Consider the following 72089-nt stretch of genomic DNA (forward strand, 5'->3'; position numbering starts at 1 on the left):
GCACGTTTTGCGTTGTTTATGTTGATCTGGTTACCGTGGAAATAGACTCACGCTGCTGCTTCAGCCATATGGTAGAAAAGTCAACAACAAAAAAGTGTGTACTATTCAGAGAGTCACATTCATCGGACAGACACTGACACACTGTATTAAAAACAAACAAACAAACAAATTATTTCAACAAATGACAACCAAAATCAAATCCATATAGTTGTGAAAAGTTTTGAAGTGGCTGCGTGCAAGTCATGGTAATTCACAAGCAGAGTGAGTCATACTCCAAATGTAATGTTAATTATTAAATCAAACAAAGCTTTCAAAAACACTCAGCAATGTGATTATTTTATTGAGTTATAGGCAGTGGGTTTATTCAGTGACATTATTACTAGATTACTGCCAGTGTTGGTGAAAGTTACTTTTAAAAGTAACGCATTACAATATTGCATTACAACCTAAAATAGTAACTAGTTACTTCTTATGGAAAGTAATGCGTTACATTATTTTTGCGTTACTTTTTCTCACCTTGGCTGGGCTTACTTATTTGTATTTTAATAACAACAACAAAAAAAATCCGCAAATGTACAGTGATGTGAATAACGGCGTTATAAATAACGCCGTTACTAACGGCATTACTTTTTCCAGTAACGAGTAATCTAATTGATTACTCTTCTCATCTTAATAACGCCGTTACCGTTACTGCCAAAAAAAGCGGCGCGTTACTATAACTGATGAAGCTGGGTTTTTTTTTTCATCAGACCAACTAGATCTCTGAGCGAGAGGCAAATACTTTGTTTACTGTTCTTCCTTGGTTAGTGGGCAGAGCACGAGACAAGCGCATAAATGCTGACAATTGGCTGAGGTAGAGTAAAATGTCATTGTAAGCCAATCAGAGGTAGAGTTAGGCGGGTCTTCGAAAGCACGCATTGTGATGGGCATTCGGCTCTTTTGACTCAGCTCACTGAGCCGGCTCTTTTGGCTCACAAACGGCTCTTTAAATGACTTTGAATATAATATTTCAATTTTTATTACATAATTATTTAATTTCTATAGGCTAAATTTGTAAAAAATAGAGTCGGCTCTTCAGATATGCGAGATATGGCTCTTAGAGTCGGCTCATTCGCGAATCGCGAACGACCCATCAAAAGCTCATTCGCGAACGAGTCGATCCATCATCACTAACGCTCATTCGCGAACGACCGATCATAACGGCTAACGCTCATGAATTGCGAACGACCCATCATAACGCATAGTCGGACAGGACAGGACACACAAGGAACAACACACGACAGTCAGTCTTTTTGGTATATTGCTTAACAAGCTTAATTTAATTTGACCCAGTTGTGGCCTGTTGAGGGGCAATAAATATCAAAAGTTCCAAAACATCTATTGTGTTATTTGCATTGATCCACTATATAAACATAATATCTACATACATGGCATTTGATTGGAGGCTAGTCTCACTTTGTCCCACAACAACATTTTTTTTTAGATGTGTGAACATAGTTTCATGTTTCTGTTAATAATGTAGGCCTATTGTATTAAGTGTCCATTTCATTATAATATTCAGATTTATCATAAATAATTGAACATGCACATGTATGTTAAGTTCCGTTAAAGAGGGGTAGAGGTGGGGCCACATTTGAGCATTTAAAATTTAATTTTACTTGAAAGTAACGCAATAGTTACTTTCTTAAGTAACTAGTTACTTTTAAAATTGTAACTGAGTAACTAATTTAGTTACTTTTTGGAAGTAGTAACTAGTAACTGTAACTAATAACTTTTTAAAAGTAACTTGCCCAACACAAGGCCCTATCCTATCAACAGTGAAAATAATAAGCCTCAGGCTGAAATAAATGCACATTCACGCCAGTGCAGAAGAATGCGTGGTGGGGTTAAAACTTTTTTTTTTTTTTTTTCAGCATATCCATTCTGGATTGAAGAAGTAAGCAGGAGAGGAAAGTTCAAGTTCAGCAATAAATAAATGAAACACAAATGTGGTTTATCTAGTCATTTTTGTTTATTGTTATGGTGTGGGTCACTGAAGGTCAACAGCAAAGACATTGGCTAATAAAGTGAGATTAAATACATAAAGTATATTTGTGTAATTTAATATATTTAATTATTGCAGGTTTGTGTGATATTCTGAGATTGTATTTCACTGTTTTTATTCATTTTGAGTAATAGTACTAAATTTTTGTTTTTTTATGCAAGTGAGAGAATAAATGGCTGCTCACATTTATTCTAAAACTACAATAACCATCATGTTGACACAGCGAACTCAATGCCTGTGAACTTACGATTTCTCTCAACATGGGGACAGGAGGACTGCAAGTCAATAAATGGAATAACAAAGTAACTTGTTACTTATTTGAAAAAGTAGCATATTTTGTTGTAAATTTAAAAGTACTTTAGTAGTTACTTGAAAAAGTAATCTGATTACATAACTCATGTTACTGCATTACACCCCCAACACTGATTATTGGCCTAAACTCACTAGCAGAAAGGCAGCGCAAACCAGACCAGAACTCGACACAGCATCTTCACATTCTCTATATCTCCTGCCTCGATGGCAGGCAAGTGTTTCAATTCAGTCGTAAAATCGCTCCTCTTCATAACATGGGGATCACGTCCAACATTTGTTGTGATTTTTCTGTTTATACCTTTCTAAACCAGCACAGTACAGACTTCCCTCCATCTCGTCCATTCTGCTTTTCACTTCCTGTCCTCCATCTGCATTTCGTCATCAGAATCACATGTCTGCAAACAAGCTATTGGTGATTATGGAGCTCAGCCATGTTATGTAGGTATGGCTCACATGACATCCCCTCTTTCAATGCACGTCTATGCAATTTGGGCCATTTTATTGTTGGCCAGAAAAAAAAAAAAGTAAAGATAATTTAAGGAATCATTCTTTTTTGTAGAACAACCATTGCAAGATTTACAACATCAATACTTGAAATTGTGTCAGGTTTGTTTAGATCCCTAACCCACGATAAAATTATGATACCATAATAACAAGTCACTAAATAATACTTGAAATGTCTCGTTGCTGCACTTGGAAAGGAGACACCTTGAACATACAGTTAGAGTCATGTTTATTTACAGCAGAATCCTGACTGAGGAGAAGAAAGGTTATGAGAGCTGAAATGCTTTCAGTACAGCTCATTTGGATCCACATTTCACTACACCTTTTAATTTATTTATTCAAATTTTTATACAGAATTCTTTCGGCTGTTAATGTCGTCAGCCAAACAGAGCTTAGCGCCCTCTACAGGCAGGGAGGACGATGAAAAAAAAAGAAAAAAAGATCGAAGTACAAAATGAAAAACCACATCATTAAATGGGAAAGTTGAGAAAAATACAAACAATGCGATAAACCAAAAGAAACAAAAAAACAAAACAAAAGCAATCTTCCATTTAAAATTTTTTTTACATTTGCATTTATTTTTAAATGCAATCACCATGATCGTCATTTATATTGTTCTTTTTTTCTTTTCTTGTAATGTCTATAAGGGAGGCAGAGGGACAGTGAGGAGGCTTGTGGGTAAAACAACATCCGTGATGCTCAGGTTAACTGTGTCCCAATGCCACGCAAATGTTCATATTGAATATTCAGGCAACACACTGCCAAAGTTTGCGCGGGGTCCACACCGGCAGCGGGGGTCAGAGCGGTCCGGACTTGTTGCCCCTTCTCCGTTTTATGCATTATCTTGTGCGACTGTTTGTCCACGACCCCGTGTCTGCGTCTCAGTTTCAGTGTGTCGCACTAACGCGCTTGCCCTGAAAACGCAGCTTTGAAGAACGACACGCTGTACAACTGACATGCAAGGCCAGACGACTAACAGATTAAAAAACAGGTAACAACAGGTAAAAAAAAGAAAAGAAACAAAAAAGCAAACCTCAAGAGACTGAGCCAGCAAAATGCATTATTTTCTACAACATTACACACACACTCTCAATCAATCCCACAGAACTCACTCCTCAATTCCAGTTTCATCATTACGGAGCCAATTGTGTAGAAGGAATGACTACAAACAAAACAAATTAATGCTTGAAATACTAGTGGAGAAGAAGAAGAAAAAAAAACTCGGCCTTAAATAACGGAGCTTAGTACAATCCTTAAAGATTCCCTCCAGGAGCATGATAGAGTTCATCTTCAGTGGTCCATCCAGAGCCCCATGGCATACATTCAGACATAAACACAAGCACTCCCTTCTCTTCAATGGCCGACTTGCGCAAGCGGTCCATGTGCGATGTTTCATCGAAGAGGATGTGTACATCACGCAAAAAAAAGTGACCTAGGCTGAGCTCTTAGACTCATTTATAGGGGGAAACAAAAAAATATTTCCGTTTATGACTCCGTTAGGATCTAAAAGCCCTTGCCCTTGTTCGCACACGCACGCGATCTCACGCACACCTCGACATGATAACCCCTAATACATGTGTACACATATATACATAGAGCTGTACGCCCCCACAATTTATAATGCATCATTTCTGTATTATGCCAAGAATAAAATCTTTCTAAATAAAATACATGTTTCTGCGAAGGAAGGGGTGGTTAGAGAGGGAGACGGGAAGGTGGATGCGGGTGGGGTATTATCGGAAAGGGAAAGAGGAAGAGAGAATGAAGGAAGGGGGGGGAAACAACGCTGTCCTCTAATGTGTGCTGGTCCCTTACAGGGTCATCGTCATCCCAAGCTGTGGCAGAATCCATGTTCCTCATCCACAGTTCGCTTAGAGAAGTAAATATGAAAGAAATCTCAGTCTGTAAATCCATAATGGCGCAACAAAACGTACAAATGGAAACACACTTGGAGCTCAAAGGGGCTCCGGTCACGTCCAGACAAAGACTGATCCGGTAAAGTGTGGCTGAGTTCAGTAGAACAGGAAAGGGATGATGGGATAGAAGAGAAAAAAAAAAAAAGAGCGAGAAAGAGAGAGATGGCGTGACAAACATGGAATGGAGCCGAGAAAGAAAAGAGTTAAAGAGACAGAAACTGTAGTAGGATAGAGACGTGTGGAGCGCATGAATCCATCTGGCAGTGAAGTCCGCGTACGTCTGTTCATCCGCTGGCTGGAGGATGACAACAGGAATGAGGGATGACGAGAAGACGAGTGCAGTTCCTCTCTTCCGACCTCTCTCTCTCTCTCTCCTTCTCTCTCTCTCTCTGTGCTGGTCAGAGCAGCATCATACCTCCAGGAAGCGTGTGCTGCTGGCCTTGGTGTGGAAGGGCTCGGACCACATGCGGCGCAGGTCCCCCTGTGGAGCGACACACACCCAAACAATTAACACCCGTTCACACTGAACGTTAGGGCCAGGGAAACCAGCGCGCAGAGCGATCTTTAGAACGGTGTCTTTGGACCTCAGTGTTTGGTGTAGCTCTGTATATTTCTCTGGCATTGCTTCCGAAGAGTAATTGGCAGGTGAAGTGGATTTACTTATTGTAGAGCTAATGAAAGTTATCATGAGAATTGTAATGTTTGCAGCGGATGTCATAACAGATGTCAGATTTTAAAATGATCGGTTCATTCATAACCTGTAAGATCTTCCCTTCATGCTGTGGAAATACAAACCGGAGGACAGAACACAGCGAGCGCAGCACTAGTGCTATTGTGGATATACAAAGGCTGTGATTTGATTGAATAAATATACACTGTTTTATTTACATACGCGTTCACAGTAAATGCTACTCCACATGAACTGTTATTTACATATGTAAAGTGCATCTCAAACTCAAACATTTCTGCATATGCTGTGAGTTTGGGTTGCTTATAACGCTCATCTGGGAACGCAATATGCACCATTTAATCAGATTTGTAAGGAAAATCTTTTATCCAACACAGGAGAATACATCAATATCTTTCTAAATATGCAAACGGTTCATCACAATTTCAAAACAAATGTCCACATATTCTTGTTCAAGAAATTACAGTGGCCAAGGACGAAAGATTAAGTAAACGTTTGAATTAAAGGATTTGATTTGCTGTAAAGTGTTACACCAGGCCGCTGGCGCCCTCTGCAGGCATTTGTTATAATAAATAATGGACATAAGATGATTGTTTGTATTATGCATTTTATATGATGTATTTTAAAGCTGCAGTCCGTAGCTTTTTTAAGTTAAAAATAATCCAAAATAATTATATAAAAAAAAAACTTATTCTGCCAGTGGTCAAAACTCTCTGCTTGCCATAGCTAGATTCAAAACGGTTAGCTTGTAATAATGATTTTAATTCCAGTGGTACTGGTGGGTGTCCGCGGGAAATTCGAGCATGTCTTTGCGTCATGACGTCACACCCGTACACATAAAGAAGGAGTTTCGGCTAGCCGGCTATACTGCGCGTGACGAGATGTTTAGATGTATAGGCTTTTCTCGCAGCACTTTACATAATTAAACTTATGGCATCCAGAAAGATCCAAACAACAATCATCAGTGTCAACTGGAGATTCAGCAGTTATAAAACCCAAAAGACTTCGTACTTCGGATTTAAGGTGGCCAGAGAAAGAGAAAGAAACCGTCTCATGCGAACACAAGGATTTAAACATCGGCGGGGCTTTTGAAAAGTGCTTGAACTCCGTGTTTTGAAGGGGTTCAAAACGGAAGAAGAGATTTCAATAGTTCAATCGTGTAACAGTACGTTTTCTTAATTCACACAGTTATGGAGTTTCCTTTGTTGTGCCTTTCTCGTTTTGCTATTATGGAGAATATGAATTCTGAACTACACAGGTAACCATAAAACACATTAAATTTAACATTAGTCACGCAATGCTGATGTTGTTAACATGAACAATTTGAGAACAAAGAAGGCTATAATTTGCACGGTTGCTGTAAATCGCATTGATTAAATCTAACGAAGCTTATCATGTCGAATGCTTTTTCCCCCTTAGTTGGTCAGAACAAAAATGGATGTTACTTACTTGTTCAGAAGACATTTTCTTATGAAAATTCTTATGTTGGTCAAACTTTCAAAAAGTGAATCTGTGATTCTGTATGACAGTATCCACACAGCGCGGTGACTGACAGCAGCACTCGCCTCAAAGCACTGTGTTCATCCGCGCTGTTTCATGCCGATTTACAACCCACGTAAAGATGATAATTCCGCGAATCACTGCAGTTACAGATTTCGAACAGAGAGATGGCGACAAAGAGGAAAAGATACGGACTGCAGCTTTAAGTGTTTTTCTATAAAACTGATTTCTGCTTTTTATACTTTATTTGAACCAAATATGATTAGTGACAGCCCTACAGTGATGTCATGTGACAAAGACATAACATTAATACAAGCTTCTCTCTCAATGGTCAATGTTTTTTTTTTTTAAATAAAAATAAAATAATGGTAATAATGATAATAACCAGCAGTAATAAATAATTTAAAATGATTATTTAAAGCTGGAAATCTGCAATTGCAGTCATTCGCAGAATTATCAACTTTACGTGAGTTGTACTTCGACACCCTCGACACGGCACAGCACAGATGAACACAATGTTTGAGGAGACTGTGAGGCTGTCAAGTCACCGCGCCTGTGTGGATACTGTCATTCAGAATCACAGATTATTCTTTTTTGGAAGTATGACCAACATAAGAATTTTCACCGGAAAATGTCCTCTGAACTAGCAAGTAACATCCACTTTTGTTCTGGTTCTGACATTGTTAGATTTAATCGGACTGCAGCTTTAATTAACTTTTACTTTACATTTTTTGCTTATAATTTTAACTTGCATTAGTCTATATTAAGTTTTCATTTTTCCACATTTTTGTCAACCTATTAAAAAAATTAATAGGTTCATATTTTATTGTTATTTCTGTAGTTGTTATATAATAATAGCCAATTCAATTATTTATTTTGTTGAATAGGTCAATAATTGTTTTTTAATGCACAAAAAAGTAAATAAAACTAAGACGTATGCAATGAAAAATGTACAAGAAAATGTACATTGTTCAAGTAAAAAGTAGAATAAAATTCAATAATAACATTAAATTAAAAATAAAGTTCAATCAGAAGTAGTTCCTTAATTTCTTTTGGTTTAGTAACTAAACTAACTTTTTTTTAATCTTACTTGTAAAATATATTGCACATAATAAGTAGCATTTAAAAATATAATTTCTCATCTGCTATATCTGGGCTGAAATGTTTAATTAGATGAATAAAGTACATTCAATAAATGGTCTGTGTGAATGGACTCAACCATGTGATAAAAACATCCTTTCACAACAGGAACAGATTCCTTCATTTCTGCACATTCATTGGACCCATTATCCACCATTATCTGGAGTGCACACACACAGTACACTTAAATGCGTTATATTCGGAGTTACAAGAGGCTTGTGTATTCAAGTATTTATGCTCCCATCAATGTTGTTCTTCTATAAATATGTAAATTAAAAATAGCACAAACCTGTGCAAATCAATTTACACACACCATAATTAGATCCTCTTGTTATTAACGCCCATTCACTTTCTTAAACACACAAACAAAATTTCTTTGTCAACAAGCACACACACGCTTACTTTGCCTCACCTTCTCTACTGTGTTTGCACAGCAATCAATATCACTTTTAAGAGTCAGAAAGGTTTCAATAATACGTTCAATTGTGCAGAAGTGCTGACGAAAACAGCACAAACCTATGTGGTTCTTCTTACATCAATGATTACGTGCCTTTTCAATCCATGAAGGTCACACACACACAGTCCTATTAAAAACATCACTAATACCAATTAGAATACAGGACAATACATTGTCTCACACACACGGAAAAACACAGCTTCCTTTTTGAGAAGATGGGTTTCGAATCAAATTTGTTCTAATGCTAATTTGCTCTGCCTACTTCTGTTTTTTGGCACACGCAACATACTTTAAAAGATTTCATCTTCTTGACGGTTATCACAGGTCCAACAAGTACTAAAGCATACCTTGACACACAAAAAGCATAGTATTTTGTGCCATGCATATGATCTAACATGAACGGTTTGGGTTTAGCATTTAATGAACGTTTGGACGATGTCATGAACCAAGTCCAAGCTGGTCAAGCTCCATGTAGCTACTGTAACAGCATTTCACCACTGTGTGCAAAATCGTTCCCACAATTGTTGGTTTCCATGAAAAAGTGAGGCTGTTGCTATGGCGACGGCACTACACAGAACTGATCAGATTATGTTGCAACACATGCAGAACAAAACATCCGCCACAATGAAAACCGGCCTACAATTGATGCCTCAATAGAAGGAATGCGGAGTACCCGCACAGACATACATGTGCTAGCGCATAAATAATGCAGCGCAGTGCTACGGATACGGCACACACCCTGCTCAAATAACCGGACAACGACACCACGTAGACTTCTGCATTGTTTCTAAGCAAGTGAGTAAACGACGATTCCACAAAATGAAGTTGACACCGTTTGGACGTTATTAGAAATGAGGCATCTCGCGTCCCTCTGAACTTTCAGGTGTCGGCGCAAACTGACGTACCTTCAGGTAGGCCATGGTGAGCAGAGGCAGCAGGGTGAAGGGCACCAGGTACAGGAGGGCAGGCTGGGCCGCGCGGTGAATACGAGAAGCCACCGTCGCCGTCAACAGACCTGAGAGTGGAAGAGAGAGAACCATCAAACGTGTGTTGAATCCACAGTCGATACAATTACATCAGCGCAACCAGTGTAGTCTGTTTGCGGAAAGAATAAGCTGGCTTTACAGTGAATCAGAAACGAACAGCGCAACCAGAGTAGTCCAACTGATTCCCAAACAAATGACTCTTAAGAGTTAATCAGAATCATACAACACAAACAGCATAGGTTGACCAATTGACAAACAAATGACTCTAATAATGAGTCTTTCAGACTACTTATCAGCACACAGACAGAGAGATAAACCGATGATAGACTGATAGATAATAGACAGACAGAACGACAGATAAACTGATCGGACAGATTTCTAGCGATAAATTATTCTGTTATTAATCACAATCTTAATAGGAGGGTGTGTTTGGATGATAGCGTTGTGACACGCACCAACAAAGTAACCAATGAGGGTGCAGTGGAAGTAGGAGACCCGCTGCATGCGGCCGGACACGTTGGCAGTCCCGGGCACTTCTCCAGAAGCCTGCTTCTTATAGTTGTCGTATCGGAGCACGAAACACAGCAGCAGACCCGGCATGACGATATCACCGATGCCCAGCATGGAGAAGTGGCTCCCGGTGGAGCTCGGGAACACCAGCTTCCCGGGCAGGGAGAGGCGCGGGACGTCCCGCCCCATGCCAGGGCCCAGATGCAGTTTGCGCGAGAGCACGTCGAGGGGGTTGTCGGCAGGTTGCGTGGCCACCTTGACCATCACATTGCTGTTGAAGATGTAGGCGGAGAAAAAGACCTACAGGAGAGAGAGGGAGATGAGTCAGAGGGACAGGCCAGCTAATAAAGCATCTGTTAAACGGCAACTCGCAAGCAAATAAGTAAACCGTTACAGGATTCCTTTAATATTTTGTAACTATCGCGTGAGCTGTAATTACAAGTTTTATGACACCAGCAGGGTGGAGTGGTACAGAAGTTCACACCATGTGATGATAGACGTGCCAGTCTTATGGACATGATTACTTTACAGTATTTGCATGTAAGAGTGAGAAAGAAACATGGAAGAATGTGAAAATTCAGAGCAGGATGTTTCCTACACTGTCAAGACAAGGAAGAACTTGTTACTCAACAAAGCACATGCCATTTTTACAGCTGCCAATCACCACTTGCCGCACTAATATAGAAAGCAATAGAGAACATGATGAAGTGTGTATATTTTAAAACAAAGTCAAGAGTATCCATTCGTGCCTGTGGAGTAAATACCACTCACGCAGAGCGTGACATGTTACATAGTATACAAATAGTACATTGTGTTTAATTTGTCGTTTAATGAGATCTAATATGTTGTTAGTGGTGAGAATTTTCACGTGATTAAATACATAGATCCGACTATTATCCCCATGTACTTTAATGGTCCAGTGGCAGAACTTTTGCCAAGCGTGTCAGAGGTTCTGGGTTCTAATCCACACTAAGTATAGCTTTTTTTCCTCATCAAAACCGATTGTTTATTAGTGGTTGTATATCAAGCAGGGACACGTTTTTTTTTGTGCATTAGGTTTTGTGATTTCACCGTAACAAATATAGAGAGTCTCTCCGCAACGGATTGAAGCGCGCGTCCGTGTGAAGACTGTGCGCGTCACAACAGAACACTGTATCGGCGCCACTGATCGCAGCGGCAACGAGCACTTTGGTCACTTGATTTCAAAAACAACATTTTAGATCGCCTCTTATTTAACAAACGAACTAAATGAATGCTCTACTAGAGTTAACTGGAGATGTTTTATTTGTTTGTATTGGTACATCCAGTGTTTCCCCTATCATTGTTTTGGGGGGGCGGCCCGCTGACGAAATCCAGTCATAAAAAAGGAATGTACTGTATAACGCGGAATTTCACGGAATTTGTAAATTTGAGGAAAAAATAGAAAGCAGTTCAGTACACTTGAAATCAAATCGTGATGTAGACTAGTGTGTGTGAATATTAAAACACAAAGACTATTTAAATACGAATCCCTCATGTTCTGTGTGAATGAATGATGCCGCCGACGCGCAGTTTCATTTACCACACACACTGAAGCACGTGTGACGCTTGCGCTGTTTTTTGGCCTATATGAAGACACAAATGCATGAACTTCCTCTCCAGGCTCTAGATCCACTCTGAAAGTCACTTCGTGATCATTTCACGGCTTCATTTGAGAAAAACTATCATCATGACAAACACACAGAAACTCAAAAGGTCTTCACGGCAACCCGTCAAAATAAAAGTTCGGTGACACAAATGACAGAAATGTATTACTGTTGAACATTAGAATTTAGATATGTCCCAATGTAATAATACACTAATCCAAATAAATTATCATCAAAACTGACAATAAGGAATAATCCATGTTTTAATTTTAACAGTAAAGCTCATTGTGCAGCAAGTTATTTGACAAAAAATGTATTTAATTTCATGATTAAAATTGATGATAAATGATAAAAATTTGTGTGTTTATGTCTTCATTTTATTACCAGAAAAAACACAACACAGAATTAGTGTGAATTTTTTTTTCATACATTTAAAAAAAAAAATGTTGTATAAGTTTAATGATTCATAATACATGATTTCAATTAATTAGACATGCTTTTTGATTGCAAAAAAAATTTACACCACGTATCCGTAACACGCCCGCTCCGAAAAAAAATCCAAGGGGAAACACTGACATCCGTGCCACGAGATGTTTCAATGGGGACATTTCACACCCGCAAATTACGCCTATGCTCGTGTCTGACTCCTCGCTCAGTCAGTCTGCCGTTTCCTCTTTCTCTGTTCCTCCGACAATGCTTTCCTAGCTTTCTGCTTCTTATATGCCGGCTCAGCCATGACGATAGTGTGACAAACTCCATCCCTCCCTACCTTGTTCCTAGATGGGGGCGTGTATGTGTGCAGTGCCGTAAAGGAATATGTTACATCGCGAGAGCTGATATCACGCGATACTTCCTGACGCTGAGGCCGGCGGCCCGCCGGACCAAAGTTGCAAGTGAGGTTTCTCTGCTCACAGGCACCAGGGCGAGACGGCCACCATTCAACCCGAAAGAAGTCATATAACCATTTCAATAACTCCGAAGCTGTTCAGTTAAGCTAAAAAAACTGCATAGTGCCCCTTTAAAATTAAATTCCACAATACAGAGATTTTGAACTAATGCTAGGCTTATTTTTTTATGAATAATTATATTGCTTGGTTTGAATTCAAGTTCCTAATAAATAAATAAACGGTAACTTCTGAACTATTTAATTTACTGGATTATCTAAAAATTCACAAATAAAATTAAATAAAAGATGATCTTAACAAAGATCATCTTTTCTTCATGTTTTACCATATACATTTTGTTTGTTTGTTTAAAAGCAAAGACTCTTCATACAAATATTCTAGGGCCCATGAAATATTTGTGAAAATGATAAAAAATGCTGGCGAAGGCAACTTAAAAAAAAAAAACATTTAGCAAAAGCATTTAGATCAACAGGTCTATATAAACTTGTAACACCGATTGGGCTGAACGTTACAAACTTGCCTAAACCTTAGACTGGTAGTGTATATGCACAATTGCACTACTGTGACATTAAATTATTTATGGCATGATTTAAAGACTTGCGCCCATCCCTCGGAACCAGTGTGACTTGCTGCATTAATTGCTTACCCAGAAGACATCATAGATGAGGAGGCCTGACAACAGCAGGCATGACACCTTGAGACTAGGCAGCCGCACGAATGCGATCATGGCCACACAGAGACCCATGGCAAGTGCTGCAGGAAACAACAACACAATATTGAGAGCAAAATAACACCACAGAAAAGGTGGTAAGAGGTAAACTAGAGGACACGTTTACATTGTCTGTGTGTGTGTGTGTGTGTGTGTGTAGGAAGATAGAGTAACAGCATGCTGACGCACCATCCATTAACAGCCAGTGGCCTGTCAGCACCCAGATGAGAACCAGCAAGACAGAGAGAGAAAAAGACAGCAGCTCCGCTAATGTGAATCGGCCACAGCAGCCGAACGAGATCCTGCAGAGAAAAGAGACATGCTGAATACACTTCCAACCACACATCACCTGGCTGGGACATGAGGCTCTCTTTCACACCCCAGCATCTGATTTCGAACACTGTTGTCCATTAATACACAAGAGGATTGTTCCACCCAGAGCAAAAAAAGAAAAGATTCTAGATTACATTGTGAAATTGAGTGAAGCTGCACGACGAATCCCTACGAACAAACACGAGCAATATCAGTTTCAAAAAGCCTATTTTGTATGATTTGGAGCATTCTATCAGGCAAAAAAAAAAAATTTGTTAATAAATTGCTTTTGACATTAAAGGACAAGTTCGGTATTTTACACTTAAAGCCCTGTTTTAAGATCGTTTCTGAAGAACGGTTAAGATTGAAATTTGGACACATGCTGCTGGCCCGAGAATTTTCGGTTTCTGTGGTTGCACCCCCCCCACCTCCACAATGGTTGGCATAGGTGCACTGGAATAATCCTTCATAAAACGCATTCAACTTTAGTTTACAAAGACGTGAAACTCACCGAGTGGTCTGGGGTGTTCACTGATATGCTCACACAAAAATCGCTGCAAAAGATGCTTTCCAACAGCTTTTATCGTAGTTTTTGTCCAAGTCAGACTCGGTTACAATATATTTTTAAACCATCTTATAACATCGAAAAAAAAAAAAAGGCATATCAAGATTGCGTATACCAAGTAAAAGTTCTACTTTTAAAACCATAATAAAAATACAATAATAAAAAGGTAAATGACATTTGACATTGCCGTAATTAATGTTCATCTATATAAACCATGTCGGGCCAGCAGCATGTGTCCAAATTTCAATCTTAACCGTTCTATTTCATCAGAAACGATTTTAAAACAGGGCTTTAAGGGTAAGATACCGAACTTGTCCTTTAAAAGGGTTCGCACACCGGATGAATGTTTAAAATGCAAACACATTGACTATGAGTGTATGCACAATTTCTCCCAAACTGTCATTAATGTACATACTGACTTCAACTTGTGCTGCAAGATACATTTAGTTTTACAGCTTGAATAAAGTCTAAAAACCCTTTCTAATCTTTCATTTTGCCCTGTTGTCTATTTATTTATCCACTAATCTAAAAAAAAAGCATATTTAATTTTTTGGTAACTTTTGCCTTAAGTGTCACAAACCTCTGATTCTTTAAATACAAAATACGGAAACCAGCTGCGTGAAGGAAGATTGCTGATGAAATAGGATTTCCAGATTAGACTCAACTAATTCAGTTATGGTATGCCCAGAGGTAAACTGTTCAGTCCAACAATTATATTTAATTGTTTAGTACAATCAGAACATAACGTACAATACAGAGATTATCTTAATTTCATAATGTCCTTAAATATAATACTGTTGACTACCAACTGACAATAGTATGTGCAAGAGATGCGCGGTTGGCGGTTACAGCCGCGGACTCCGCGGATCGGGCGGATGACGTGACGAAAAAAAATATTTTAATTAAATTCGGGCGGGTGGTTGAACCAATCAAATGACAAATATATGTATACATTGTTAAATATTGTTATCTGACTATACCTACATCCAAAAAAAAAAATTGAGCACACTCTATGCAGAGACTGCTTGTTATTATCAGAGATGGCAACGCCGGCGAAGGAGGTACGTGACAAAATCAAAAAAGGAGAATTAAAAACAAAGGAAATAGAAGGTCAAAAAAGTGTTGCCTGGAATAAGTTTTACAAAGTAGTAAATCAGGATGACACCAGTGCAAGCTATGTCCTATGTCATTTGCAAAACCTGCGAAGCAGTTTATGTTCATGACAGCCACAAGACGGGTACGTCTAATATGGTGCAACACAAGTGTGCTGCTAAACCTCAAACCTCCACGAACACCTTGACAAGTTTCGTCCGTCGAGATCCCAATAGAGTACCACAGGATGTAAAATCAAAGCTGACGGATGCATGTGTGAACCTGTGCTCTCTTGCGCCCGTTCGATATTGTTTCTGGTAGAGGATTCCACCAAGTGGCCCAGACGTTGATTGACATTGGAGCTAAGTTCGGTGCTGTTGACGCTGGACGACCCTGTTCTGAAGACTCCCGTTAATTTTGAATGCACGGGAAGAGAGCGGAGAGCGCGTCTTTTTCAGGCACAGTGCAATTCATTTTCTACCCTCAACAGGCCTAACAATCATATAATAAACTATAGAGCCTCGATATTAAAGAAACGCCGAAGTCACTATAGGCTTTTTCGTTGGTGCGCCATCAGCTATGCCTACAAAAGACAGATGAAATCTAATAATAATTGATCCATGTCGGTATACACAGCCTAATATTTTATAATGAAAAATAGCCAACACAATCAAGATAGACTATTTACTTTATTTATTAAATCCATGAAATTGGTTAATGAAACATGGATTAAAATTAAGATACAATTAATACAAAACGAAATTCGCTTTAAAGAAAGGCTTTGTGCTTCTGTTTGAGGTCTCTGTGAAAGTTTGAAAGTCTTTTAGTGCCGCTTTTAGAGTGGTCGCGTCCGTAATGGAGAACTGTCACGTAACGTTGTTGTTTTGAAAATTGGTCAAAAACGTTGGTGCGGATGGATGAGTTTTGTGATGCGGTTGCGGATGAAATAATAGCCCATCCGCGCATCTCTAGCCAGCTGATGTGTGACACCTCAGAGTTGTCCTAGACGCCACGCTGCGCAACCACCCTTAAAGGGTTAGTTCACCCAAAAATGAAGATTATGTCAGTAATTACTCACCCTCATGTTGTTCCAACCCCGTAAGACTTTGGTTCATCTTCGGAACACAAATTAAGATATTTTTGATTAAATCTGAGAGCTGGATCACTCCTCCATAGGCTTCTAAGGGATCTAAACAAAAGTTAGTAAAGACATCGTTAAAATAGTCCGAGTGACTACAGTGGCTCAATCTTAAGTTTATCAAACGACGAGAATACTTTGTGCGCAAAAAACAAACAAAAATAACGACTTTATTCAACTATTCATTTCCTTTTCGGTAAAGCTTCTAGGTTGTACGTTGTAAGTACAACCTAGAAGCTTTGCGTAGTTTCACTACGTGAAATGTCGAAGCCCACAGAGAAGGAAATGAATAGTTGAATAAAGTCATTATTTTTGTTTGTTTTTTTGCGCACAAAGTATTCTCGTCGCTTGATAAACTTAAGATTGAGCCACTGTAGTCACTCGGACTATTTTAACGATGTCTTTACTAACTTTTGGGCCGGCCAGTTTAGATCCCTTAGAAGCCTATGGAGGAGTGATCCAGCTCTCAGCGGCGCACACTCTGACGTCGCAAGGCAAAAACCCCGGTTTCACTGTAACCGGCGTTTCTGAAAATCCTCACCCTGGCAGGGGTTTTCAAAAATGTTCGGTTTCAGTGCGTTTCCGTGTGAACGAACCGCGTAAAAAAGTAGTCACGGTTATAAAAATGCCCGTGTCCGTGTGGACAGGGCCTCAGATTTAATCAAAAATATCTTAATTTGTGCTCCGAAGATGAACGAAAGTCTTACGGGGTTGGAACAACATGAGGGTGAGTAATTACTGACACAATTTTCATTTTTGGGTGAACTAACCCTTTAAGGCTAAACATAGACCCCAGTGTATATAAAACATTTTTTTTTATGTCTGAGACCACTTTTTCCCCATTAACACCTGGAAATGTAAAGTTTAGGATTTTGACAAATGTAAACTTATGATGTAAAACAAAGAAATATTTCAGATCTGCGCTATTCAAACCTAAGCAAAATTTATGGCATTGACCGTGTTCGCTTCTGATAAACTTAAAGTAGAACTCCGGCGCAAAATTAACCTTTGGTCTAATAAAACATTGGTACCTAGTCAACCGTCCTCTGAGAATTGTTTTCATGATAATCGAATGTAAAGAGCTTTATCTCTAAAAACTGTTTAGCGTATAACGCTAGTAATGGGGGCATTTAATAAGTAAAAAGAAATCGCTAGTTAATACCACTAACAAGGCTCAAAATAGCCCCACACTAACACGGTAACATAATGAGGGTCCCTACATGCAAAACGAAGCATTGAGAACTTTGTAAGTGTACAGACAGTTTAATAAGAAGATAAAGATAAAGATGAAGTTCAGTGCACTTCTCCTGTCTATATACACGAAGTGGACTGTCTTTATCTTTATCTTCTTATTAAACGGTCTGTTGTTACAGGTATGTTAGCCTGGATGTGAGGATGTATTATTAATTCATTTGTTAAAAGAGTGTTCCCCTTGTGTGTCTGACCCAGTCATTGGTCTGACCTGCCCTGTTAATGTTACAGGAATAAATGGTTACTGAGTAAACCTGCCAAGTCTTTTTTTATACAAGGACAGTTTTCATCTATAGTTGACTTGACCGCTACAGTGGCATAACAGATTAACAGCAGAGTATATCATTGTACTTTTTGAATTTTCTTTTATTCTGTGTTTATACTATCATATTTGGAAAGGTGGTCCTCGGAATGTTTTTATACAGTCATTGGTGGGCCAATAGTTGCAAAAGGTTGAGAACCCCTGTTTTAAATGACACACTGTAGAAGTTGGGATGGGAATATGAAAAGGCATCCACATGTAGGGTTGCAAAAATTTAGAGAATTTTTAAAGGTGAAAACTTTCCTTGGGTATTAACTAGGGATGTCCCGATCAGGTTTTTTTGCCCTCGAGTCCGAGTCATTTGATTTTGAGTATCTACCGATACCGAGTCCCGATCCGATACTTATATAATACATTAAAAAAGAATAAAGAAGAGCGAAAAAAATAGATCCAGGATATTCCTTATTTTTTATTTAATTCACCCTATGTTAACAAACAGAGCACTTCTGTGAGGTAGCTTGAACAATCAAGTAATAAATAACATAAATTCTTCACTTTTGGACTTTAGTGCAACAATAAATATAGAAAAAGTCTAATATAAAAACAAATAGCACCTCAACTTGCAGGCATGTAAACAAAAAATAAAAAGTCTTTAAAAAAAGGGAAAAAAAAGAGAATATATATATATATATATATATATATATATATATATATATATATATATATATATATATACATTAGGGGTGTAGCAGTTCACAAAATTCACGGTTCAATACGATACAGCAAAAAGAAAGAAATGTCCTATTTATTAAAAGAAAAAATATTTTTAAATAAGTTTGAGTTTTCCTACATCTTGAAACTTTCAGGTTTATAAATGGGGGCAATCTTTGAAGGATGAACAAATAATGTTTTGGTAATCACATTAAAAATAACATTTAAATATATATTTATATAATATTTGAGTTTTGAAGTGCAACATTAAATCCATGTTCATTCACGCACAATGTTTCTCCTGATTCCCATGTCAGCGCTGTTTGATCTAATAGAGATCTACGGTTAATAACGGAGAAATGTGAATGCTTCTCACTAGATCTCGCAGCGATGTTATTACCTCAGTGGCGAATTCAAATGTTTTCTTCACTGGATCTCTTAGCACAGTGTCGCTTGATCTCGCGCTGTACAGATGTGGTCCGAACTGATAAACGGTCCGTGAAGCACAATATAATGAGTAGCGCAGTTTCGTTCCGCTTTCATTACGTTTGCCATTTGATGTTGCGCAACAGTGTGGTGATCGCGCCAGCGCGGATTTTGTCGGCAGAAAAATGGTCCAAGGAATCGTTCGGTTTGTATGCGTACCGAACTGGAAGCCTCGAACCGAAACGGTTCAATAATTATGAATACATGTACCGTTACACCCCTAATTTACATATATCCGAGTCCTGATCGGGAGGTAACGTCCGATTCCGATCGAGTCTGAAACCACGTGATCGGGCCCGATTTCCAATCGCGTGATCGGATTGGGACATCCCTAGTATTAACAGGAATATATGGAAATTAATAGGAATAAACTTGACATTTGCAAAATTGCAATTAGCCTAGAACTTAATTGCAGTTGAAATAAATATTTATTTATTTTTGCTAAAAAGGTTTATCTACATTATTATTATCATTATTTACATCAGATCTTCAACACTGTTCCCGGGGACCCACTGTCCTGCAGAGTTCAGCTCCAACCATATTCAAACACATCTGACGCGGCTCATCAAGCTCTTCAGGGTCACTTGAAAATACATATATGGAGGTGTGCTGAAGCAGGTTGGAAATAAACTTTGCAGGACAGTGGGTCCCCAGGAACAGGGTTGTTGACCTCTGATTTACATTATCTACATTTAAAGGGTTAGTTCACCCTAAAATTAAAATATTTCATCATTTACTCGTGTCGTTCCAAACCTTTATGACTTTTGTTCATCTTCGGAACACAAATAAGGACATTTTTGATGAAATCTGAGAGCTTTCTACCCCTCCATTGACAGTCTACACAACTACCACTTTCAAGCCTCAGAAATGTAGTAAAGACATCATAAAGTTGAGGTTAAACCACTGGAATCACATGGATTACTTTAATGAAGCGACGCGGGTGCTTTGTTTGCGCAAACATAACTTACCACTTAATTTACAAAATACTAATATTATTAAGAACGTCTGCTCTCGCGTGCGTCCTGATGCTCTCGTAAACGCGTTGGGAGAATAATATTTTGTACATAAAGTGTTAATTGTGTGATGGGGGTTCGCGAACAAAGCACTCGCGTTGCTTCATAAAGGTTCATGAGGTTAAACCACTGGAGTAACATGGATTGGTTATTGATGTCTTTGCTACCTTTCTGGGGCATGAAAGTGGTAGTTGCGTAGCTGTCAATGGAGGCACAGAAAGCTCTCAGATTTCATCAAATAGATCTTCTGTGTTCTGAAGATGAACGAAAGTCTTACGGGTTTGGAACGACATGAGGGCGACTAATTGATGACAATTTTAATTGTAGGGTGAACTATCCCTTTATTTTAAACAACAATTAAAGAACATTAAATTAAATGTAGAAATAAATTATATCTACATCTTTACTATAATTAATAAAAAGCTGTCATCACCGATTCATCATTCGACATTATAAAGACATGCTAAAGTGGGACAATTAACTCAATGGCTTTCCTGAGTGAATGTCACATTCGATTTTTATCTGAATCCCAATAAGAAATGGTTTGTTGACATGTTAACTGAGGTAACTGCATTTAAAGGCAAACCACTCTGATGAGCGAGTAAACATTTCTTACTTGTTCTGTGGGGAGCAAGGTCTGGTCAGATACTGGCACATCGGCAGCAGGAGGAATGCAAAAGCGATGGTGGCTAGAACTGTTGAGGAAAAACAAACAGAAACAATTCCGCAAATATTACTCAAGCACGCTCCAGCGCAGCGTGTAAACTAGGTCAGTGTGTTAGAAAGGAGCGGTGGAAGGTCACTGGTGTGTTTGCATGTGGCACGTACCTGCAGTGCATATGGTGAACACCACCTGAACAGAGTCGAAGAAGAAAAACATGACGAGCAGAGACACTGAGGCTCCGATGGGCAGGAACAGTGCCTGTGTGGAGTCTATGGTCTGAATACCTGTGCAAACAAACACACAATCATATGAGGATTCAGGTTCTGTTCAGAAGAGCATCCTAACATACTACTGCAACTGCATGCTATACTGTATCCCACAATGCACTCCACCTTCCACTTCTAGTGTGATTAATAAAGCAGAAGTAATTATAGCTGTTTTTAATCCCTTTTGTGATAGAAATGTTTTATGCAATGGCCTTAGAATTGGTCAAAAGTGTATTTTAACATGGAACGTGCAGAAAAGTGCAGACTAAGGATGGTCAGGTCAAAGATAGGGATGCTCATTTCGGTTAATTTTACCGACAGACAACCGCCGCTCGTTATCCAAGTATTACCCGTTAACTGATGAGATTATAATATTGAATTAAATAAAAATAAAATTGACGAGTGTCTGTGACCCGTTAAAAAAAATAAAAAAAAAAAAATTCACGGGTTTATTTTAGCGTGCAAACAGCAGCATACAGAACAGATCAACAACAGAACCTGGATTCACATCAAATTTTCACACACTTGCAGCATTTCTGACACTGACAGAGAAAAACAGAATAAAATAGTATAAATAAAAAACATCAAATAGGCCTACACACTAATTTTTTTTTAAATTTAAATTAAGATGACAAAAAGAAAATACTGAATCCGTTTAAAGCTTTGAAAACCCGCCAATTTTTTTCCGTCAGACTAAGTTTTTTCGTCAAATAAAAATAGCAGGCCTACCTCAAACCACACAGAGTCTAATTTATTTATTTATTTAAAAGTAACATGTCTACATGATGTGGGGTTAGTCTGGAGCACAGCCTGTTGACAGTTAGACCCGCGGCAGAAAACACCCTCTCTGATGGCACAGATGTCCCGGGAATACAGAGCTAACGTCTCGCTAGAGTGGCCAGCTTCGGGAAGCGCCTTTCATTTGCTTGTGGATGTTTGCTTCGCAAGTGATTTTGCATTGTACTTGTACTACTGCTGTATTTTAATACCGCATAGCATGTTTTGCTGTCGAAATGGTCCCACACAGTAGCCTACTTTTCGCTCACATCATTTTGCTTGCTCAGCGAAATATGTCTATAGGCACGTGTGGTTGCGCATGTCAACACGCCCTGTGAGTTAACAAATATAGGCTAGATAATATTTTTTTAACCATGCAGCAAACTAACTTTGACTTCCTGACATTAACGATAAGTCCGTCACAGCCTGCGTGATTTTGCCACTTTCTGGGGAGTTTTTTTCCCCCTGCGATTAACGACTGATAAAATGTTGGTCGAAACAAGCCTCTTCTAGTATTAACGGTTATTCATCTAATAGGGGGCAGCCCTATTACAAACCAGTCACCTGAACAGTATAACCAATTACAGTGAAGACTTGATATTTATACTCAACTGTAAGATATAAATGTATTCATAAAAGTATCTTTCTGTCCAGAGAAACTCCGACCAGTGATCTCCTGGCCGTGAATAAAACTTCTTCCTTATTGAATAAAACGTAACGTTGTGTCTGGTAAATGCTGTGCAGCTACAGAATAGAAGTACTAAAGATTCTCCGCTCAGCAGAAACAGAAGACTATAGACCCGCACTCGGGCTGGCTACTCGCCAGTCGCGGGCCGATCTCGATCACGCGACACCGTTACTACACAGCGCTGGGAAATCCAGCTAAGAAATCCATTGAATTCGCCAGAGAATTAATAACATCGCTGCGAGATCAGGCGAGAAACATTCAGATTCAACGCAGAGTTCTCAGCTTTAAACCATAGATATCAGTTCAAACAGCGCCATGAATGAACAAGATATAGAAGGCTTTAAGTCCACAAATCACCAACATTCACCATGGATTTAATGTAGTAACACTAACCGTAACTACACATCTTTTTCCAGCACTTCAAAACTATATCATATTTATGTTTTTTTTATGTGATGACCCAAAATTTTTTTGTTCATCCTTCAAAGACTGTCCCAATTATAAAACTAAAAGTTTCAAATTGTAGGAAAACACACTTATTTCAAAATAAAAAAATATTAAATTACAATTGTAAACAGTAGGCAGCTGCAGAGGACACTTATTGGATATTTTCAGTCCCTAATATCTATGTTTTTCCACTCGTTTTGGTTTTGAATTAATATTAAGACATAATGAATGATAACAATTAAAGTAAGTAAGCTCAGTGCTTTATTGTCAGCCCCGCATTGCTACCAAATACTTTCTGTAACAGTGGCTCTGGTGCTGCCCTCAAACGTTAGTCTTGTGAACTTCAAATAAAACTGCATATTGTAATTTCTGTACGTTAAGTCTATTTATTATCAAAGCATTTGTCAGTAATACAGATATTTTGGGGGAAAATGTGAACAATTGCAATGCAAGCTGATTTAAGGTGTGCCCCTAAATTTTCTGCTTGCGCTCCTAAAATGTTTAGTCAGGGGCAACAGCGCTCCTAGTAAAAACAGTTAGTCTTGAGAGAGTACAGATGCTAAAGACCTGTGTGCTCACGTGTGACTGAGGTAGTGACAGTAGCTTCTTATACTTCAGGGAAATATTGTATTGTAAGTATTCGGGAAGGGAATTCTCTCGAGATACTGTAGTATATGATTTTATTATATTAAGAGCGGTAAGCTGCTTGAATTATCCGAGGTGAAGGAGGCAGATTACTAGGCTGTATTCGTATTGAGAATTTCCACAGCACTTTCTTGGCTCATGACTAGGGATGGGACGATTACCGGTTTCACGATAAACCACGATAAAATGTCCTGGCGGTTAGTATTATCGTTTAAAATTTAATTATCATAAAAACCGTGTTTGATTATCGTGATTTTGAAAACTCGCGGTAAATCCTGTCCAGCCAGAATCAGTCTGACGCAGGCACGAGCAGGCGCGCAGATGCAATGTTGTTTTTTTGCGTGAGAACACATGGCGGAAGGCAGTGACAGCGCACGGGAGATTTTTCAGCCATTAAAGAGGACAAAATCGGAGGTATGGTCGTATTTTGGCTATTACAAGAGTCCCAAGGCCAATTAAATCGAGGATGGGCACCCTGTCTGCAAATCTTGCTAGAGGAAAGTCGCTGCAAAAGGGGGAAACACGTCAAATCTGCTAAGTCATCTAACGTTACGTGACAACCACCCACTGAGTTAATTTTTACCTTAATACCACAACTAACTTGGTCAAATAATTAGACAAATTTATTGGAGATCAATTATTTCATTATCTCACTTGTAATTATTGCAAAGCTTCCGCGAAGAGAAAAGTTTTACAGCAAGTGGATTTGAGCCAAGACGAACGAACATATTCAAACTATTAATTAAGGGTGACATTGAAGGGATAATGTATTGTATTCATCAATAGTAAACTTATTACAGTTTTATTTTTTATTTTTTTACCACAGAAATAATTTCAGGGACATGAAATATTGAATTGTGGTTAACTTAATGTTTTTAAATCTTACCGGTTTATAAATCCATTATACAAGTTACAGTGTCCAAATCAATCGTAAAGTAAATGTGATCACTACAACAATATTGTAGTAGTATTAATACTAAAATACTCTGTTTTAATTTTCAATACAATCAAAACTGAGACGCAAGACATTCACATCTGAATGAAACCAGAGATTGCGTCCGCGGTGATCCGAGACATGGATGTGCGCTGTGTAGTGCGTTGCTATTTACAACAGTCATTATAAGTAGCCTATTCCAGTAGTTTAGTCACCCTGACCCAACCAACATATTTTGTTCATTTAAAGTGTGTGTGCGTGCGTGCGCGCGTGTGTGTGTGTGTGTGAGAGAGAAAGTGATTTATTTATTAATAATAATAATATTCAGTCATACACACATCCATAAGTGTTATTATCATTATTAATGATAGGGTTTAATGACGAGTATATTAAAACCTGCACTAGGAAAACTTATACCTCTCACTCTCAGGGCTCCATGTTAATGTTAATATAATGTTTATGCTTAAAAAAGTGCATATAGCTGCTAATTGTATTTTTTGTTTGTTGATTTTCAAATGTTTTCAGGGTGAGCATCAGTTCTTTTTGAACATTTCCATCTCATTTTAACAAAACCGTGATAATATTGATAATCGTGATAACTTTGGTCACTATAATCGTGATATGAAATTTTCATACCGTCCCATCCCTACTCATGACTAGTAACTAGTTCAGGACTCACTGTTGTTAGTGTTGGTATTGTTGAAGGAGCCAGGGTTGGTGGGGTTTCCATCCTTGTCCTTCTCCTGGTTCTCACAGTCCATGTTTAATGACCTGTGTGGACAGACACAGTTTATCCACAATCCACAACTTTTCCGGCCCCTAAGTGAACCAACATTGGACAAAACCAGGGTGCCTGAGCTTTATGCTCTATGACGGAGGTTTTGGACAAGTCACAGATGGCATATTTAACTTGAAGAGAAATTAAAGGCTATAAGGAGCAGAAGTACAGTCCATTTAATAGTGATGTACCGATCATGATTTTTCATGGTCAATTATGATTGCTGATTTTCGACCGGTCCATCTCTACTTTTTAATATGTTATACTGTTTTAACCACATCTAAATTCAGTCCATGAGTCCATGATTATGAGAGTTGTTGTCCACTGAAAATTGGGAAAGATATAATTTCAAGGCTTAATCAGATAAACAATTGACACTTCTGTACCTCATAGCTTCATTTTCTTTGACGACAAATTAAATTTGTCATATAGAAAAACAACTATGCCCACTGATTCATTCAATAGATATGTTTAATAGTCCAGGTTCTAAGTGTAGATTTTTTTCTGCCAAGCCAGGCAAGTAATTATTTTTCACTTGTCATGACAATGTTCATCGGCTACATCACATAAAACAATACATTTTATAAGCATTTTTAAAATATGTTCCAGAAAAAAAAACATTGAAAGAAAAATGTAAATATTTTTGAGGAAAATAAGTATATAATTCCCTGTATAATAAATATTTGTGAACACACAGGTTCAAAAGATTTCTTTAATATTTTACAAAGAAGTCTCTTTTGCTCACCAAGACTGCATTCATTTGATCAAAAATACAGTAAAAACAGAAATATTATTACAATTTATAAGAACATTTTCTATTGTAATATATTTTCAAATGTAATTTATTCCTGTGACGCAAAGCTGAATTTCCAGCATCAGCACTCCAGTCTTCAGTCACATGATCTTTTTTCCATGATTCTTTAAGTAATTGAAAGTTCAAAAGAACAGCATTTATTAGAGATGCACCGATTGATCCGGCTGGTGACCGGAATCGGCCGATTTTCACGTGATCGGCCATGATCGGCGACCGGCCGGTCAGTCTGACAATGCCGATTTTATGCCGGTCAAATGCACTCAGTCTCGGGCGCCGCATGATTAACATCGCGCAACATCAGCACCACACGTGCACACGGAACACACGTGTAGGAAACCTCGTGAATTACGACCGTTTCACACCGCAAGCGTGAGCAGCGGGGATTTTTTTTCTTCGGCGTGCATGTTAATCAATGAGTGCATTCACACCGGGAGGTCAAGCAGGAGCGTCGCGTGAGCAAAGCGCGGGTTTCAGCGCCGAGTCTATTCTGCTCGCGCTCAATTAAAGTGAAAGCATACTTTTGATGGACAAAATAAATATGATTTCACCCCAAAAAGTGCCCAAAATGCACAGAATTTGCACGTCTGGTGTATTTTAACAAGAACTGAAGTAGCCAGGCTATGTCAGAAAAGAAAATTAAGACTCAAAAATATTTATAGAAAATAACTTGTTTTTATTCCCAATCGTTTCCCTGCACATGCTCCACTTGTCCTGTTTAGCCTGGCTGGACATGTGTCAGAGAGAAAAACTGTTTGAGAAATACAACTTGCCATTGATGTACAAGTGATTGCAATAGGCCTGTGTGTGTGTGTGTTTGTGTGTTGAGAAATATATACTGCAAGGGTAGGCTATATTTATTTTATTTTTATTTGTTATTATTTATATATTGTTTTATTGGCATTACCTGTTTTCATACAAAAGTTTAGTTTGCTAAATATATAAAAAAATTTTAGTTGGATATTGGATGTGAAAAGGAAATGGTTCTTCCATAACACTGCACTTTAGATGTGTGTGGATTTCCCACACCAGGAGTAATTTATATAGTCCTATTTTATAGCGATTATCTGGTAAAAAAAAGTTCTATGCAAAATGTTCTATTAAAGAGAAGATAGAAAATAAATATTTGTGTGTGCTGTAAAGTGGTTTAAAAAAAAAGGAAATCGGAATCGGCTAAAATCGGTATCGGCAGGTCAAATTCAAGAAAAATCGGAAATCGGAATCGGCCTAGAAAATTGTAATCGGTGCATCTCTAGCATTTATTAGAAAATAGAAATCTTTTGTATCATTATAAATGTCTGAAGTCACTTTTGATTAAGTTCATGTTTCCTTGCTGAATAAAAGTATTAATTTCTTTAAAAAACAAAAACAACTCTGCACCTTTGAACGGAAGTGTATGTATTATAATTTAAAAAAATATATATTTCCCTACAGAGAAGAGAAAATATGTTTCCATATAAATTAGGGTTGTGCCGATAGACGATATCATCGTCCATCGTGATGGCTGACAGACATCACGATGTTAAGCCAGCATCGCGACCGCCCCCCCCCCATGTTTCCATGGTGACGCGTCATGCTTGGCACGTGATTCACCACAGCCCAAATAGCGCTGTATGACAGATGTAATGTTAGCGCTTTTATTTCTAAATATTAACAAACCTGGTTACATACCATGTCATCAACTATCTTCTATTCTGATTCTCAAATGCGTGTAAGTGAGTTTGTTTTGTCGATTAAAAAACCTTTATAAATGATTTTGATCTGTAACGTGAGATTCCTGTCTGTTGGGTTTATTACAGCACGTGAATTCATCAGTTTCTCCCGAAATACATGGCCGGTGAACTGGGAGAAGAATAGAGTTAACTTTATAGTTACTTACACTGTGTGTCTGATATGAATAAAATCCGTCGGCAAATATATTTGAATGGGTTGTTATTGCTGCTTCCATAGACACCATTGTGTATTTTACAAACTATAAATGTATTCTTTTGCTATAAATTATATGTATTTAAATGTCTGAAACCTAAAATAAACATTATGTGGTTAAAAACACTGAATAGTTCTGATATATGACAAGCGCTGAGCGCGTCCGTCTTTGGCTCAACGCCAGCCACAGCGCGAAAGCACGCAGTTTGAATCTGGCAGTTCTGTCACGGCACTGTACATTCGCTCCTTAAGTGGTCAGCTGCTGCAGAGCGTGCCGAAATCGAAATTGCTGATGAGATGTAGAGAAAAATATATATCCGCGTTGTGCCTACGCCCCTTAGCTGTTCTAAATCCACTGTAAAACACGGCTTTGCCAGGCTCATTGCTTAAGTGAAAAATTTGAATGTTAGCCCCGCCCCTCCTCCCCTCCCGATATCATCGTCCATCGCGATGTTTCACTGTACACATCGTCTGATGCCAAATTGGTAGACATCACACAACCCTAATATAAATATATTTATTTTTCACTAAATATATTTATTTTTGACTAAAACTTTCATTTATGCATGGAAATTATACAGCTTATATTATATCATCAATGACTGCCTGCTATAAATTCATAAACTTTACTGCTCAGTTTAGAATTTCATTTCAAGTCATTCTCGCTATTTCAACACAAACTAATGCGTCAGCCAGCTAAATAACTTGTGACGTTTTAAAATCAACTTAATTCAACAATGCTCAAATCATCAGAAGCTCAAATGACTACGTTTGTACATGCAAAACATGCACAAGATCAACAAATATAATATTGTGTCAACGCAGCACGGGTTCAGTCCTAATAGCTGAGCCCTGAGTTCTGCAGCAGAAGAGATGAGAGCTCACCTGAAGCTGCCATACACGATGAGGAGGATGGAGATGAGGAAGGTCGACACCTGGCTGGAGTCCACAAGGGAGTACGCCCTGAGGAGAGGAGAAAGGAAGTTATTTTTTTTTTTCACAACAGCAACAAAAGGATGGGTACCAGATACATCATACATCAGACACAAAGACAGCCACCCTGTACAACCCTTCCTGGTTCAAACCCTGCCCTTGAATGTGCTCACTATTCACAGCATCAGCTATTGACCCAAGTGTGTGGGTGAAACGTGAATCAAAGCTCAGCCTGGTCGAGTTGTTACAGAGCTGTGCATGAGAAAGATCTCGTGTTACGGCATTCCCATCCTCCCAGAGCTCTGCCGAGCGTCTTGAGACCTGTGCTTGCCTTTTGTAAATAACAAGCTTTTAGAGAAAGAGGTCAGGCTTTACACTGTGTGCCAAGCAGACTCTTAAAATATGATTACAGCGAGCAAGTGACAGTTTGTTTTCTGGGAAAATAATGTGCGGCTGTGAACAAAAGCAGCAGACTTGATTGTGTGCGTTAATGTTGTGTGTATGAATAAGGAAAACGAGAGCGAGGAAAAGTAGGACGGGGCGCTGACCTTTTCCTCAAATGAAACTCTTTACTATGGACAATAAATGGTTTGAAGAAAAACACATTAGTAGTCACACACAGGCCTAACCTCGACTCTATACGTAATGATCCGGAAACACAGAATAGACGTACAATCGGACTGTAGAAAGGACAAAAAGCGAGGTGAAGAGGACGAGGGGTGTTTGAGGATGTGGGTGTGACGGGTTGACACTTAGCCTTGGTTCAAAGGCAGGCGTGAAGAATGTGTGCAGGCTCAGTGAGGGCCGTCTGGCTCCCAAAACCCTATAAACCCATAACAGCTCAACTGAGCTCTGTGTTTCAGAGAGCACAAGTGCCCACTGGGAAAGAAAACCACATGTAAGGCTTAAACATGGTTATTTAGCCATTTTCATTCAAACAGACTTTATTATCTTCAATTCCTGAGGTTAAATAAACTATTTACATAATTAGTGGTTTTAGCGAAGGCAAGCATGGACATGCATGGAAGAAAGGACCAGACCAGAACATTATACAGACTTAAAGGTGGGCCCTTTTGATTTAGGCTAGTAAGCCACCACCTACCAACCACCCAGAAACACCCTAGCAACTCTACATAGCACTACTCGCATTTTCTTATGCAAAAGTTTTATTGCATATTACTCCGGTTAGTGTGGTGTGATACTCTTGTGAAGAGATACGAACAGACAAGCTAAAGTCTATGGAAGTGTATTGTTGTCAAAGTTTAAACATGAGTGCATATTCAATGTGAACATCCTTCTGGTTATTTCTGTTTTCTCTTGTTGTAGGGTACAACATGTACTTCTATTAACCGTGATTTTAAGATTCTTTGTATTGTGTTTTGTGCACATAATAGTAGAGGTGCTGAAATTAATTGTTGCATCGATGCAGTAACAGACGGCCACTGACGTTTCTCCGATGTCATTCGTCACATGGTAAATGGACTGCATTTATATAGCGCTTTTTCACAGACCCAATGGCCACCAAAGCGCTTTACATATTGCCTCACATTCACTCACTCACACATACGCGCTTACTCGTGCTAACGCAAAATGGCGGAGGGAGGCGAAACACAAAAGAGTAATATTGAAAAGTGAGGATGCAACACATCGTGATATCGATCAAAGACATGATAATAGTAATCGAATTGAATCGTGAGACCAGTGAAGATTCACACCCCTACATAATACTGTGAACAGAAAGAAAATGGTACTTCATGAATATTTGAACTGAACACACAGTTTTTACATGCGTTTATGTTATTATAGTAATGGCAAATGAAAGAAAAGTGTTTTACATGCTGGCATAAATGCATTTACACAACTGGAATACTGGCAAAAATGCATTTACACAACAATTTCATAATGTTATGAGATTAAAGTGCCCCTATAATGCTGTTTTAAAGGCTCCTGATTTTGTTTTGGAGGTCTCCTACAACAGGTTTACCAGTACAATCCTCAGTGATTATACGCACTGTAAAGATAGCAACCGCAGCGTCGATTTTACCATGTTAATCCGAGCGCGAGTCCGATGATGAAACATTGAAAGAACTAGTTATTCAACCCGAACCTCCATCGCAAGGATGACTTGAGCAGGACGTTTCTCAGTGGTACGCTACTTACATTGAGTTACATTATGAGACTCCTCACCATCATTATTAACAAGTGTATGTCCATCAACAAACCGACGAGTATATTTCTAATTTATTGCGGTGCACATGCGGGAACTGTATCAATAACAACGCATACATTGGCCAAGCACTAACGTGATTAACTGATGTAACAAAGTCAGTAAAAAAATCTTGCCCCATGCTTTATCTTTACTCAAAGTAATAAGAACGACAGACAATCTGCATTAATGGACAGTTTCAGGTAATAGTGGCCCACAGCTGAATAGTATTTCAGTAGGGGTGTAACGGTACACAAAAATCACGGTTCGGTACGTACCTCGGTTTTAAAGTCACGGTTCGGTACGTTTTCGATACAGCAAAAAGAAAGAAATGCCAGAGAAATTTCTTATTTGTTAAAAGAAAAAAATATTTTTAAATAACTGAGTTTTCCTACATCTTGAAACTTTCAGATTTATAAATGGGGGTCATCTTTGAAGGATGAACAAATAATGTTTTGGTCATCACATTAAAAATAACATTAAAATATATATATATATTTATTTATATATTATTTGAGTTTTGAAGAGCTGGAAAAAGATGTGTGAAGTACTTGAAAGCAGTTCACTATTCCAGCCAAACTGGTTACAGTTAGTGTTAGCCTACTATATTAAATCCATGGTGAATGTTGCTGGTCTGTGGACGTAAAGTTACTAGTTCATTCACGGCACAATGTTTCTCCTGGTGTCCACGTCAGCGCTGTTTGATCTAATAGAGATATATGGTTAATAACGGAGAAATGTGAATGCTTCTCACTAGATCTCGCAGCGATGTTATTACTTCAGTGGCGAATTAAAATGTTTTCTTTACTGGATCTCTTAGCGCTGTGTTGTAACAGTGTCGCTTGATCGAGATCGGCTCGCGCTGCACAGATGTTGCTGGTCAAACGATCCGTGAAGCACAATATAATGAGTAGCGCAGTTTCGTTCCGCTTTCATTACGTTTGCCATTTGATGTTGCGCAACGTTGTGGTGATCGCGCCAGCGCGAATTTTGTCGGCAAGAAAAATGGTCCAAGGAATCGTTCGGTTTGTATGCGTACCGAACCGGAAGCCTCGAACCGAAACGGTTCAATACGAATACATGTACCGTTACACCCCTATATTTCCAGAACTTGCCGGAGACCTACACAATATAAAACACAAAACTACGTATTTAGAACACCCGTTAGTTATGAGTGGATCATGTATTGTATGTTTTATGTTTTATTTAAACGGATAAACGATAAATTGAGCTCCCTCTTACATCCGTTAACTTGGGTTGATGGTTTTAACGGTTTATTTTCAAATCTTCAGCCATCACAGACAAGGAGTATTATTAATCTAAGTAAATATGTTTAAATGCCTGTCTTTTCAAATGTCTATTTCATCAATTGTATTGTACTGTATTGTTATAAAATGAGTATGAGTATTGTAATGAGAAAGGGCATTTAAATATCCATGACTTTGACATGTTTAAATGCCTTTTATTGTAAGAGTACAGATGAAGAAGAGTAGCTGTAAAGATGTACTTTCAGTTTTGTTATGTTTCTGTAACAAGTTATTGTAAAAAACATACATTCATGGTGATCTATCATTGAAGAAGTTGCTTTCATTATTTCTCTCCTTTTTCAGGAGGACTACACACAGCATTTTATAGCATTAGAGTTAAGAATTCATTAAACGATTACATGCAAGTCTGTAGGTATGAAAAGGTTTTCTTCAATACCAATTTGGTGTAGTGACAAGCCTAATTACTATTGGGTTATGTGCATCACTGCCACTGTTAAAATATACATATAAATGACATGATTTAAGATTTAGCTGTAAGGGTTTTAGCCCAGCCCTAAGAATCTGACCTGAAAAGTTAATTGAAAGTCATAATACTTCTACAAAAGACATACTTTTAAGAAAAACACTGGTTTATTTATTCTTATTTAGACGATCATTCATTTATTAATTTAAATGAATGAAGTAGACATTTAAACTGTGATCTCATAGGTCAGAGAGTGACTGAAAGGAGGTGTGTGCAGATGCATGTCCTGGTAGATTACACATGCTGTGATTTACATGATTGAATGGTCTGAATTCTTATGGGCTTCATTCTTGCACTAGTGCCATACAAAGGCCTTTTGCACACAAAAAAAGGAGGTATGTGCAACTTCTCATGTCAGTGACACACTTTCAGTATTTGACTCCAGACAGACATTTCAATTGAGATTTCAGGACACTGTCAATGCTGTACTGTTCACTTAATCTAACAGCTGATTGTTGCAATAGACAGTCCCTGTAAATATACATGAGGGTGCTGGGAGGCAGAACACTGGTTTGTTGATTGCATTTTTGCTTATATAGTCACTAGAGGCCAAAACTGCAGGAGCTATGGGTGTTAATTCGGTGAAAGTGCAACAAAATACTATGACTTATTTGAATATTATTATTATTAAATATATTACACACACACCAGTAAAAATTCACAGTTCCTGGTATCATAGCAAAACCATTTTATTTTAATACTATTTAACTGTTTGAAAATAAAAATATTAAATAAATGAAACTAGTTCATTATTAATACTAATAATTATAAGTAAATAATAGATTAAAACATTAGCACAGTCATACAAATATTGTTCAATTAAGTAAATATTGCATTAAAAGATTAAAGGAAAAGTAAAAAAAACTTAAAAAAAAAAAAACTATTGCAGGTCTATTACAGTTACACTGCAAAACTTAATGCACAGATCTACTTTCTACAATAATCTAGTAAATCATTGTTTTTAAATGATACAATTAATAGACTGTCCTCTACAATGGAGAACACTACTTAGGCCAAGGAAGAAAAAAACCCCAGTGTAAATCAAAAATGATTACAAATACAAGCGGAAACAAAGGCATTTCCCCCTACAATTTAAGTCTAGTGCTGCACGATTAATCATATCGCAATCGCGATGTCAAGCCTATGCAATTATATGACGCAAAATGCTGTGATTTTATTAAATAAATTAAGGCATGTGTGGACATGACAACCCATTCTCTCTGAGAGCTGTTTGCCCTTTTTCTGCACCGCTAATAAAAAGAAGACCAGTCAGTTTCAGTTTAGGCAGTGGCGCGTGTGGCGTGTATGCTCACGTCGTGACTTTCTCCGGCGGCGCGGAGAACAGGTGAAGATGATGCCGCGCACACGGACACTGAACTGGTGGCCAGAAGAAAATCTACCTCTGTTACATGGCGATATTTTGGCTATAAGATAACCCACACTGAGCAGAGAGAGCAGGGCTTCCAACTCTCATTCAGCGTGAGACTCGCGCAATCGACACTTTCCACACGAAGCAAAGAGGACACGGACTACGTTTACAAGCAGCCAATAACCCGTTTAAAACCGGAATATTAGCAATAACCCGGTCGCGCACGGCCATGTAAACACCGGCAAAACCCCGAATATGCTCATATTCCGATTTTTAAAAACCCAAATATGATCTAGTGCTGCACGATTAATCATATCGCAATCGTAATCGCGATGTCAAGCCTATGCGATTATATGACGCAAAATACTGCGATTTTATATGAAATAAACAAATTAGGGCTGTTAACGCAGCATCTGTTATTTTTTGTCATCCTTTGGCTAGTGTTACATGCAGGGCTGGACTGGCCATCGGGCATACTGGGCATTTTCCTGGTGGGCCGGCGTGCTTTGTGGGCCGATACATCTCATACTCTTTTTTTTTTTTTTGTCTGAACGGCCCATAAAACTCGTACATCGGTGGCCCATTGCATTCAGTTTTGCTTAATTGGCGGTGCTGGGATCTTTGTGCCGGTGTAATGCATTGGAAAAAAAGTCAGCGTAGGTCCTGTGTTTTGTTTCTCACAGACCGGAACATGAAACGCACAGATCAGCGGCCCTTTGGTTGTTTTCTTGATTGACACTGGGCTGGTCCAATCACATCTTTAAACACCTCCCCCTTGAGCTCTGAGTGAGCGAGCAGTGTCAGTGTGTATCTGTCAAAATATGGAGAAGCGATGGAGAAGAAACGCAAGGAATGTGCAGAGAAATAGCGTGAAAAAAAAGGCCCTTCAAGTGGCTGATGAGGATAGTGAGGAGGATAAGGAGAGAAATAAGTGAGTGCAGAGAACTGTGGTAAGCAGAACTAGGCTACTTTCAGAACACTTGGGCTATGTAGGAACCCACTACCCAGTTACGCATTATTTCCACATTTGCATATTTGACGATTACGAATTTTATTAGAATTATAATGAGACGAGTTTGTAAACCATGTTTTTCGACAAAATAAAAGCTTGATGCCGTTTCCGTCAAAATAAAAGACCATGTGCTTATCTCTTTCAAGTATAGAAATTAGTAGTAAACTAATTATGAAGTTGCTTTTATTTTTCAGTGCATTTGTTTTACAATATATGGCTATTACTGCCATGGGATTAATAGAACTATTATTATGTAGTAGTGTAATGTATACAGACACTATATCACAACTAAAAGAGTTTTGAGTTTTTCTTGGTTTAATTTGCACACTGAATATGGGTTGGAGCTTTTTAACTCTCAAAGTGCACCAGATTGATGAATTTAACATTAAAAAGCACAACATTTTCTTACGGGGGAGCTTGCCCCCCGAACCCCCCTAGAGGGACAGAGGTGCACTCACCACAGATTTACCAAAATCCTGTGGGAAAAACCGGTATTGCTATCCCAATGCAGCTTATATAAATTGTTTTAGGATTCATCACTGTGGAGTATAGTTCAAGTTCAACTAGTTATTTCATCTGTTAACGCTTTCTCACTCCTATTCACTTATGGCATTAGTGGTTTTAATAGGAGTTATTATACATATTCAAGGGCGTGCAAAGTTCGGTTGTGCTTATGGTTATATGTAGTGGGCCAGTCTGGGCCAAAATGCCCGGGCCGATTTGTTGTCCCAGTCCAGCCCTAGTTACATGATCCCGCTTTTATTCATGTGAATGCTTTAGTTTAAACCATTCAGCGAGACGACAAGTCAAAAGAGAGCGCGCTGCCTGTGAATGTCCTGACTGTAAGACGCGCGCTAGTATCATGCGCATGCACAGACCGCGCGCCAGAATACAGTTCTCTTTCCGCTTGAAGTGAACGAACAATAACACACACAATTATGCCAAAATTTCATTTGTCGAGTGTCTTCATAACATAAGAGCAGTCTTATGATGGCCGTAAAGAGTTGTGAGAGAATAAGGCGCGTGTGAGATCCGCGTCTCTTGTCAGCTACTCTTAAAGGGCCAGCATCCAATAATGCTTTCTGTCAGTAAAGTTAATCAAAGAACAAAAGGGAACAGAGAAAAACACTCACTGCTCTTGACCAAAGAACTTGTGTAGCTTTAAATAGGATTTTAGTCCATATAATTTATAATTTATGCAGCGCAGACTGTTTGAACATTATTCAATTTCTGTATATGTCCTACCTGTAGACATGAAGAGCACAGGTAAATATGACATTTATTATGGGTTTATGTGAGGATTGTTTGAAGTTCACTTAAATTAAAATTAAATTAATTTTTATCCAGACATCAATGGCTTATTTATCATTATAGGTGTTATCAATCATTTAGTTGTTGTTGCTAGTTTGAGTTGAGAAATACACATTTCAGAATTATCATTAATCTGTGTGTGCATTTTGCTTTAGAACCAAGCAAGTTGACTCATGAAACCATTTGCCCTAATATGATCCCTGGGTTACCCCTTTTCTAACCCGAATATTTGGTCATGTAAACGCGTATCGGCATATCCCCATCAAAAGGAACATTGATTTGTGTTCTGCGCATGTTCTATTCGCAAGGAATCTTGGTCTTTTGAGTAGAGGAACTTCTTGTATGTGCCGTCTGGCGTCCCGCGTGCAGTATACCTGAAGTAAACAAGAAGTAGAGGTAAACATGGTGAGACGCAGCACAGCACCATACTTTTGGAGCGAGGAGGAAACACATTTCTTTATTATTGTGGTGAAAACCATGAATGTTGCTGCTGCTGTTGTTGTTGTTGTCTTTGGATACAGAAAGAAGAATCGGAAATGACGCATATTGGGTCTTAAGGTTGTCCGTACGTCCAGACGCTAACCGTGCGTTGCCGTTTACATCAGGATATTGCCAATTGATTACAAATTCCATGTATACAGGAGTAACTCTCTCTGCTCACGCATGTAAACGGGTTATTCCGAATGTTTCAGAAACCCGAATAGTGACCTTAACCCGACCATAACCCGAATATTGACAGCTTGTAAACGTAGTCACTAACACCGACAGACTAGACTGACAGAATCTGAGAGCTGATGATTTGTTTCATATCAAAAGTAACCTGCTCGATTTTATTACGAAATGCAAACAATAGCGTTTTGGCGCTTGTAAATGTGACGTGACAGATCGTGGTTGTGAACTGAACATCTCTGACTCTTTACTACTTAATAGTAAATAAACACGAATGGACAATTGGTGTGTTGAAAGATACCGTACAACTTACCGAAATGTTTATGCCTCATACATAATATCGATTAATCAGTGTTTTTCAACCGCGGAAAGAGGTCAATAACAGCTGGAGAACAATAGGCCTATGTCACATTACATGTACCTCAGGAAAGCCATTTGATGGCACATTAGTTGGCTAGACAAATTATATATAGAGAGGAGTATTTTGCTAAATATGTGCACTGTATTAAATATTTATTATATTTTTACTTATATCATTAAAATATTGTAACGTTGTTATTATAGCCTAGTAAAAACCAAATTGCATTTAGTTTGTGTTATTTTTAACCTGTAATAATAATACCAGCTGACAGGGCTCTCTGTATGTTTACAGCATTAGGTGAGATTTTTTTTCTTGAGAAAAATTTACATGTATCTACTGTACCTAATATTAATCCAAATGAATCGATATTGAATCAATATCGGAATCAAATCACAAGATTTGAATTGAAATAGTGAAATTTGTGTCAAGCAATAATAAAAACAGTAGCCTAACAGTCACTGTACCATGTAAACATTGTAACGTCACTAAACTCAACAAAATTCTGTTTAGTTACCAAATGTTTTGACAATCACACAATACACATCCTGCTTAAATGCCCCTGCATGTGGACAGAACGTTCAAAATATCTTATTTTCATGAGGATACGAAATGTTCTTTTTTATTGTTCAATTTATTATACTATTGTACTATTGAGACAATAACAAGTTCGCAGTAATGCAAAGATGTCATTATTTAATTTGGTAAAAAAACATTATTTTAATTTGAGAAATACACATTTCAGCATTATCACTAATCTGTGTGTGCATTTTCCTTGAGAACTAAGCAAGTTGACTCATGAAACCTTCTGTTTATTATATTGCAATCGCATTATTGACCTCAATAATCGCAATATGACATTTTCCCCAAATCGTGCAGCCCTATTTAAGAAGTCAATTTCTTTTAAAAGCTATTTGCTGCATATTCCACATTAGGGTCCAATTCATTCTTCTCCGAGTCAGATTGCTCACTTAGCACACGTAGGTCTGAATGAATTAACAGCCTATTGCCAGTAGATTGGCAGAAGTTGCAGCATGCCACAGCTTTCAAGAGCAGGCATTTCCCTCTCTAGAAATCACTACCTCATTTATCTTTCACAGTGACACATGATCGCCGATACCTTAAGATTTACACAAATTTGAATACCATATCATGTATTAGGTTGGGGACAAACAGCACTAAAGCCTAGCACACCCTTCAGGACAAAATTTCCCTTAAAGCACTTTTGGTGAATTCATGAAAATGGTGTCATTCATGCTGACAAAACTGTCAGCAAAACGCCAGTAGGACCAATAATCGAATAGGCCATAAGGGTGTGGTGGTAAAAACTGCTTTGGTATACTACACAATCTCCTGTACTTGGCACAACACATAGGTTTTTGCATTGATTTCGCTTGCTCTTAAATGCGATTCAATGATATAGTACTTAGTATTTTCGATAGGAAAATGTCCTGGGTCCGATATAATGCAATATGATCCTTCATAACACGGCTGTTTGCTGTAATAAATAGGCCATATAAAATCTGACATTAGGGATGGCCCGATACCATTTTTTTTCAAACCGATACGAGTACGAGTATTTAGATTTGTGTACTTGCCGATACCGAGTACCGATACCGATATTTCTACCGCAAAAGTAATAGGCTCCCAGAAAAGAAGACGACTATTTTAGAACACAGGTTAGAAGACTGTTTTTATTTTCTTCTCTGCTTGTTTTAACAAGTCTAAAAATAAATAAATAATTAGTAAAATAATAAATGTATTAACACACAAACCACTGTTAATTTAACATAAAAGCAAGCAGGCTACTGCGTGCATGGTTTGGCATGACCGAATGCGCGCAAAGTGCGCTCCCTTAAATCCTAAAAAGCTGACAGTTCCTCGCGATCTCACACATCTCTGTTATTATCAATGAAGCTGACTGCACAATCAATCTTTCATAATATCCACACTTTGTTTGTTATAATTAGAGGATTTGCCAGCATACAGAATTCAGCACTGAACAAAAAAGTCCCTTTTGAGCGGTGAGGGGAGTCTATCTTAAATGCTTCTGATTCACCATTGCGTTCAAGAAATCAACACATATGTCTGTGATTGGCTACATCGCTCAACGCTGTAACCATGTTATGAATAGAAACTCTGGCCTGTAAATCGTTTCTATTTTGTTGTAGTTGTTTTTGTTGCTTTTCTGCAAGAGATGAATAAAAATCTATTAGTTTTTATGTTTTATTCATAGATATTTCTAGTTTGCGGGAGTCCCGCAAATCGTTTTATTCTCCCATAACCCGCACACAGAGTGAGTGCATTACCGCCCGCGCTCGCACTCGTCCATCAAATCTATGATGCGTCTTCAGATGTTTAATTAGATTGCTGGTGTTAAACGATGTACTTTCTTTCCCTCCTCTCGACACCTTAGCTGAACATAACTTACAGTCTGCCTTGCTGTTGTCATCATCCCTTATCTTGAAATGAGCCCAAACCGCCGACATTATACTTTCCTATGCCTCAGTTCACCTCGACAAAGCACTCGCGGCGGCCAGTTTCGTTTTGCAAAATGTACGTGGTATCGGCGAATTTTTATGAGTACGAGTACGAGTATATGAGGACAGTATCGGCCCGATCCCCGATGCCAGTATCGGGCCATCCCTATCTGACATCCCCGTGAACAATTCAATAAAACAACAATATGCCATTATTAGAAATAGACAGCTCTGGATTAGTAAAATGACAGGGTTTTTTTGGGGGGGGGGGGGGGGTCTAGAGGTAAATCACAATTATCTCAAACTATTAACTGTATAATGCGTTGAAGTACACGTTGGCACCTCATTCTTTACTTGTGACTTTTCAGTGGCTTTTTGTGTCTGATTTACAATACAGTAACAGCCACTCCAGTCACCCTGGACTAATCTAGGGTTAAGTGCTTTGCTTGAGGCTTAAACCACTCAGCTGTCAGTCCACATCTTTTACAATTAGATTACCACTAGTTAAAGTCACATTATTACTTTTGTCAGTTTGGCATATAAACATTTGAAAAAGTTTAACCATGTTTCTATCTGAACTTTCACATTATATTAAATATAAGGCTACTGTCTGGGTACTAAATAGCTGAAAATGATCTTTAAACACATTCGGTCTATCTTAGGCCAAAACAAATACATTCCAAGTGCTTCTTTTTCACTTGAAGTCAACATGGATTTACAAACTATTTTTATTGTATATGCATTTGAGCAAAAAAAGGTTTTTAAAAAATAAAAACTGCATGATTTTATCCATTAGGACTGAATTGGATGGTGTAAAGTAGGGTGTTTCAACCCAGAAAGGAGCCAGACCCTGAAAATATTAGCAATTTCAAATATTGCCTGCACAAACTTTTAAGGCAGCTTTCTGACCAGAACATGCAGACTTAAGGTCAAGCTCACCATCAACAGCTTTTCAACATATCCCATTGGTAATGTTGCCAGATTTTTTCCGCTATTTCATTATTTGCTATTATTGCCACGAAAATGATTTTTGAATATTGGTTAAAAAAACACACTGCCAATATATAAAAAAATAAATTAATTAATACTTGTGTTCAAATTCAGCCAAAGTAGACAGATATGAATGATACTGTCCCAATACTGTTCACCTGCGTGTACGTAAATGTCTGTCTATATCAGCAGGGTTCAATAGTCTATGTTTGTCATTCAAAAAGGGAAACCGCAACTAGCAGTACTTGCTTAGCATTTTGATCATCAATCACGCTGATCACCATCTTTATTCCAGTCAGTGCATTCCAATGCTCAAGTAATTTTAACAGCCTTCAGTCTGTACCGTCTTGATTTCTTTGCTCGCTTTCATCATTTTAATTCTCGTGCACTGACTCGTCCACTAAGCTGAACAGCCAATCAGAGTTCTCAATATGCTGAATCGGCCCCAAAAAACAGACGGCGTCCAACAAGAGCCAACGGTGCAAAACCGTCACACCGAAAAAACTAAGCTGGCCGACGTTCAAAACCGGACCGTCATTGCCCGAAGGCCGACCGCCTTCCACTTGTGTCTGTTAATTCATTGACAGAAACATGGAGTGCTGAAAATGTATTCTGGCTTCTTCAAACTTTCAGAAAACTCAGGTTGACTTTCAAAAGACTATCCATAGGGCCAAGTTTATTTACCTCAGAAAGGTCATTAATGATTATAGCTCAATAGTTAGCTTGAATTCTAGAGAGGAGCATTTTGCTAAATATATGCAGTGTTTTATATTAACTATATTGTTACTTAAGCTGTTCTTTAATATTTAATGCATGCTTAAATAAATTCATCATGAAAACAGAAACAAAAACTGCCTAATGTGCAATTTAAATCTTTGTAATCAGGTCAGTTGTTAATTTTAACCTTTAATATTATTGTAACATACCAACTGACAAGCTTCACTGTATAGTTTTCCACTGCATGGTGCAGCTCAGGTTCCAAGCAAGCCGAAACGATACTAAAACGTGACGTGTAAACACTGCAGATCACTGATTGGTCAGAGAGAATCGTCACTACCAGCGTCATTAGATTTGCGACACAAGACACCAAACTCGAACAAATAAACTTCGTCTTGCAGTGAAAAATATCAACATGCCGAGAATCAAGAACACCCTTCCATCGAAATATGCCCCATTGGTCCTGTGCGTTTGTTTGTGTCGCGTTTCCATTAGGCCTATGTCACGGCAGTAGAGGCGGCGCAACTATAACGATCAGTCTATGATCCCACCCACTTTGAAGCAGTTCTAAACTGCACTGGAAAAGCAAACCGAGCCATACAGGGCTCCTGCCAGTGCGACCAAACTTTGATATAGGTCACGCTGGCACAACCACAACGTTGCCCAGCATCAAATGCGAAACGAAATGTCAAATGTCACTCCCTAATATCTATTTTTTTCCACTCGTTTTGCTTTTGAATTAAAATTAAGACATTATGAATGATAATTAAAGTTAGTTTTATCTACAACTCAAATTAAGTTCAGGCCTTTTTTGTCAGCCCCACACAGTGCTACCAAATACTTTCTGTAGAACTCAGTGGCTCTGGTGCTGCTGCCCTTAAACGTTAGTCTGGAGCCCCTGTGATCTTTTGCCTGTGCTCCTAAAAATGTTCAGTTAGGGGCTACAGCGCTCCTAGTAAAAACAGTTAGTCTGGAGCCCTGCACACCATGCAGTGGAAAAGTGCCATAAGGCAGGGGTGACCAAACTCGGTCACTCAGTTTAGCTCCAACTTGCCTCAACTCATCTGCCTGGATGTTTCTAGAATGCCTACTAAGAGCTTGATTAGCTGGTTCAGGTGTGTCTAATTGCGGTTGGAACTGAACTCTGCAGGACAGTGGCCCTCCAGGAGCAGGACAGTGGCCCTCCAGGAGCAGGACAGTGGCCCTCCAGGAGCAGGACAGTGTTAGCCTACAATAGCCTACTTATTCCACTTCTCAATATATATATATCGATTTACAACTGCATTGCAATTTCCTTCCAAATAAGCACATCGTAAGACCTTGGATGTCTGTATATCAAACTAAGCAGACAAGTTGAAATGTCATTTAGAGGCAAAAACGGTCAACTATAGTTAATGGCCTAATGCCCTGGTGTCACAGTTTTTGTCGCTGGAGCATTAGTTATATATAAATTAGACATTTGAAGTAGGGATGTCAACGATTAATCGATGATCGATTAATTGTCGATAACACGTTTAATCGATAAATCTTATCGATCATCGATTAAGCAGGTTCATGCGCGTGCGTGCTGCTCAACCGCGAAACATGTAAGCAAGCACGCCGGAGTTATGTTTGGGACTATTTTACACCTTCATCATGACTATAAGTTTGCGTGTGCATTCGCTGCCTTTTGTTTTGTGCAAATGTAAGTTGTAATAGTTTATTTTGTGTGCGCCTATCTATATCTGATTTATCTCATATTGGATGCATTTGGTTAAGAATTGACGCAGCGTGATCTTTAGCGCGCGCAGCTCAAATGGCAATGCACGACTAATAACGACTATTGGGACTGTCATATTATATAACATTATAAAGAGAACAATATTGTAATAAAAGGTACTTTGTGAATTATTTGGGTTTAGTTGCCGTGTCGCGTTGTTCAAGGAAGAGCGCGTAGGCTACAACATGAGTCATTCTGAATGGCACGTAACTTAGTTCAAGTTCACTTGTGCATTCACGTCATTTTGTGCAGATATAATTTGTAATATTATGTTTATTTTGTACATATCTGATTAATCTCATTGGATGCGTTTCTTTGAGTTAAATAACGTGCTAGCAAAGTGCTCAACGGTTAAGTTATTCATTCAGCGCGCGCCGCTCAAGCAGAATGCACGACTAATAACGAGGATTAATTTGGGACTGTCATATTACATAACATGAGAACACTATTTTATTAAATCGGTGTGAATTCATTGGGTTTAGTTTGAGGAGGAGAAGGGCGGGGGGCATTTTTTCCAAACAAAAATTACGTTTATCTTGCCGCAATGTTTGCGCTCATTGCATTTTTACAGTGGGGTAATATTGTTGTTAAGAGTTTACACAACACAAGGAAGCTTGATTTAAATTGTTTAATTAAATTAAAAAAAGTAGCACAAATAAATACAATAGAATAAAGATACAAATAAAGACAAATAAAGAGAAAAGTTATAGGGCTACAGAAACTGAATAAAGTAATCAAATGGAAAATAACACTGGGTAGTATTTTAGTCCTGAATAAATTAAATATAGGCTATTAAGCCTGATTCCTTTAACTTAAAGCTATATTTTGTTGTTTTGACAACTAAATTAATGAGCTAGTGCACGGATCCTGTGTTCATTATACTGGCATGCGTTTTATGCTTATTAAAAGACAAAACCGACTATGTTTAGAGTATACTCACGAAGACCGAAATTGACACAATTTTGCGTGTTAAAGCAATATAATCCGCTAAAAATAACTTTTGTTACTGGCCAGCTGTTTTTGAGGCGGATTCTCTATGAATGTGCGCATAGAAAATCATCTCAGAGAGCGCACGAGCACTGATTAGTTTAAAATCGCTTGAATGTTTAAACTGGTAAGACTTAAAAAGACGTGCAAATGGTAAACTTCAGTCACGATGCACTGCTGGCCCGATTGTGCAAGTGAATATTCCGTCATGTCCCGACTCCTAAACGCGAGTGTGTCGCCGCAGCGCTTGATGCTTGCCTTGCACAACACATTTTGAGAGAAGAGAAAGAAGACGCGGCACCGCTGAACACCCACGCTGTTTGTGAAATTGCGCCTGGCAGATAGTTGTTAAAAGAATGATTTGATTTTATAATCTGTGTGGATTACGATTGCGGGAATTTCCTGCATTATAAATGGGAGACCTGTGGGAATTATTAGAATTATGCGCAATACCCGCAATCCCCGCAATCCCGCGCCGAAATTCGAGCACTGTATAATTATCAATCACATCGAAACATTTTACAATCCTACTAGCCCTTTATTTAGATTAAAACCATTCTCATTAATTTGGTGAGGAACATAGCGGTTTGAGCAGCATTTGCAGACGCTGTCATGCTGTTGGCCATATGCACTGCAGCAGACGCATATTGCAGTATTAAGGCTAACGATTAATCGATCGTTAATTTAAACGACGATCGATCATGGGAATTTGTGAAAATTGACATCCCTAATTTGAAGACATTTGTTGAGCTACGGATTATAGGCGTTTACTAGGCAGATTGGTTATGTAGAAAAACAGGATTAAAATAACTAACATATTTTAAAGATCAACCAAGTGCACTTCTACATGCTAAGCTAATGTATTTTGAATATTAGTATACCTATTTCATCAGAATGAAGACCATAGCCTAAAGACAAAAGATTTACTTAGTTACTATTACTCTTTTAAATGGATTAGTGTAGGGCCTACTTGTTCACATGCAAACTATTCGTCTAATCCTGAGAATTGTAGTTTTGTGGCATGCGAACAAATATTGTGTACATTAACTATAGCATGTATAAGTCAGTGTGACAGATCACTGATAACGTCAAGTGTGCATTTACTTAAACTACTTCATTAAAGAGCTGCTAAATAAACAATTATAGGCGAATCATAGCATTTTGCTGTCTGACAACTCCAACTGAACAATACCACGACTGTTCAGGCAAACAGAAGTCACTGAATGCCACCCGGCCAAGGCATTAGAGATGCAGACGGTTATGAACACCTACACGCCAGTCAAACTTCCTGAAAAGTCCCTTTCATCCACCAGGCCTATGATAACTAAATGAGTGAAATTTATCTGCCGAAAATAACAGAAATCATCTTCTATCAGTATAAGCTACTGATATACAGACTCCACTATCTGTCTTATAAATACAAATAAGTCAATGATAAACTTCTGAACAACACTATTTATGAACATGCCACATTTCACCTATCCACTTACAGCCATATACAAAATATTGTATATAATGGGCATTTAATCTAATATATATATACATATAATACTTTTTTATATATTAATGATTTTATGTTCTGAATATTACACATATTATGCATATAAGGGTGCAAATGATGTGCATTTTCTTACGAAAAACTTTCAAAATCTCAATACAGGCCAAAAACAAAACATATGGACCACCAAATTTGCAATCTCTCTCCAGCTATATCAATTCCTGTCCTGAAAGAGTCAAAGAATGAGGCACATGCTGTCATTCATATTAACCAAGAGAAGCTACGTCATGCGTGAAAAGAGTTAAAATGAAGACATCTGAGTTCACAATGAGCTGAATATCTTGTTTACACATCTCGGCCTTGTTTCAAACCCTAGTGTGCTGCCTACCTAGAGAGCATTTTAGGGCATCATATCCGCATCACATTTGGAACGTTTCACGTGCGTTTATGACGCCTGAACCGGTTGTCTACAAAGTCAGCTCACTAGATTTTTAAACACAGCCTATTTCTTACATATACACAGCTCTCTTCCTTAAAGACAGGATTAGAGCAGCTAATGAGCTAAAGCACCGCCACCACGACCCGATCTACGATTACCAGTCACTGATTCAGACGTGAAACGATGAAATAATGATAAAATCAATGAAATTATATTGATCTAATAATGTTTCACGTTGAATTGGTCGTGTTAGCACGTTAGCGCACTGCATTTCCCTTTGTGCCTCTACTGAATCAACCGTATTACAAATAAACACACATACACACGACGGGAAATACGTATTTTTAATAGCATAACGATTGTAAATAATTTGTGAGACAAAATAAATGAAATGAATGCTGTCTATCGGCGGTTGAGATTAAAACACCAAACCCGTTTATAAGAGAGCTAGCAATCGGCTAAGTTACATTAGACCCAAAATACGCCTCGAACCTTCACCGGTGCGTAATGCAGCCGTATCAACGGCAAAGACTGAGGTAAAATCACACCTTTCAGGCGCTGACAGTGGTTATATGTGTGTGTTAAAGCGGGTGAAATGTCGGTGTTTTGTGTCTGAATGGTTATATTTGCTGGCACTCACCAGGAGTAGCTCTGCTCCGCCATGTCAGTCAGTCAGGCAGCGGCTGAGGACTGAGGTTCGGCTCAAAAGACGAGATTATCTCCTCCACACGCTCACGGTTTTCGCCTTCTTCACTGAGCCCCCTCCGATAACAACATGGCGATGTGTTTCCTTCGGCAGCTCGCAGCAGAAATGACAATGATTGTGGCTGTGCTGCTAGCCGAGGCTAAGAAACAAAAGCAGTCCAGGGGGAAAAAAAACTGAAACGTTTCGCTGACTTCAGTTGGCTGTCTGTCCTCAACAGGCCCCGCTTTCAAAGGCCCTCAGATGAGCTGCAAACCCATCTTGGGTGTGCATGCAGAGAGAGAGAGAGGGAGAGCTGTGTGCTGGGTTTGCCCCAATAGCTGTAATGGAAGCGCACGGATAGCTTTGTTTTCTATAGCGAGCGCGCGACTGTACCAGAGAAGTGCGCGTGCACGGCTTTGCCCACACAGATGAGATTGAAGGGACAGGCTCTACCACTAGGTGACTGACATGCAGTATTGCAGTTTCGGGTTGACATGCTTCTCAAAATTGGCTTAGCTGAAATAATATAGTAGGCCTACATTTGAAACGGACAAGTATTATAAAGGCCATGAAGCTGCATATAATTAGCTGATGGAGTCCATGATAAAAAAAAGAGAAAAGAGAGTGCTCTGTGTAAATGATGACTATGTAAATTTCTGTATGTAAATAAAACCACTCTCTCTATATAAACATTCTCATTTCCTTGCCATCATCTAACTTTTGGGTTGCTGTTTTTCTAGCGAAGACTCTGGCTAGTAGTCACAGATTTTCACTCTATCATTTCTCAAGGTAAGTTTCTTTTTTTGAAAGTCAGTTTCTACACACCTTTAAGTCTTGCCAACAACGCTAAAAATATACAGTTCACTGAGCATGTTGATGCCAATAGCGGTGCATGTTGTTACAATGGAACTCGCCATTGAACATAAGCTTTTTAGCAGCATTTAAAGGCAGGGTAGGCGATTTGTTCCAGAAACATTTTTTTGTTATGCTGGTTGAAAGTCTCTTCACATCAGTGGCGTAGGCAGAAATTGTATTTTGGGTGGGCCAGTGAAAATGTGACTGGGCCTATAGTTTTTCCTAGAAAAAAAATGACTTCAATAATAATTAACAATAATAGACAAACTGAAAAAAAAAGTTACACCTTTATATTCGGCAAATCATCATGTTTAACCAACAGAGCTCAATAAAGGCTGGACAAACCAGTATAGACAATAACCTGTCTATTTTATTCAGGCTATTTAGCAGTGCAAATACAGTTCACCCGAAAATAAAGTAAGCTAAAATAATAATATCACAGTTAGATCGGCGGATAAACCCGCGTCAGGCTGACGGGGAGAGAGGGAGCAAGAAGCGGCCGGCGCCAGCACCTGACTAGCCTTCTCCTGGGGTAATGAGTCGGAAGAACTGGGCTGGGTGGACTCGGAAGATGAAGGCAGTGGCGTGTCTTCTTCCTCAACTCTTGCTTTTTGTCAAATAGCACATTAAAGAAAGTTGTTTAGCCATTATTGTGGCGCCGGCGCCGCTCAGAGAGTTTTCCTGTCGGAACCCCCAGCAACCATAGCAACCAATAACGTTCCGGAGAGAGGCTTTCTACAATTTGCTTCACCAGTTAAATTTTATTCGGAAAACAAATTAAACACAGCAGTCAACAATAAATCAGGTATATATTAATATATTTTCATAAATACATTTGAATAATAAAAATAAAATAAAAATGTATTTTTATCAAACTTGCCTGGGCGGGCCAGTGAGTAATGTGGGCGGGCCAGTGCCGCCCTGGCCCAATACTGGCTACGCCCCTGCTTCACATCCTGATGACAATCACTAAGTTAAAGGACAACTCCGGCGCAAAATGAACCTCGGGTGTAATAACACATTGGTACAGACTAAATCGTTCCCTGAGATTTGTTTTCATGATAATCGAATATAAAGAGTTTTATCTCTAAAAACAGTTTAGCTTATAACGCTAGTATATTGGGCATCGAGTAAGCAAAAAGAGATTGCTAGTTAATACCATTAACAAGGCTCAAATTAGCCCCACACTAACACGGCAGCATAATGAGTGTCCTTACATGCAAACCGAAGCATTGAGAACTTTGTAAGTGTATAGACAGTTTAATAAGAAGATACTTTACACAGACAGTACAGTTAGCGCATACAGACAGGAGCCATCTTGGAAAACAGTCTCGATCAATCGAACCACGAAGGTGAGCGAACAGTACGTGTAGATATTGAAGATAAGATAAATTATATTTATTTTTTTATTTTCTCTGTTGCGTTCAGTGCTTCTCTTATGCGCTCAGTGCTTTCTTCCGGAAACAACAGACCATATGAGATTCCAAGTCACAGTTCAGCTCACGTATCACCGTGTTCGTGGTTTGACTGATCGAGACTGTTTTCCAAGATGGCTCCTGTCTGTATGCGCTAACTGTACTGTCTGTGTAAAGTATCTTCTTATTTAACTGTCTATACACTTACAAAGTTCTCAATGCTTCGGTTTGCATGTAAGGACACTCATTATGCTGCCGTGTTAGTGTGGGGCTAATTTGAGCCTTGTTAATAGTATTAACTCCGACCTCTTTTTGCTTACTCGATGCCCAATATACTAGCGTTATAAGCTAAACTGTTTTTAGAGATAAAACTCTTTATATTCGATTATCATGAAAACAAATCTCAGGGAACGATTTAGTCTGTACCAATGTGTTATTACACCCGAGGTTCATTTTGCACCGGAGTTGTCCTTTAAGGGGTGTTCACACTTCATTTGAATAAGTGAGTGTGAACTGCCATCTGAACCCTGGTGCGGTGCACACCAAACAGGCAGAGCGAGACCACTGAAAAGATGGGTCTTGGTCCGCTTCCAAAATGAACTCTGGTGCGGTTCGAATGAAATATGAACGCAACACGAATTAAAGACAGGTAGGCTAAATGAAACACAAATGGGACATGATGTCACAAGATGAGACCCTAAAAAGGACAGAATGCTCAAGCATACCTGTTTTTTCCAGCCATACTTGTTGCCATCACAGTTCGGTACAGGCATCAGAACCGCGTCTCCTCGCTGCAGATCGTTTTTGTGTGACAGAGGGATTCCTGACGCTGTTTTGACTTCTTTACACAGTTTATTAGCTCTTCACGAGTTCTCAGCTGGTCAAAATACCATCATATATAGGCTATGCACATACAACGGGCGCATTTAGCCCAGAACACAGCATTGTTTTGGATGTTCCGTCACAAAATATATTGGACCATCAAATGTTTGTCCAATCATTGCATTCGGCCCGCTACGCAGAGTTGTAGACAGACGTCAGTCACTGAGCACTGCAAACGAAACAGCAGTCACCTTTTATTGTTTCTCCTGAACCAAAAAAAAGAGCTTATGGCCCTGTTCACACCTGGTATTAAGATGCATTTTGGTCAATCGGATCACAAGTAGAAAAGGGAAGGAGACACATTCCCGTTTACACCAGGTGTTTTATTCCATCTCATTTGTTGTCTTTTAACCACTTCTGTCCTGATTTCTTTGAGGGGAGGCTATGGGCAGGTGTTTGTTTTTTTCAGATCTTTCGATCTAATGGACAAAATAAGCTTGCGCAATTTACACATTAACGCGCCCGGAGACCACGGAAAAACATAGGGAGAACAGCAGCTTTCGTTTCTGCTCTGATAGACGCAAGATCACGCTGAACGCTGTGAGTGTGAGAAATCAGGAATGGTGAGAGAACATTGTGCTTGGTAGCGTTTTTTTGGCTTCAAACCAAACTTAGCTCTTTAGCTGATAAAGTTTAAATCCCGTCGGCTAGCGTGTTTCCCATAATGTTTACGCATTAAATCAGTAGGCGGAGAGTAGGCTGTCTTTTGTGGCTGTTTGTACACATTCGACCTCATGAGCGTTTAAAGCAATCCGGTCTAATGCGTTTTGAACTACCTCTGGAAATGATGTTTTATAAACAAAGTTCAGGAGGAGCACGTTCAAATAATCATTCCAATCAACTGGTCATCAAACAATTACCATGTCTACCCTATCAGCACGAGAAGGAGCATATAAATATTCACTCTGTCAACTCACCTAACATTCCTTGACAGTTTCAGCATCCCTCCACCACCCCGACTCCTCACTCTTGGCTTATCTTATTTATTTATTTCACAGCCAGGAATACGGGGGGAGTGCTCTGGGTTCGGGCCGAATACCTAACTCGGAGCCCTCACCGCGGACAGCACGCCAAATACGCATTTATTCTATCTGACTTATTTGTAAGTGTGAACTCGTGAAGTGGTCAAAAGTGGACGAGCTCAAAACGTTTTAGACCCCGTTTACACCTATATTTAGCCTCGTCCACTTGTGAACCGATCAACCAAAACGCATCTTAATACCATGTAAACTTAATAATATCTAAACGGGGCCTATGCTGCGTTCACGCCATAACTGTATTTTGGAAGATATGGAAACCTGTGACGTTATACTCAGAGCAGTTCGTGACTTGAATCAATGCGTTTCCGTGGCAACACTATCAACACCGAAATGAATCTGCAGCAGTCAGGTGCTACAGGTCAGCGCTCTTTAGGTTGTTTATGTTTATTATTATTGTATTGTATATTGTATTTGAGACATGAGGTAGTTTAACGCCGTCTCTCATGACGCTGTTATTTGCTCCCTGCTGTACGCTATTCATGATTTTTTCATTTTGACTAGGTAGCAACGAGTTGTCTCAGAGAGTGATTCATTCATTTTGTGTTGACTGCGCATGCTCAACATCCTATAGGTTCTGTACGGGAAACAAAAATGATTAGTTCACTTCCCGAGTCGTTCGTTCATCCCGTGACAGCCCGATAGAGGCTATGCTGTCTGTACCGGCAAGAGAGATGATTAGTTCACCTCCCGAGAGAACGAATGAAAGAACAAAAGAAAGAATGACTCAGGTTTGGAGGTGAGGTAAACTAACTGACTGCCTAGCCTGAAGACCCAGCTAAGCAATGAATTAATCATTTCTGTTTCTCATAATTTGGCCTTGCTTTGCAGTTTTTTTTTTAAATTAGAAATGTGATCAACATACATCGCGTAAGTATGTGTTGGGGAATTTGGCTATTCAAATTTTAAATATATTCTGCTAAAATGAACGAAATGACTTGAAAAAGGATTTGCTCATTTTGATGAACGAGATTCAAAGATCTGAGTCAGTAAAATGATCCGTACTTCCCATCACCACTGTACATTTTCATGTGTTTTGGAGGAGGAGTGGCTTTGGAGAGCGCTCGGAAGTTATTATATTATATTATTATCAGGGCTTGACATTAAATGAGAACTTTTCATGATTATCAAATGTAAATAGTTTTATCTCTAAAAACAGTTTAGCCTATAACGCTAGTATATTGGGCATAGAGTAATGACAAATAAAAATCGCTTGTTAATACCACTAACAAGGCTCAAAATAGCCCCACACTAACACGGTAGCATAATGAGGGTCCCTACCTTCAAACCGAAGCATTGAGAACTTTGTCAGTGTCCAGACAGTTTAATAAGGAGATATTTTAAACATACAGTCAACTTCGCGTATACAGGCAGAAGCCATCTTTGATAAACAGTCTCTACCAGTTGATCTACGAACGCCGATCCAAGTGCGCTGGTGAGATGTGAACGAGCTGTAAGTTGTGATAAGGTGAGCGCGAACAGTAGGCTTGGATCGGCGTTCGTAGATCGACTGGTAGAGACTGTTTTTCAAAGATGGCTTCTTGCCTGTATACGCGAAGTTGACTGTATGTATACAATATCTTCTTATTAAACTGTCTGGACACTGACAAAGTTCTCAATGCTTCGGTTTGAAGGTAGGGACCCTCATTATGCTACCGTGCTAGTGTGGGGCTATTTTGAGCCTTGTTAGTGGTATTAACAAGCGATTTTTATTTGTCATTACACTATGCCCAATATACTAGCGTTATACTAGCTTTATAGGCTAAACTGTTTTTAGAGATAAAACTATTTACATTTGATTATCATGAAAACAAATCTCAGATAACGGTTGACTAGGTAACAATGTGTAATTAGACCAAAGGTTCATTTTGTGCCGGAGTTCTCCTTTAAGAAAAACTGCCATATAAATTTTTTAAATTTCATCTCATAAGTTGACAGCAGGCATATTAGGCTGATGCCACTTTAAGAAGGGATGCAAAGATCCATTATAATTTGCACATGCGTGTTTAAGTTCACCTAAAACATAACTGAACGTACGTGAATACTCGCCAAGATCGACATTTTATCATTATTCTGTGCGTATTTGACTGTTTCAGCACAATATATAAGCAGTTAAAAAGAACTCAATTCAGTACTGAGAGGCGGCTTTATGTACCACACTTTGGGTGTGAGCACAATATCTGCGGGGATGAGTAAAATTATGCACAATACACGCAATCCCACACCAAAATTCAAGCCCTGTAACACCAAAAATATTCATCTGCACAGTAAAATATAACATTGTTCTTACTAAGACTTTTTAGTTAACTTTACTTAATGTCCAATAATTTGTTGAACTTACTAAAAACAATTTAGTAATCTGTACTGTTTGCAGTGAGAAAGCGCTGCGTATATTCTGTGGAAAATGAGTTTTGGAAGCGTTTCAGATATTTCAATATCGTATCGAAAAATCGACACTTAAGTGCAACACTTCATTGCACATACTTTATTATTTCAGATGCCTTTTTAAAAGACTACAATTGAAAAATGTATATATTATATTTATATATATATATAAATTTTTTTTTTGCTGAAATCCGCATTTGGTGGGTTGGCGGGTGTTAATGCCAAGCCCTGTATATATATGTATAAGGGGTATACATATGCATATGTATGTGTAGTTTTCCAGAAATTCCTCAATTAAGGTGTGCATGTCCATGTGAAATAATTGTTTTTACATTTAGGCCTAATTTTCAATCAATATTAGTATAGGAATATTAATACAGACATACACTTGCTTACACATATCATAGATTTTTTCTAAAAAGTTGTTACCTATTTATGTATTTGCATATAGGTACTATTAAATGTGACGTGATGTTATATATTTAATAAGAAAGTAAATAGTAGGTTGTAAAGTACATTGCAAGCATCACATTCTTTATTCATCATACAAAAAGGGGCCACATATTGCATTCAGGCTTTTTTGTTTGTTTTTGTTTTACAAGACATATTCAGTTGACACAGTGATCAGTGTTTTGTTCACTATATTGTTCAGTTTTGATCCAAATTGTTTTCTTCTTTCAGTTGGTTTCTTATGTAGAGACTCTATTTGAAAAATCTTTTTATTTTTTTTATCTTTTATTGTTACCAGGAATAATCCCATTGAGATATAAATCTCTTCTACCAGGGAGTCCTGGCCAAAATTCATACTCATGTATCAACACTTTTTTATACTAGTCATTTTAGTTTTTTGATCGCCTTTGTAAAATTCATGTACAGTATCATTTACATGTACAGCAATCATATATCTGTAACACAATTGAGTTATTTCATTTGAATTGCATTTTTTGGCAAGGGTCACGGGAAGTTTTTACCTTGAGTTTGGTTCTGGGTTTATTTGTATGGCAGAGGTTATACTAAACAGATGGTGTACCAATTAGGGCTGACCTTTCCTGAAAATGTTTTGTGCATTGGGTACTTTATCAGTGACCCAATCAATAAGAGGATACAATGGCAATCTCCTGCTAATACCGAAGCCAAAACTACAGGAAAGGGCACACCATTGTTCTTGTTTCACAGTCCAGAAGCTCAAGAGTGTAAAAGAGCTCAACGGCAGGGTCTTTGTAAGGTATAGAGAGGAGTCAGATAAATCCCACCCGGGGACTTCAGCCTGGGATTACAAAAATCTGCAAGGAGCTGTTGTTCCCAGAGATTATTCCCAATCTGCCCTTGTAACCACGACAGTTACTTATAGAGAAGGAGCTGCCCAGTGTCAGTGGCACATTGATTTTTATTTATGGTATCATCTGTAGTGCTGCTGAGAGTATAACCCTATTATGTGCCCATTTAAAACTCACTTCTACAATTTTGAGGTTCGATAGGTGGTTGCCTGCAGGCTTTGCTATGTAATAAATGTTTTTTAACCAATTGTTATCCTGCTGCTAGGGTGTTATGCCGTTTATAGGTGGTTGTTGCAGTGTTCAACTGTTCTATATCATCCAGTCAAAAATTGTAAATGCAGTCTTTTAGAAAGTAACAGCACACCTTTTAAAGCTTCTTGCTTCAGACTTGTTTGTTTGGAAAGTCCTAGCATTTTTACAGCCCACTGAATGCTTGACAGATTGCATGCAACACATTTTATTGTGTTATAGTTTAATATTGTTTATTAAAACTGCTTAGGTTTTGACATCTTTTGAGATATTTATAGTGTATAAAAAACACGCCTACTTCCTCTCATGTCTATATCATGCATTACCACTAGATGGCATGCCAGTGAAAGAGATTGAGAAAATCAAGCATCAGTGACCTGTGAATTACAGTGTGGGTGAATTCAATGATCATCATTGTCCTAAAAATATTTACACAACCTATCAAGTGCATCATATTAGTAATTTAATCAAAACGATTTTTTGTTGTTGTTGATGGTTTTGATGTATTCATTCACCCTATTGTAACTAGAATAATGTTTTACTCAATGCAGATTTCTTAAAGGGGCATGACACATTTTTTTGAGAGACAAAGATGTTAAACATAAGTGTACAGTGTAAGCAGGGTTACATTATTTGGGGGAAAATGAATTGCGGTTTTCTGATAAAAAAAAAATGGCAATTGCAATTTAAAATATATATTTAAAAAAAAACAACTCTTGTTGCTGTGCTTGTTTGTAGGGCTTCACAATTTGACCCCAAAATTTGTTAATAATAATTTGTGAATAATAATAATAAATATTGCTATTAATATTAATACTAATATTAGTATTACTAAATAAAATAATTATTAAACATAATAAGAAATATTGTTATATTTCACTGTAAAATAAAAAAATATTATTTAAGAAAAATATAATAATACTAATTCTACTAATAATCATAATAATTTTATTTTACAGTACATCCTATTAATTTTCAAACAGTTAACAATGAGCTTTTGATTTGGCAGAAAACCGCGGAGAGCCCTTAAAATCTGTGTAAAAAAGGAAGTTGTGATAGTCTTTTTTTCTTATTGTGACGTATATGCGAGTGAAACAGCTTCTGGAACAAGAATGAATGTAGGATAGGATTTGATTTTGTCCAAGGGGAATTGATTGAATGGTCGGATGGTTGTGGTTTGCTATTGGACGATCTCATGTGAGTGACAGGTTTCCCCGCCCTCGCGGCATTAAACACATCATCAGAGAAGAGAAGAGATGAGCTGGAAGAGGGAGGTGAAGTTCATCTCCCTGAAGTTATATTGATTAAAGATTACAAGGACGCATGAATTTGCACGGACAAATCATTTACAATAAATACTGCAATATTCCATAAAACTTTTGATTTCATGCCGACTTTAAAGCTTCTCTTTTGTTGACAACAACAGTAATAAGTAAATAACAGTAAATAAGCACTTTTCATTACACATTTGACTGATGGAATCATTAAGAAAATAGGTAAGGTGAATTTTCCTTTCATCCCAACTTTTATTAATTCATCTATTTTTATTCTGTTTTCTGTGTGTGGTGCAGCAATATAGACACAAATGTGTTGTACAGACAAAGTGAAAGCGATTGCATGCAAGAAGAAAGGAGAATAATGTGTTAGCTGTGGCATACTATCTAGGTCATAACCGGGGAGAGAGTCAACGTTTCCTTGTCATGGCTTGAATAACGGATTTCTTTACAGCCCGCTGACAATGTGCAGACTAATGGTCCTCATCTGAATCAACAGGCATCATTGGACATCCGTTCCCATTAGCCCGCTTGCACCGCTGTCAATCTGGTTTCAGCCTTAAACGGAAAAAACAGGGGTGGCGGGAACTGATAACTATTAGTAGCTGAAACTGCAGAAAGAGATGGAGGAGATAGAGGCTCCTCGAGGTGGTTGACTATCAGATGCTCTACTTCCTGTGCACAGCTGGGGTGCACCTATGCTCACGCACCGTACTGATACAAAGCACCATGATTACAGATCACATGCACCAGCAAAACCAAGTGGAATTAATAAATAAAAAAAAGACCACATGCAAGAAAAACATTTCTAGAAAATCTTTATCCTAGAACACATGTGTGAAACTGAGGGCAAATGATTCATAATATATATAATGTAAATTCAGGTCAGTAAAGCTCAGGTCACTTAAACCTTACTGGACTGTTGACATAAAACAGATTCCTTTAACACACAACAAACCCAATACTACGCTTAACTCACGAGATAAGATGTCTGGGTTTGCCAAGTTCTCTTCCCTTGAGTATAAAGTTTCTGTCCATGTCTAATGGACACCCTGGTTACCCGTCAGGGTATGAGATATCACTGTGTGGAAAATCTGCATCCCCTGGGCGAGCAAAGCTCCTCAACAGCAGACACGCAGAGGGTTTGAGACCTGCAGCTCAAAACAAACGCCACACCTGCTGCTTCAGCACATTCATATTAAAAGAATATTCCTGGTTCAATACAAGATAAGCTCAATCAACAGATTTTAATGTAGATTGCTAATTAAAAAAATCTGTCTTGTCCCTTTTATCTTAACCTTAAAGTCCCCCTGTGGTGAAAATATATACTTTTTGTATGTCTATGTGGTGTTTTTAAAGGGTCATGAAACCCCCCTCTTTCAGCTCAAGTCTAGCTCACAATCTTTTTGAAAAATGCAACTTAAATGGGCGTGGATGGCTGTGAGAAGAAGGGAGGGAGTGGGTGTGGTATGGCCATCACTGTCATCGCCAGTATCCCATGCATATCGACTGTCACTAAAAGCAGTGGTAAAACGTGAGGAAATGCTAGATTTTTTTTATAGCTGGCAAAGTTAAAGTCTTATGAAATACGACACTTTATTATAATTGTCCTTTCAAAAGTAACTAAATGCCCTGCTATATTAGCCTACAGTAATCATAATTCTATTGAGAACATATTATAATTATAATGTTATTATAAAATATATAGTTGTTTATATAGACACTATAAATACATTTGAAAATTATTAAAGTAACAACAGGTAACTTTTCAGCCTTCATAATATATTTCCAAGTCTCTTGTGATGGTACATCGACTTACAATAGGTTGAATGACACGTCTGCCATAGCCTGACGGGGTCTGTAGCGTTTTTAATCGTACTTTTAAACTTCGGGTTTCGGGTAGTAACCGGCGAACAAAGAGAACTACAAAATTCGACTGCTTTACGGCATATACGTCACTTCCACCACCACCCCCACTTCCTTAAAATCGGACTTGCGAGCCAAATGTTATAGTCAAACTAGCAAAAAAAGCACTAGACAAGAGGGAGGTGGATGTTAGAGTACCTATGGGGAAAAAGGAGGCAAAATCGATTTTAAAGAGGAAGTTAATGAATAAGTGGCAAATTAGATGGGATAGTAGTAGCAAAGGGAGATGGTGTCATAGTATCACACAGACAGTGAGGATACATTGCCAGGGAGGAAATAGGAAAGAAGAGGTATTGCTGTCTAGGTTAAGACTGGGACATACAGGGTTAAACTCAACACTGGCAATTATGGGGTTACATGAGAATGGATTATGTGATGCATGTGGTGTATCTGAAAATGTATGTCATGTATTATTTATTTGTAGTAAGTATAATATTTTTCGGGATGTATTATTCAGTCATTTGAAAAATGGAGAGGATAGAATGAAGAATGAGGATATTCTAGGAAAAGGTTTAATAGACAGGCAGATATATAGAGCATTAATTGCGTTTATATATGATTCAGGTTTGGGATTTAGATTATAATGTGTGTAACGTTGAACCCGCCATGGGGGCTGAGTGTGGACGGAGGAGCTGAAGACGCAGCGCCGAATGAAGCTCAATGAAACCTCTATTGCAGGTATGATAAATAATGATGATGTATGTGGGATGATATAGTTAGTAGACAGGCAGACAGTTTTTAAAATTCAGACTTATCACCCAAGGTTAATTTTCCATCCAGCACAGTAGGTGGTGATAATGCTCCTTAGGAGTTAATCGCCATTAAACAACAAGAAGAAGAAGAAGAAGAAATGTTATAGTCATGGCCGAAGCAGCACAGAAAAACAAGACAGCAAAGGTTTTATCGGAGCAAAGCAAAAAGAGAAAAAGAGAGTGATCGCGTTAAAGGCAGAACGAGGATCAACATTGCTGAGCTGCCAACTCTCACGCATTGGCCGTGAGACACCCGCATTTACCGTAATTGGTTTCACACGCTCACACTCCACACCCCCGGTTTCTCACGCTAAATTGTCAACCCGGTCGGTCAGATGCCTGAAAGATGAGTTTATTTATAAATCTCTACCTGTTGAGCCACTCGTGATCGACAAGTTATACCGCAAATTAGTTAAAATCTCCCGGAATCTAGAGCGAGCGCGCACGCGAGACAGAGACTGTGCTCCAACGCGCGCGGACGGCAGAGAGAGAAAGCGAGCGAGAGACCTTGCGTGTGCAGGGAGCATCGAACCCTCCATCGAAAAAAGAATGCCTCTCTCTAACCTCTCTAATTCGCTAGAGTAGTAGCGAATTATCAATCTGGTAGCTAGTAAACGATATTCTAGTTTTTGATGGTTAGCTATCGCTAGTATTCTCGTTCTGATTTGAACTTTGCAATCGATGAAATTCAAATAGCAAATGTTTGACCTAAAAAGTGTAGTCTACTCAACATGTACAAAGAAAGGAGGAAGATTATTAATAAAATCATTTTTTAGGATACCTAAAATGTCTGTGATATTTGTTTATTTGTCTTGCCTCAAGCTATAATGCAAATCGATTTGTAAAATTTGCAGATTCATTTATGGTAGCTTGATATTATAATATTGACGATATATGGTTATTATCAACCACTCAAACATTGCATTGAAGTATCATATAGATTCAGTAAAACGGTAACCAATAGACTAGGCTACTATAATGACGCTGGCTTGTAAACGTGAGCATCGCGATCATTTGTCGTTATAAAAAAAAATAAAACGCATGAAATTATATTCATATGACATGCTGAAATATATGCCACTGTACCTGGGATGAAGACATTTCACACGCCATGCAAGCAGAACACCTGCATGTGACCTCCTCCTTCAGTGTTCAGGGCTATCATGGTTGTCAACAAATGCACGTGCATGTAGGATGACAGTTTACGACAGTAGTAGAGGACAATACTGTTTCCCAACTGTAGGGGGAGCCCGAGAGCAAAAAAACGACCTGTTGTTACTTTAATTTTCCGCTTAAAAAAACCCGTTACGTGCATAGCTAGATCTACGCGCCCCCTGAACCCCCATAATAAAGATGGCTCTGTGGAGGTGGATGACGTCTCATTTTAGACACACACACACACACCTCTGAAGGGATAGAAAAGTCCTCGGGACTTGGTACCGCATCACTCGCAAGACGCAACCTGCATTGGTTGTCAACAAGGCGAAGTCCACCATTCTCCAATTCTCGAAGCTCTCTCTCGAGAAAAATGTTTGCGGCACACACGTATAGATGTGTCCGTGGTTGATGGAAAACCAACCGCCCGGAGCCAGAGTCTAGCCCGGGCAGCATCGCGGGGAAACATATTCAACCCAATTGGACTTTTGCACCACGAAAACAAACACGTCCCATGATTGCCTCTCTCCTCTACTACGCGATATCACAGTTTGACATGTCTGTCACTGGAAAGATCCACGTGGTGTCATGAATAATTAAGAGACAGTGTCTTCTCATAGGATATGAAAACTCAGTCTCATTAATAATTATGAGACACCGATGAGTCATCAACGCACTCACAGTGCACTGCCACGTCACAGCCTGTGACGTGGACACAATGAAGATTTTAAACCCGGAAGACAAAAAAAGCGGAAAAAAAACTCAAATTTAACCATTTTAACCCTGCTATTAAATCTAACTGATGCTAACATTGTCTTCAATGGTGTTCAACACATATACCTCTGTAAAAATCTCAGAAAATTTGGTTTGGGGTTTCATGACCCTTTAATATGCCTTAAAGACTCCCTGTGGTGAAAATCAAGCTTTTATTGTTGTTTATATGTCTATGTGGTGTTTTTAATATGCTTTAAGACAAACCATGTGCAAATTCATGTCAACACCATTGCTGAGTATTTTCTCCTTAAAACTGCAGTGAACCAAAGACAGTCTCAGGGTACGTTTACACGACAACGATATGCTTAAAACGGAGAAGTTTTTCCATTGAGTACAGACGACACCATTGTCAAAACGATCCCCATTCACATGGATCCGTGAAAACGAATAAAGCTGTATTCTGTTGTTGCCTGGCCATTAGATGGCGATGCAACACTATAGACTGAACGCGTAATACGCATGTGCATGACGTCATCGTCTTCAGAAATATCGCGTTTTTATTGTTTACACTGAGACCATTTTCAAAAACTTGCACTTTGAAACCCGTTTCCAACATTTTGCGTTTTCAGGCACCCAAAACGCTGTTGTCGTGTAAACAAACGGCCAAAACGCATTACATTTACATTTATTCATTTAGCTGACGCTTTTATCCAAAGCGACTTACAATTGCTATATATGTCAGAGGTCGCACACCTCTGGAGCAACTAGGGGTTAAGTGTCTTGCTCAGGGACACATTGGTGTCTCACAGTGGATTCAAACCCAGGTCTCTCACACCAAAGGCATGTGTCTTATCCACTGCACCATCACCACCCCTTAATTAAAAGTTTTACGTTTTTAGTTGAAAACGGTGTCGTGCAAACAGCCCCTCAAAAACGCGGTTAGAAATCGCTGGTGTTTCTGATGTCACAAACTACCTTGTAATCAATCACGTCAACGTGTGAACGTCAACGAGTGGATCTCTGAGCTGCTGTGAGTGAGTGGAGGCGGGGCTAATTTGTATATTCATAGAACCGCATATACCTAATGAAGCAACTTTAATTTATGCTCTTTTTATGTTGAGGCACTTACAATGCAAGTGAATGGGGCACATTTTTGGAGGACTTCAATCAGAAATGTGAAGATTATTTTTAATTTTATAAAAGCACTACATAATAACGTTTTAATAACATCGTCATGGTGATAAAGTTGAAAATGTACACATGAATGAATGAATGAATGAGGCATTTATATAGCGCTTTCAAATGTACTACTGTACACCCAAAGCGCTTTACAATCATATCAGGGGGTCTCTCCTCAACCAGCACCAGTGGTTGTTAAAAAATATGTCACACTGAAATCATGCCTTTTACATTTTGTTCTTCTACTATTGAAGCATTGAGAATTGACCCTTCGCTAAGCCACGCCCGAAAACCGCCACTGGCCAATCGTGTCTTAGCAACCGTAACTAGGCGCGGGAGGTCTGGCAAGCTTTCGAGCGAGGGAAACATGCCAAAGTGTTGTGCGTATGGATTGTGCAAATCTGATAGCCGGTATCCTAAAAGTTTGGACGGGGGAGTGGAATTTTTTTCCTTCCCGAAAATCTAAAAGCCGAGGGGAGAAATGCCGGGCGTGGAACAAGCAGTGTGTGAGACCCAATTCACAACTACATGTCCACAGGTTAACAAATACTCCTATTGCTTGGAAGTTGGAAATAATGACGGTTCTTTGTTCATAATGCATATATTTTAACATAGAATAAAACGATTAAAGACAAGATGGAGGCTCACTGACATACTTTAAAATATATTTCGGCATTTTGTTAATCGACAGCCTACTACCCCTGACTGAGTAACGTTAACTTTAACCCAATCCGGCCGCGGCTCTCCCGGATTGTTTTTGTTGGGATCATTTTCCTTCAGTACTACGTCTGGGATTGTGCTGTGTTATTTTTTACCGGGCCAATCAGCGAACAGAGGGAGTGGCTGAGAACGATGACGTTGATGCCGTGCGCTAGTTTGAGTCGTTGAGTCGGGGGTTCAGTTTCACACTCAGTTTCAGTCAATCTCATGTTAATCTTGAGTACCTATAGAGTAATATTGCATCCATCATATCTCCAAAAAGTCTTTAGTTTTATTATATTTATAAAAGAAAGATAGGCTGTACCGAGTATTTCCGGAAAAAGCAGAGCGGGTGGAGGTGTGCCGTGTGGGCGGAGCTAACACGCCGATAGACACACAGATATTTGAAGCAGTTCTACTCACCGCCTGCGGTTCCAACGGAAGACCGTTAACCTTTCTTGTTGGGACTGCTCCATCCTTGATAACTAAACGATTAGCAAATCCGGCTTCGAACTGGGCCTTGTTTATAAAAAAATCATCCTCGAAATGCATGGAACAAACAAGAACACTTGCACAACTGTGTTGATGTTCTGGAAAAACAAACTCCATCCACTGGTCCCTTAACGCTTGATTCTTTGGGAATCTGTGCAGTGTTGTCTTGCCTTGGCAACCAAAAAACACACTTCTTTGGTGACATATTCGAGCGCAGCCGATGCACAGCGCTTTGATGGGCATAGGTTACGGCTATCGCCCTACAGCTGCGCGCGCGCGCTCTTCCGAGAGAAGTGCCCTTAGGACCGTATAAGGAAATTCCGGCGCATCTGACGTCATACGCGCCCATACTCGAAAAAAACTTTCCGAAACTTGTGACAACCAGGAAGGAGTATTTTGAGAACAGAAATACTCAATCAAACGTACAACTTAATTTTTGAAACTTTGTCCATGTTTAGCATGGGAATCCAACTCTTTAACAGTGTAAAAAAACTCACTATGCATGAAATAGCATTTCACCCCCCCTTTAATGTAAAACGCTGTGCAGCAGCATGCAGACATAGGCAAGGCGGCTTGCGCGCCTATTGGCTGCCCTGCGGCAACAGCAGCAGCCTATCGAGAGAGGCGCTGCGTGACACCACATCCAATGGGGGCAATTCGCGCCCATTTCGTCACGTCCCGCCAGAAAGGGCGTGGTCTCGCCCTATAAATATAGCTCGATTAGGCTGGTACAACTGATTTTCATCTCTTCAGCGAAGCTGCACGCATCGCTGGATCCAGAGTGAGAAGCCGCGCCGTCGACACAAGCCTTCTGCGGGACGAGCCTTGAAACTGAAGCCGCTGGCCTTCACCTCGCCGCCTTCAGTCGCCGTACCTGCTGCGCTTTCCGGCGTATATATCCTTTTACCTCTGCTGAGAGTGTTCGTTTGCCGCTGCAACTTACACTTCTCTATTCCTCTTAAAGATGCCTTCTTCCTGTGGCTCGTGCCGAGCCCAACTCAGCGACGGGGAACGCCACGTGATATGCGTTTCCTGCCTGGGTGAGGATCACGCGGCTCTCGCGCTCGCTGACGGCGGATGCCCTCACTGCGAGCTTCTGCCTATGGTGACTCTGAGGACTCGCCTGGGATCTTTCTCAGAGCCTGCACTTCTGCCCGCTGTGGTACCGCGCCGCAAGAAGCGCCGTGCACAGCGCGCCCCCGAGCTCTCTCCTGCCCGCCAAAGCTCGTTGGTTCGCCTGCCAGCTTCGCCAGCATCGCTCGAATCACTCACAGATGGACAGCGGCCGCCGTCTGCCACCGCTTCCACCATTGAGTGTGATGAACCAGCCAAGGCCTGTTCCATCCTGGCATCAGACAGCGAGGACTGGGCGAGCTCTGTAGACCTCCCCCCGCTACCCGCCAGCCGCCTGGGAAACGAGCCGGCATTGAAGCTGAGCTGATGCGTCTGCTCTCTCAAGCCGTCGACAACCTCGGTCTCGACTGGGTGGCGCCCGCGCAGCCTGCGCACAACCGGCTGGATGGTTGCTTCCTCCGCCCCATCTCAGTCAAGACCCGCGCCTTTTCTTCCTGAGCTTCACGAAGAAGTCATTCTCGGCCAGAATGCGTACCTCTGTCTCTGCAGCATTCTCCTCCGTGGACGGTGCGAAAGATAAAGGATACCTCTCTCTTTCTCCAGTGGAAGCAGCGGTATCGTCCCATCTTTGTCCGCCCTCCGCTGGACGGCGTGCTTTGACGGCGCTACCCTCTAAAGCCTGCCGAGTGACGTCAACTATGCACGGCCGCACTTACACCGCCGCCGGATTTTCACCGAAACTTCTCGCTTGCTCAGTTCCAGACAATGCGACTGTTCTAGCGTACTTCGCAGTAAACAAGCCCATTCCACAACCTGCTTGCCTGCACACAAAAGCTGTTTTTACGGCTACCCAGATAAATCCAATAAAGAGTGTATTTTCTGGTGTCCCGGCCATAGCCGATGGTGTTATGAGTGTTGTAAGAATGCCCACGTCTCAGTGCCCATTCCCACACACAGACACAGCCCGCCACAATGCAGGGCTAGCACAAATAAAATCGACTCATGTCGATTGTGCATTAAATGTAGTGTACGTGCCCACAACACAGTGCCCACAAACACTACACAAAGCATGTCCCACGGTTTCTGTAAAAATTCAAACCAACACATTCTCAGTCGGCGCGAGCCGACAGTGTTATCAGTGCAGTCAGTGTGCCCGCTACCCCGCGCCCACATTCCCTCACAGGCATGCCGAACCCTACGGGGCTCGTCCCGCTCGCATTCTCTCCACAACATGTCAGAGAGAAGCTGTGATCAGCGCACCCCCCGCCTCGCACACTGTAAACACAGTGTTTATTTGCGCGGCGCGAGTCGAAACGACGGTAAAAGACGAAGTATCTCATCTAACAGTGCTCCAGCTGGGTCTGCTTCTGTCCTGATGCGGCTGACCAGCACTGCCCCGTGGCCAATACCGTTGAGGAGAGACCTCCTCTCTCAGGCCAAGGGCTCGATTTGGCATCCTCGCCCGCAGCTATGGTCCCTACATGCATGGGCCATCAACGGGTACACGATCACACAGGCGAGAGCCCCGTCTACTAGACGGCTTTACTCCGCGAAATGGTCTGTGTTCTCTACCTGGTGTCAAGCTCAGGGCTTTTCACCCATAGACTGCGGGGTCACAGAAGTACTTTCCTTCCTTCAAGAGCTGCTGGATAGGGGCAGGACCCCATCCACGCTCAAAGTGTACGTGGCGGCCATAACAGCGTTTGCAAAACCTGTGTCTGGCCAGTCACTGGGGAAAAACGACCTGGTCGTGCGATTCCTCAAGGGAGCTCGGAGGCTGAACCCTCCTAGACCTCCTTCAGTCCCGGTGTGGACCTTTCTACAGTTCTAGAAGCAATGAAGGGTGCCCCGTTCGAGCCAATCCATTTGTCAGACATGAAGCATCTGTCTTTCAAAACGGTGTTTCTTTTGGCTCTCGCTTCAGTGAAGCGCATAGGGGACTTACAAGCGCTTTCAGTAAGCGCGTCATGTATGGAGTTTGGGCCTAATGACTCCAGAGTCATATTTAAACCAAGGCACGGGTACGTGCCCAAATCCCTCAACACACCGTTCAGGGCCCAGGTCATTTCCCTGTGCGCCCTCCCGGTTCATGCTGAGGAGGTGGATGCGAGTCTCCTTTGCCCTGTCAGGGCACTGAGAGCTTATGTGTCCCGCTCGTCTGTCTTCAGACAGACCGAGCAGCTCTTCGTTTTGTTTGGCGGACGCTCCAAGGGACTGGCTGCATCAAAACAGAGCTTATCCAGATGGATAGTTGACGCCGTAGCACTGGCTTACACTTCTAAGGGCCTGCAGTGTCCTTTAGGTGTCAGAGTGCACTCCACAACTTCTCGTAAGAGAACGTACTCGGTTACTGACGTAACCTCGGTTCTCTCTAGAAGGGGGAACGAGTACTGCGTATCTTGCCGTGCATACACAGCTCTGGTTCGCTTCGGCGATGAAAACCAGTTGTACCAGCCTAATCGAGCTATATTTATAGGGCGAGACGTGACGAAATGGGCGCGAATTGCCCCCATTGGATGTGGTGTCACGCAGCGCCTCTCTCGATAGGCTGCTGCTGTTGCCGCAGGGCAGCCAATAGGCGCGCAAGCCGCCTTGCCTATGTCTGCATGCTGCTGCACAGCGTTTTACATTAATACAAAATTAAGGATAATTTTTTGGCTTCAATATCTCGTGGAAAGGAGGTTTTCCCCATAGCGTAAGATATTACGCAGTACTCGTTCCCTCTCTAGAGAGAACCGAGGTTACGTTAGTAACCGAGTACGTTATGGCAGATCCAGAGTGACTCTGGACAGATCCAATAGTTTTAGACTTCAACAGAGTACCCGCCTACAAGGAAGTTAACGCTTGTCAATGGAGCGAGGCCAGACTCTCTGTACAAATGAAATGTACGAGAGCCTGGTGGGACCAGGCTATCTTTACATTGCAGTATCCCCTAAAATAGTCTGTTTAATAATGAAAAATCCAGTGGCAGGTTGTGATGCATCATTTAGGAGGATGGTGTCTGGGCGTTGATGAACTGCTGTCAGGAGCGCCTGTGCCTGGGCTCCAGGGTTCTGTGGAATCCGGGTGAGCTGACACCGAAGCCACCGTTGATATAAGAGCCTGATCAAAGCCGCCCTGTTTCGCCTGAGCGATTTTCACAGGATTACGGATTAGGGAGACAGGAAGCAGCGAGAGAGGCGCGGAGACGGGCATGGAGAGAGGGGGAAGATGGAGAATGAGAGAGACAGACGAACAGACGGATAGAGACTGCTGTGGAATCAAATGCTAAATGCAGAAATGCTTAGTGCAATAGTTGTGAAATGTGTTCAAACCTGAGACTAAAATTATAAACACATGGGATAGTACAATGACAGTAAGCCATTAACCCCTTGAAAGTATTGCTACACTAAGCATTTTTCTCTGTTATAGATCATTAATACTAAATACAAGCTCTGTTTTTGCCAGAATAACACTTTCCACTTAACAAGGGGCTGAAAATCTTAAAACACTATATATATATATTTATATATATTTTAATGTCTCTAATTTATAGTGAGTTGCTCTAATATATATATATCAAAATATGAATATATATATTCTCACTCTCAGTCGGAAAAGGGTGGCTTGCCCGCTTCAGGTTGGTGGAGAGTTCCTGCCTCAAGTGGAGGAGTTCAATCTTGGGGTCTTGTTCACGGGTGAGGGAAGGATGGAACGGGAGATTGACAGACGGATCGGTGCAGCTCGATGTACCGGTCTGTCGTGGACTCGTGGTGAAGAAGGAGAGGCGAAGCTCTCGATTTACCGGTCGATCTACGTTCCTACTCTCACCTATGGTCATGAGCTTTTGGTCATGACCGAAAGGACAAGATCCCGGATACAGGCGGCCGAAATGAGCTTTCTCCGCAGGGTGGCTGGGTGATCCCTTAGAGATAGGGTGAGAAGCTCGGTCACTCGCGAGGAGCTCAGAGTAGAGCCGCTGCTCCTCCACATCGAGAAGGGCCAGCTGAGGTGGCTCGGGCATCTGTTCCGGATGCCTCCTGGAGGGACTATGTCGGCTGGCCTGGGAACGCCTCGGTATTCCCCCGGAAGAGCTGGAGGAAGTGTCTAGGGAGAGGGAAGTCTGGGCGTCTCTGCTAAGACTGCTGCCCCCGCAACAAGGCCCCGGATAAGCGGAAGAAGATGAATGGATGGATATATATATATATATATATATATATATATACAATACTCTGTATTGGCTGCCTAGTTTAAGACCAAATATTGTATATAATATGGTAGCCTATATAATATATATATATATATATATTAGGGCTGTCAAGTGATTAAATTTTTTAATCTAATTAATTACACAATGTGGCGATTTATCTAATTAATTGCAAATTAATCAAAATTGGCAGAGAAATTAGCCCCCAAAAGACAATTTAAAGTCATTATTGTGTTAAATAAGAAAAGCATCAAATAGACATGACAAAATGTAGCTTTAGAATTTTTTATTTTATTTGATTCAACAGAATTTATTACACACACTTTAAGGCTTCAACTGAGAGTGAGTAAATTATGACACAATTACATTTTTTTGGGTGAACTATTTGGTATACTGGGTTTTTTATTAATATGGAAAAATGAAAACAAAAAAATAATGAAATGATACTCTAAATGAGAAACCAAAACTGCTATTAGGTGGTGCTGGTAAATGTCTAAATGAGTAAGTCATTAAGTCATTTATTCATTTGATTCGTTCAAATGATTGATTCAGTCAGGAATAAAGTATATGGCTCTTTATGAATAGGCCGTTTGAATCATTGGTTCACCCTATTGATTCGCTTAAAACGCGGATTCATTCAGAAACAAAACACTGCTGTGTGTCACCCGAAGACGCACAAGAGTTCTGCTCTGGCTTTATAGGTAATATTTTCTTTGTCAAAATTGAGCAAAAGCAGACAATATTGTGTCTCTAAAATATGTCACAATATTTAATTTTTTTAACTGTTGTATAAAATCATTACATTTGCACTCGTGCTATTCGGGACAAAACAGGATTCAAGTGATATTGCGCTCGTTACTCGTGTGATGTTGCTTAATGGTGCAATGTGTAAAAATTTTGAGTATCTAATAACAGAAATGCAATATGACATCCATAACTGTGTTTTCAGTGGTGTATAAAGAACTTACTTAATAAACCGTAATGTTTTTATTACCTTAGAATGAGACATTTATATCATTTATATCTTTATATTTATATCTATATTTATATATAGTGTTTCGTCACTACCTTGAAAGAGAAGCCGCAGAAAGCTAGAAGCCAGCCATAAACACTGTGAGTAGTGACTTTTCCCTTGTCAGTGGTGTAAAATATGTAGTTGGATTGTTTCATGTAACTTAGTTCTTCTCCCTCGCTGTGTTATGGCTTTGCTATGTGGGGATAAATGTGCTGGTTACGTTCGTGAGACAGCTGATTAGTACTCTTGTCATTGACCGTAAAACAGTAACGTTACAGGAATCACCAACCCGTCGATCGCGGTCGACAAGTCGATCTTGGAAGCATTTTAAGTCGATCACGAAGAGTTTTCAAAATCAGAGAAAAAAAGCCTATTGTGTGTAGTAAGTGGTGTCTAGGGGATGCGGAGGCGCGCGCGCTGTTACAATCATGCAATTTTTGCCGCGCGCACCTTTAGGCTCATGCGGACGCGTCGAGTTTAAACAAGGCTTTACGCTTTAACCAGCTCAGCCACAGTAACAGCTCATATTAGCCAGCTAAACTTTTACTACCCTGTTAGAAAAAATAGTTTCATGGTTCTTCTCCCTCGCTGTATTATGGGTTTGCTATGTGGGGAGAAATGTGCTGGTTATGTTTGTGAGACAATCAGCTGATTATTATTAAATTATATATTAAGACCCTTGATCATCACCTGACTATGGCTTTGTAAACTTTATCCATGATGTGGTTTATAATGGACTGTGGTACAGAAACAGTGACAATGTTACACACTCTTGGCTTACTCTGGCTATTCTCTGCTGTCTCAGACGACAATATGTTTGTCCTGTTTTAGCCACCGTAGCTTCTTCGAAAGGGAGGGGTGAGCAGTGGGCTGAGCCCTTTGTGCAACTCGCAACCGAACCACTAGATGTCGCAAAGAAATACACACTGCACCTTTAACTATATCATGATTAAAATATGAGACAAATACTCATACAAGGGCATTTTTGAGCTGACATCTTCAAATTTTGTGGCATATAACCGCATTCTATAGGCTTCATGCTAGGCTAATCTTACATTGATAATACTTTATAAAACATCTGTTGTTTTCATATTTGTGCTACTAATGTCATATTTGTAGAATGTACCTTGACGATAATGTTTTGGAACTACAAAACAGATATTTCTCAACAATGTCATTCTTTGCTTGGTTCGATCTGATAAGACATAAGCCTGAGGTCACGTCTTTCGTCTGTGACTGTGACATCTATTTCCCCCGAAACCCTTGCACACAGCACAACCACAGGTTCATTAGGGTTGTGCTTGTGTAATGCACTGAAAGCCATTAAACATGGTGCAAGCAACTGAACACATGGGTCTTGAATAGCTCTAATTAAATAAAATGCTTAACCAATTGGAATTGAACCTTTCGTAATATCCGTGCAAAGACAGTTATTGTGAATTGCATCCCAGCGAGCATGAGTAGATTAGGCAAGCGGTTTCTTTTTAAATGTGATTGAAAAAAAACTAAATACATGAAAATGTGGCCCACATAAATTTGTATGCCTTGTGAGATCAGATGAAATGCTGTATTCAAGCAATAAGACACTTATGATGTAGGCTACATAAACTCATGTTACCTGCTCTCTCATGGAGATGCGAGGGCCAACCCGAAACTGTTGTGTGACATGATGGTTTGCACAGCATTTTTCATATGCCAGACTTTTCCTTTTCCCTGCATGGACAGACTGCACGCACATCACTCCTCCCACAGGAGAGCTGTTTATAGAAATGTAGCATCAATTCGCACCCAGAAGACAAGTATACATGCCCAGCAACACGTACTTGGCTGGCAACAAAACATTACAGCTCCTTATTCTTAAGACCCTGATATACTCACAGCAAAGTCCTTTTCGTACTGCAAAAATAAGTTTGAAATCATTTTGCAGTGATATACTGTTAGCGAGCATCCAGCAACATCCACATTTATATGAATACGTAAATATGTGCTGAACAGTTTCCTCTCAAATAACAAAATAAACATAACAAAAATGAGCGCGGTGAAAACAGCAGTTAAAAAGCATCTGATCATAGTGATGTAGATATGTTTGCACGAGCTCTCCTATTCAGCACTTCATTCAAGTCTCGTCATGTTTATTTATATCGCGCTTTATACAACAGATTGCTTTAAAGCAAGCAGCTCTATGGAATTAAAACTTCTGTTTCTCCTAAAAAGAACAACCGCTAAAAAGTGCGTTCTATAAAATGTGAATGTGTGT

At 39.6% G+C, this 72089-nt stretch overlaps 1 protein-coding gene across 1 annotated transcript; it reads right to left on the reverse strand.

Annotated features, from left to right (window-relative positions):
- Positions 1 to 5141: 5141 nt before the first annotated feature.
- On the reverse strand, positions 5142 to 47665 carry sppl3 (signal peptide peptidase 3). The gene is made up of 10 exons (XM_056253304.1): positions 47222 to 47665; positions 28948 to 29025; positions 25227 to 25318; positions 20955 to 21074; positions 20743 to 20821; positions 13486 to 13598; positions 13234 to 13340; positions 10003 to 10357; positions 9467 to 9576; positions 5142 to 5257 (listed from the first exon to the last, which is right to left on the reverse strand). The coding sequence occupies exons 1-10, from the start codon at positions 47242 to 47244 to the stop codon at positions 5186 to 5188; spliced, it is 1149 nt and encodes a 382-aa protein (XP_056109279.1). The 5' UTR covers positions 47245 to 47665; the 3' UTR covers positions 5142 to 5185.
- Positions 47666 to 72089: the final 24424 nt, after the last annotated feature.

The sequence above is a fragment of the Rhinichthys klamathensis genome, unplaced genomic scaffold (assembly GCF_029890125.1).
Source record: "Rhinichthys klamathensis goyatoka isolate OS25496 unplaced genomic scaffold, OSU_Roscu_1.1 h1tg000104l_1, whole genome shotgun sequence".
Classification (NCBI taxonomy): Eukaryota; Metazoa; Chordata; class Actinopteri; order Cypriniformes; family Leuciscidae; genus Rhinichthys; species Rhinichthys klamathensis.

Coding starts and splice junctions, on each gene's coding strand:
- sppl3 (XM_056253304.1), bottom strand. CDS start 47,244: ATGGCGGAGCAGAGCTACTCCTG. Junction 25,319..28,947: donor ATCGTGTATGGCAGCTTCAG/GTGAGCTCTCAT, acceptor CTGTCCACACAG/GTCATTAAACATGGACTGTG. Junction 10,358..13,233: donor TCATCTATGATGTCTTCTGG/GTAAGCAATTAA, acceptor TCTCTCCTGTAG/GTCTTTTTCTCCGCCTACAT.